This window comes from Vicia villosa, unplaced genomic scaffold (genome assembly GCF_029867415.1).
Source record: "Vicia villosa cultivar HV-30 ecotype Madison, WI unplaced genomic scaffold, Vvil1.0 ctg.002072F_1_1, whole genome shotgun sequence".
NCBI classification, from domain to species: domain Eukaryota; kingdom Viridiplantae; phylum Streptophyta; class Magnoliopsida; order Fabales; family Fabaceae; genus Vicia; species Vicia villosa.
In genome coordinates this window covers 1-63,918 of record NW_026705827.1, presented here as the reverse complement: position 1 = coordinate 63,918, position 63,918 = coordinate 1, and the positions used below count along the sequence as shown (strand labels likewise).

At 34.6% G+C, this 63,918-nt stretch overlaps 1 protein-coding gene across 1 annotated transcript; it reads left to right on the top strand.

Annotated features, from left to right (window-relative positions):
- Nucleotides 1-16,460: 16,460 nt before the first annotated feature.
- On the top strand, nt 16,461-22,217 carry LOC131637676 (tonoplast dicarboxylate transporter-like). Its single transcript, XM_058908278.1, has 6 exons — nt 16,461-16,970; nt 18,368-18,845; nt 20,610-20,653; nt 20,861-20,956; nt 21,263-21,776; nt 21,981-22,217. The coding sequence occupies exons 1-6, from the start codon at nt 16,536-16,538 to the stop codon at nt 22,013-22,015; spliced, it is 1,602 nt and encodes a 533-aa protein (XP_058764261.1). The 5' UTR covers nt 16,461-16,535; the 3' UTR covers nt 22,016-22,217.
- Nucleotides 22,218-63,918: the final 41,701 nt, after the last annotated feature.

Sequence of the window (63,918 nt, the reverse complement as noted above, 5' to 3'; positions counted from 1 at the left end):
CATACACTACCTTTTTCAAAGAACAAACTTAAATTACTATACAGAAAAATTCCTATATAGGTAAATAAAAGGTTTTCTGCTATACCTATCAATCACATGGACTTTGTTTCTCTTAGTTCCATCTTAATTTTTATCATATTAGTTTAGTTTCTTTTTAATTCTTTATTCAATTATTTACAATTTTATGGGAGGATAAAATTTGTATTAAATTTTTTATTCTATTTGTATTGGTTATAAATTATAATCATTAGAATATGTATTAACAATCAAAATCGAACAATTTCACCATTTAAAGTTTCAATTCATTATAATTTAGCTATTAAATCTCCACAATACCTTTTTTATTCTAATCACTGAAATTCATTATTTTCACGGGTCATTATCACCACAATACCTTTTTTTAAATGATTAATTTCTATTTTATATATGCAATTTGGTCAAACTTCTTTACTTCACATTTTTCGTATCGTTCAAAAAATACTACATCATAAACAATGCACCCGGGCGATAGCACGGGTCTCTGACTAGTATATATATATATATATATATATATATATATATATATATATATATATATATATATATATATATATATATATATATATATATATATATATATATATATATATATATATATATATATATATATATATATATATTTCAAAAACCAACGTGTTGTCTATAGGATTTGCTGAAAAATATTTGATTTTTATAAATAAGTAGTGTTTTCTATTCAATTTTTGTGTTTTTACTAAAAAATTTACTATTATACGGGATATTTTCACATAAACTATGCATATTTACCGACTTTTTTTAAATTGTGGGTATCAAATTTATTGGGTTATATTGAATTCAGGAATATCCGGTATAATCTAGTTTTTTGGATACATTTTTACCCCATTTTTTTTTAAAAAAAAATTGGTATAGATACTATGAGTTTTTATTGGATTTTTAAAATAGCCGATAAAAATATATACTGCATATCGGATATTTATAAATTGTAGGTAAAAATCCATATAATATTCTAGATATTTTCAAATTGTTGGCAATGTTATAATTTTGGTTATCGAATATTTCAAAAATTCGATATACGTAGGGGTACGACCAAATTTTTAAAATTCGATAGAGCAATGTGTTTTTTTAATATAAAAAATGGGTTTTTTTTTGTGTTTAGTGAGGAGAAAAGGAATAAATGACAAAATTATATCTAAATTGTGCGAGAGACCTATTACAGAGAGCTTTGGTGGATGCGTGAAGACGGAGATAGTCATCTGCAAAATTGAGTAGAGTAGTTCTCACTAATTCTCATTGCATGGAAATCGACCAGAGGTGGTATAGTTGGTCGGTCCAAAGATCATGATGATAAATAAATCTTTAAAACAAAATTCTTAGTGCTAGCACACGAGATAGTCCCAAAAGTGAAAAAGAAACTTCTACCACCAGACTTTAGGTATGAACCCACTCAGAAAATAAAGAAAGAAAAATAGTAAAGTATATGAAAAATGGTTGGATATGTTCAAATAGAGACCTAAAGTTGTTAGGTACAATGTTAATGATGCAAGTTTGAAGGAAGCACCCTATTGATTAAGAGGATCAAACATGTTAAGCTAATGACCTAAAAGAAGTGTTGTATACGAGGCAACCCACAAAATTTTGTGTTTTATTTTATTTGATTATTTTTGTTGGAATAAATAGAAATTTTCCCAAAAATATTTCATTTAAAACCACATCCTACCAAAAGATATGCGAAAATAAATGCTAATCAAGAATGGAGGTAAAGTATAGAAGCAGAGCAACAGAGTCAAGCCATTTTGCACTACCTCTGCCATAAAGCACCTCTCCTTTTTATTTTACTAGTTACATTGGGGACAATATTTAATTCAAGTATATACAGGGGATTATTTATTTTCTTTGTTGTTTGTTTATTTTTGTGTGTTTGTATGTGTTGCCGCTATGAAAATCTACTTATGCTGATGAAGATTTATTTATTTTTTAAATTTAGATCTGATGCATTACGTGAACAATTAGTTAGGGTCAATAAATGCTTAGTTCAAGTATGGAGAATTATTTTTTTTGTGTGTTTGTATGTGCTGCCGCTATGAAAATCTACTAATGTTGATGAAAATTATTTATTTTTTAAAATTTTGATCTCATGCATTATGTGAAAAATTAGTTAGGGGTCAACAAATGTTTAGTTCAAGTATGGGGATTATTTATTTATTTTCTTTATTGTTTGTTTATTTTGCGTGTTTGTATGTGATGCCGCTATGAATATCTACTTATGCTGATGAAAATTTATTTATTTTTAAAATTTTGATCTGAAGAATTATATGAAAAATTAGTTAAGGTCAACAAATATTTAGTTCAAGTATGGGGGATAATTTATTTATTAAATTTTGATCTGATGCATTATGTAAAAAAAATTGATTTTGATTGGAGATTCTGAATATGTCGCCTTGATGATATCGCTCGTGGAGTTCATCTCAAATGTCTTTGGTGGAATCCATCCAAAGAACGCTTTCTGAGATGTCCTTTTAGATCGAATTCGTGATCCAAGCCATCACCATTTTGTTACATCGACTCCAGAGGTTGTAATTAGGGTTTGTGAAATTTGGGCGAATTAAGGTTCCATCTAGGGGTGGCAAACGAATATGCCCGTCCCGTTTAGGCCCGTCCCGCAAAAACTCACAAAAAAATGGGGTGGGCGGGGCGGACATATTTGAGTGTGCGGACCTAAAATCTTACCCCGTTCCGTACAAAAGTGCGGGCGGGGTGGAAAAGGCCTACGGGCACTACCTCTTTTACACCTAAAAAAATATAAAATTGTGTTAATTTAGATGCCCGCAAAAAACAAATAAGGGCGGGGAGGTCACATTAAAGGGAGAGGGCCTAAATCCTTGACTCGCCCCGCACTAAAGTGCGAGCAAAACGGTCATGCCCAATGGGCCGAGCCCGTTTTGCCACCCCTAGTTCTATCTATGAACCCTAATTTGTTCTTCGACATTAGGGCTAATTTGAGGGATCTTGACCATGAGTGAAAATTGGTGTTGTTAAGGGTGGGTCTGACAATCGCTAATCCCGGATTGTCACTGGGATGCATGAAGAACGAATCAAGCATGTCTTCTTGAAAAGAGCGAGACGTGGAGCGGTGTTTGTGGGTGGGCGGTGAATGATTGGTCTGTGGTGAGTTTTCTGGGGAATTTTCCGGTGATGAATGTGTTTTGGTGGATCCTGCCATGGTGTAAAACGATGAATGTTGGAAAGAAAAATTGGGGAAGACGCAGGAGAACAGTAAAGAGAGGAAATACAAGAAGCCAGAATTGATAATCGTGGGAATAAGATGAAAAATGGGTGGAAAAGAAATAGTAGGGTACGTGGTACACACGTGAGTGAGGGGAATGGGTTAGAAAGAATCAGAACAATCTCTTTGCTGCTGATACCATGTTGACAGCTGTCAGCGGGAGAGAGATAGAATTTTCCATGAATAAAAAGTTATTTGACATTTTCTCGATATTGAAAAATAAAATGTAAATTGTGTATTACAGATGCTGAATACATGGGCCTTATATAGGCAAGGTTAAAAAATAAATAAAACACTAAATGAGCTTAACAGTAATGGGCCTATGCATATTAACAATAATCAAATTTTGAAAATTTAATTGGTTATTGTTGGACAATGATTTAACTAGTGTATAATTTTAAATTTTATATACTCTATCTGAAACGTATCACGTATCGTATCTTATAATTTTCAATGATCAATCTATCGCGTTTGTGCTTCATTCGCGTTTGTGCTTCATTGGTATTACTCTATATGAAATATTCCTTATTTATATTTTTTAAATAAAGATGAATTTGTTGAAATTTTGAGAGTCTTTGAGATTTTGCAAAAGCTACAATTTAAAGCTTTTAGAAAATTCCAGTGTTTCAATGTGGAGAAGGGATTGTTCCTCTAGAAGTGCAAATCCAATAGAATTTAAGCCACATAAAATTATCAAAATCAAAGAGAGAGAATATTTTAAAGGTGCAGATTTTCAATGCTCGTGCTCTCTTTCCGGTGAGAGACATAGGTGTTGGAAATTGGAATGCCTGGTACACTACTTTGAGATTCATCAGACTGGGCCATAAGAGCCATATATAACTTGGACTCAAATTGTAGAGCCCAAATTCTAGGTGTAATACAGCCTTTGTTCTATTTAAATCAGAAAATGTGACTACTGGCTTATAAGTATCATTAATTACTAATAAAGACATCACTGGCATTTAAATATATGAGACAATATTATCAATTTGTTATAAGACGTGGACGTGTCTACTTTTAAAATCACATGCCCCATGAATCGATTGTACTACAATTCCACCACAAAGTCTACACATGCAATTATTTCCTTATGATTATCATCAACTAGTAGCAACATAAAAAAATAGTAGAACAAAAGGAGTAGTATAGTATGTCTTTATAAGTGTTTAAAGCCACTTGACGTAGTATTTGACGAGTTAGGCAAATTTAATTAATTTTGGACCTAGTTGGTGGATGGTTTCATTTATTATATGTTATAGCAAACGACTAGATACTCATCACATTTTAATGAAAAGAAAATATACATTTTATAAATAGTTGATTTCATATAATTATTGCATCATTAACTCATTGCTACGACAATTTGAATAGACATAAAAATAGGCATTACAACCTAACCATAACGATTTGTGATTTTCATTCTTTGCATTTTACGTTTAAGCAATTTCCTTTTCCTTGGTTTAACATTTGTACACTTTTAATTTTTACGATTTAATTTCTGCATTATACTTTCTTGCTATTTACCGGTTTGTTATTTTACCTCAATCTTTGTGCATTATTTGTACATCTTTTTCAAACAAAAATTGTCTTATTTTTTATCTAACAGCTTTCATAATTTACCTACATTAAAACCAATTTTAAATAGACTGAAACATGCACTGACATTTTGTTGTGTTCTTAAATTTTTTCAAGTTCACAACATTATTTCATCCCCACTCCATCCCCGAGCCATCAAGTTAGACATCATTCTTAGATTTTATTATTCAAGACCTATTGATGTGTATTTAACATCACAAAAGAAAAGCGGTATACTATTATTAAAAAAAGAAAACGAGGGTTTTTATATATAATAGGAGAAACTAATTTTTCTATAAAGTAGGAAAAGTAACATAAAACAGAGAAAAACTAGGCTAAATTTAACAGCTATTTATGGAATAAAACATATAAAGAGTTAAATTATATATTGATGTCTAAGACACCCCCACAAGCTGGACTACATAGATTTTGAAGGCCAAACTTAGACAGATGGGTTGCAAAGGTTGGGTGGTAGAGAGGTTTTGTCAGAAAATTAGCAATTTGAAGGCGAGTGTGAATGGAAAACAGTTTGACGACGCCGACTTTAATCTTTTCACGAGTGACATGGCATTCAATCTCAATGTGCTTTGATCTTTCATGAAAGGATGGATTATGAGCAATAGATGGCTGAGCTGTTATCAAAGAAAACTAAAGTTGGTTTGTTGAATGAGTGGTTCAAATCTTTGAATAGGTGATGAAGCCATTGGATCTCGCATGCTAAACTTGCCAAAGCACGATATTCTGCCTCAGAGCTGCTCCGAGATACCGTGTGATGTTTCTTCGATTTCTAGGATATAAGAGAGGAGCCTAAGAATACTGCATATCTTGTGATGGATTTGCGCGACAGAGTGCATGTTGCCTAATCGGAATCTGCGAAACGAGATAGAAGTAAGTTAGAATATGTTGAGTAAAATAAACCTACAGCTGGAGCAGTTTTTAAATATTGGAGGACTCAGACAACAACTTTGAAGTGAACAAATTTGGGTTTAGAAACATGTTGACTATGTTGTTGTACCGCAAAGGATATGTTTGGTCTAGTGGTGGCTAAATAAAGGAGCCTTCTAATAAGCCTTATGTATTGGGTTTCATCCTCATAAAGAGGAGAATCGGGACAATTAAGCTTAAGGGAAAGGTCATAGGGAGTTTTAGAGGGCTTGGTTCCAAGCTGCTCGAAATCTTCCAAAAGCTCAAGAGTGTATTTTTTTGGTTAATTAAAATGCCTTTGGAAGATCGGGCTACTTTAATGCCAAGAAAATACCTAAGACTCACTAAATCCTTTATTTTGAAAGAGTCATGAAGAAATTTTTTGACAAAGGAAATTTCAGCAAAATCATTTTAGCCAACACAATATCATCAACATAAATAAGTAAAACAATAAAAGAAGACTGATTTTTTTTAGTAAAGAGATAGTAGGCAACAAGAGAATGTTTGTATCCTATGGAAAGTAAAGAATCAGATAATTTTGCATACCATTGTCTGCTAGCTTGTTTAAGTCCATAGATGGATTTTGAAGCTTGCATACTTTGTTAGTAGTGCAAATAGAAGGAGGTAAAACAAGACCTTTAGGCAAAGTCATGTAGATTTCCTAATGTAAATCATCGTGTAAAAAACGTTATTAACGTCTAATTGTTCTGATAACCAACCTTTGATGGAATTCAGAGCAAGTATAAATCTTATCGTGGTCAACTTGACAACTGGAGAAAAAGTGTCGAAGTAATTTATACCTTCTAGCTAAGTGTAGCCCTTTGCTACAAGGCGGGGTTTGTAGAATTATATGGAACCATGAACATTATACTTGATTTTATAGACCCATTTACAATCAATAGGCTTCTTGTTAAATGGTAAGTCAACAATAATCCATGTGTTTGTGGAGGTTAAAACATTTAGCTCAAGTTTCATAGCTTTGTTCCCGGATTCGGATTGGCAAGCTTGTTTATAGGTTTTGGCTTCAGTAGTTGAGGAAATAGAAAGGCAGAATGTTTTGTATGAGGGGGAGCAATTGTGATAGGTTAAGATGAATGAGATGGTAAAGGGCGTGCCATGAGAAATAGTTTTGGCAGTGTATTCGTGATGAATGAGGTTGCAGTGGTAATCCTTAAGATAACTAGGAGGTATAGTAAGGCAGGTAGATTGTCTTAAAAGGTTGGGAGGAGGTATATGAGGGCTAATATCTGTAAGGTTGTTATGCGTTTGAGTTTGAGGTGTAATTATGGGAGGTAGGGAAGGAGGTAAGCATAAGGTGAGGGTGGTTAGATGAGATATGGAGGAACCAATATAGGTTGTTGGGGAGGTATAAGGTCAAGATCTGGTATAGGTTGAGGAGTAATGAGTTCAGGATGTGAGTGTAAATCATATAGCAAAAAACCTTTGGTGCCATTGCTATAGCAAAGGAAAACAGTTTTATGTGCCCGAGTGTCAAATTTAGTCCTATTGGAAGTGATAGTGGAAGCATAAGCAAGACATCCGAAAGTTCTTAAATGCAGCAAAGTAGGTGCTTTATTGTATAGAAGTTGGAAAGGGGGATTATTTTTCAGTTAAGAGGAAGGAATCCTATTTATTAAGTGAATAGAATGTTAAATAGAAAAATGCCAAAAATATTTTGGGAGGTTTGCTTGAAAGGAAAGAGCACGAACCATATTTAAAATATGTTGTTGGGTGGAGGAACCAATATAGGTTGTTGGGGATGAATTTATATTAAGTTTCCTTTCAACCAAGCCGTTTTGTTGAGGACATTCGGCACAAGATTGTTGGTGCAGAATGCCCTTGATATGAAAAAAATCATGCATCATAAATTCATTCCCATTGTCAGTTCTAATACATTTTAAATAAGTAGAAAACTGATTTTCAATAAAGGAAATAAAAGTGAAAAGGTGTTGTCTTGTTTCACTCTTACGTTTCGTAAGAATAATTCAGGTAAAGCGACTAAAATCGTCAACAAGAGTTAGAAAAAGCGACGACCATCAATAAAAGGGCTTTCACTATGGCACTGTTCTATTATGAAGGAAATAAACTAAAACTTGTTATGTTTTAATTTAAGATGAACATTTTTCACCACGGTTGAGAATAATAACCATAGTCATATCTTATACATGTTGCCACAGTTTCACCTTCCAATTGTGGTAAAATGCTATATTGATTTGTCTATAAAAGCTCAACACAGACGTCATTCACCTTTTTACTAAATTTAACTCATTCCGCATTCAATTTTCATGTTTCATTCTTCAAAAGTTATAGTATTTAGGCTTTGAAAATTCTAATACAATATATTAAAAAATTCAGTTTAAAGATTAATGTTAAATTTCACTTTTATCAAGTAAAAAATATATATGAATCTTAACATTGATCTTTAAGGTTAAACTTATCAAGATAGTAAAAATGAATGAAGATATTGCACATAAAGCATCATTGAGATTGTAAAAACTAAAGTGTATACTCTTTGTGAGATTGTGAAAAGTAAACAGTCTTTGAGATGTTGCTTACAAAAGCGACCATAACATTATACAAATGAACCACATATTTCACCACGGTTGGAAAGCACGAACGTGGTGAAAAGTAGTTTAGTTTTAATATAATATAAAAATTAAGGGGAGATACCCTTTTTGTAAGGAAAAAATTCAAAATTATTAGTGTTGGATTTGAAGCGTGTCACTCCTTATAAAATTTAAGGGGAGATACACTTATTTTAATATAATAAGTGTTTTGATTAATTAACAAAAAATCAAGGCGCCTAAAGATGAGTTATTATCACGGTAGAATAAATAAACGAAGTAGGAAGATGTTACGAAATACATATTTTGTTGTAGTGCAAGTACCTTAGATTGAGATAAAGAGCCATGTGCCTTCCTTCTCATCTCGTCATCAAGAATATCACCCTTATCTGGTTTCAAAGAAACTACACCTCTAGGAGCAAAACTTGTGATATAAACTCGAAATTTCTCCTAAAACTCTAGTAAAGATAACAATAAAAATAGTTCCAAAAGTTTATCATCAAATTTGATATCAATTATTGACATGTGATCAAGGAGCCATTGAAATTCACTCAAGTGATATAAAATAGAAGTCCCCTCCTTATACTTCTAACTTATGAACAAAAACAATTTATTATTCCCTGATTAAGAGACATACAAGGACTCCAACTTCTCCCACAAAATTTTGACATGTGTTTTATTAGAAATATAATAATAAACATTGTTTTTTTTGTTGCATATTTCCGAATAAAAACACTTACTTGTAGATGTTCCAACACTCATTCTTCACCAGACACAAAATTTGGTTTTGTGGAACTAAAAATCGGTAAATGCAGTTTCTTCAAAATTATAATTCTTTCATCTTGTCCTTCCACAAATGGTAATTAGAACCATTCAACAATATCATCTTTATTTTAGTATTTGACTCCATTATTCAAACAAGTAAAATAGCCCATAGCCAAGAGCTCTGATGTCACTCTGATGGAAATAACAATAAATATATGAAGATCGATACACACCGGAAATAAATTTCCCAAAATTTGTAAGAACCTATGAGGATCAACAATAAATATATGGAAACAAATCACACAAATAAAGGCACAAGAGAACACTGATGTTTTAACATGGAAAACCCTCGATGTAAGATAAAGACCAAAGAAATAACTCCATTGTGATCAAATAAGGGTATAGGAGAGTCTCAAAGTGATTCAAAAACTAGTGCTAAAAACATCAAAATCACAAAGCAAACTAACTTTCAAATAAGAAACAAGAAGTTGAAAATACCCGAATCTGTTTATTTTATGTAAAGTCAATATCTCTCAGCTCAGACTTGTTTTTGAAGATCACAACTGTCAAAAGATAGACACATGTGTTACAAACCTGCCTTCCTTGAAGGAGCTTAATTTAATATTTAACGAATTCATAATTGCTGATTTATTAAGTCTGATCGCAGAAAAATAGAAATTGACTTTTCTCCTCTTATTTCTTTTTTGAACTTGATTTTTCTACCTTATTTGTTTTCTCTTTGAACCTAAATTAACTATTTCTATTTAAGATAAATGAAACACAAATGAGTTAACATATTTCGAAGTTTTTCCACGTAGAAAAGAAGTTCAAACCAAGCATAAAGAACTTGTAAAATATTTGATTAGGTTTTAGAAAGAGTCATGGAAATTTGTTTGATGATAGTCTTTAAAAAGCTCTGATAGATAGAACCGCAACCTCTTTTAATTTGTCATGATCCTTGGGCAGGAGGGGATATTGGGTATTCTTTGTGAGTGATTCAATAGGATTTTTAGTCTTGTTAATAATAAAGATGTGTTCATAGCAAAGATGTGTAGTTTGGGGTACGACTAGAATGTGTTTTGTGGTGTTCTAGGCCAAGACCTTTTAATAGGGAAAAGAAGTTACCTTTAAGATTGTTGTTCATAGTTTAAATGAGTTATACTAAATCGAAGTGGTAGAACTCATATAAATAAATTGAGTCAAATAATATGCACTAAAGTTTATTGTTGTCACTTCTATTTCCTTTTACAAATAATGCATGATATTGATGACACACCAATCTGTTGTCATCGATTGAAGTTGGACCACGTAAATGAGAGAGTGAAGGCCAATATTTTAAAGGAAAATGTTACACGACTTTTTATTAAACTGTTTAATATTATCACCTTAACATATAGTCTTTAATCTTTTCATTGCATGTCCCAATTGAATGATTGTACGTCCAACTAACTACTTTCACTTTCACATGGTTCATAAATTGAATGTGTACTAAAAACCTCAGACTTATAATCATAGTCCGTCCATATTCATCATTGTTACAATTACATTATATTTAAATATGTGTTCATAATTATATTTTTGTCAATATTAAAACATGATTAAATATGACATTCAATTGTTTTATTATAGTTAGTCTTGACTAATCTATACATAATATTTAAATATTTAAATGAGTACCGAAAACATATGTGGTCTCACGTTAGGGGCGGCAAAACGTATTTTGCGTTTTTGTAATTTTGGGTTTTGACTTTGGGAAAAAGTATCATAAAATTATTAATAGAGAGTAATCTTTATTCTGTAATCACAGAATTTGCAGTTGCAAGTGAATAAGAGATTTTTCATAGTTTGTGGGCAGATAGAAACTCTGCAGAGAGAATGACGATGACAATGAATCATCTGAATGGATATTTTCCAGCAACTCTTCCAATTTTGAAAGTTGATAACTATGATAATTAGTGCAAGAAGATGAATGTTGTATTTTGTTTTCAAGATCTTTGGGATCTTGTGAAAGAAGGGTTGAAACTGCTTAAAGAAAACGCAACAGAAGAAGATGAGGCTGCACACAAAGAATTGAAGAAAAAGAATTATAAAGCTCTCTTTATAATTCATCAATGTTTGAGTCCTGATAATTTTAAAAAGGTTAGTGATGTAGAATCTGTAAAAGAAGCATGGGAGATTCTTGAAAAGTCTTTTAGAGGTGCAGAAAAGGTGAAAGAGGCGAGGTTACAAACTCACAAAAGAATGTATGAATTGCTTCATAAGGAAGAAAGTGAAAGCATAACTGATTTCTTCACTAGGGTTACGACACTGGTGAATCAAGTCAAGGTATGTGGATAGGTGTTGACATATAGATCAATTGTTGCAAAGATATTGAGATCTTTGGCTCCTAAGTTCAACCACATAGTGGTAGCCATAGAAGAGTCGAAATATTTATTCGAAATTGACAAAGAAAGAGCTTCAAGGGACGCTTGAATCTCATAAATAAAGAGTGACGAAAAGAGCTACATGCAAGTCGAAGAGCTAAGTGGCTTTGCAGGCTCAATCAACAAAATAAAAGAAAGGCAAAGGAAGTTGGAATGGAAATAAAGATGGAGGTGGCTACAACAATTTGACTGGTCGAAATCACCAAGAAAGAAGCTGGTCGAATCAGAGAAAACCATCATACCAAAGCAACCAAAGAGGTGGTGCTGGTGGTCGAAATCCTGAAAAAATTCACATTCATTATTTCAATTGTCAAAAGTATGATCACTACTTTAGTGATTGCCCTGAAAAGCATAAGAATCAAGAAAGTGATGCAAAGTTTGCAAAACATGAAGAAGAAGAGATGTTGCTGATGGTCAAAACAAGAGATGATGAAAGATTCAAGGATCAATGATACTTGGCCTCAGGATTCTCATCACACATGTCTGGAAGGAAATATTGATTTGTCAACATAAAATCCTCTATGAAGAACGCGGTGAAATTTGCAAATGATAATACTCTAGCAGCTGAAGGTATTGGTGATGTTCTGATTATGAGGAAAGATGGAAAGAGGTCAGTAATTTCCAATGTGTTATGCATATCAGGCATGAAGAGCAGTTTTCTCAGTATAAGGCAGTTGGTCAAAATGAACTACAAAGTGTCGATTGAAGACAAGATAATGAGAGTTGTCAACTGAAGTGGAAAGTTAATCTTGAAGGCTCCCATTTCTCAAGATTGAACTTAATGTGATGAAGCACAAGTGCCTTGCAACAGCAGCTAGCAGAGATGAATGGATATGCCAATATCAACTAAGCCATCTCAACTTCAATGACATTAGAGAGTTGAAAAGAAGAAATATGGCTTCAGGATTACCAAAAATCGACATTCAAGAACAACTTCAACAAGGATGCAAGAAGCAAGTCGAAGGCAATCCTTGAAGTCATATACTCTGATGTATGTGGTCCATTCCAGGTGGATTCAAATGGAGGTAAGAAATAATTTGTTACATTCATAGATGATTTCAGTCGAAAACTATAGACTTACCTGATCAAGAAGAAAAGTAAAGTGATCGAGGTATTTTCCAAGTTTAAATCTATGGTCGAAAAGAAAAGTGGTCGAAAGCCTAAGATTCTGAGGACTAATGGTGGGGGAGAATATGTGTCGAAAGACTTCGACATGTGAGGTAAGAAAGACGGGATTATACATGAGGTAGTGCCACTCTATACTCCACAACAAAATGGAACTGCAGAAAGGAAGAATCAAACCATCATGAATATGGTGAGAAGTGTGTTGAAAAGCAAGCATTTACCTAAAGAGTTTTGGGGGGTGAAGTTGTGTCGGCGGCAACATACATATTAAACAGATGTCCGACGAAGAAGCTAGAAGGAATTACACTAGAAGAATGTTGGTCTGGTGTGAAGCCTAGCTTGAGTCATCTTGAGGTATTTGGATCTATAGCACATAGACATGTTCCAGATCAGTTGAGAAGAAAACTTGATGACAAGTCGAGTCAGATGATCCTGATAGGATATCATTCGAATAAAGGATACAATTTATTTGACCCAATGAACAAACAAGTAGTGATCAGCAGGGACGTGATCATAGATGAGCTTAAAGAATGGGATTGGAATGAGAATGTCAAGAAGGATTCAGTGAGAATATTATGTGAAGAACCAGCCACTGAAGTCAAAAGAGAAAAAGTTCGACAAGAATAAGTTTGAGGTGATGCAAGCCCAAGCGGACCTCAGAGAACAAGACACATGTCTGAAAGGTTGCAAGAATGTGTGATTACGTTAGATGATGTGGTCTATGATGACGGTGAACTGGTACACTATGTTTTTCTACACAGATGTTGAACCTACCAATGCAGCTGAGGCATTGAAGGATTTGAAGTGGATGAAAGCAATGAATGAAGAACTGAAGTCCATCGAAGACAACAACACTTGGCCACTTGTCGAATTGCCTCAAGGAAAGAAGGCAATTGATGTGAAATGGGTATACGAGGTGAATTGTAATCCTAAAAGGGAAGTGATTCGACATAAGGCAAGGCTTGTGGGGAAAATATTTCTTAGAAGGAAGGAATCGACTTCGATGAAGTTTTTGCACTTGTTGCTAGGATTGAAACAATTAGGTTGGTTGTTGGTCTGGCGAACATGAACAATTGGCACATGTGTCAGATGGATGTTAAATGTGCATTCTTGAATTGACCCTTAGACGAAAAAGTTTATGTTGCACAACCAGTTGGGTTTGTGAAACATGGCAAAGAGAGAAAGGTGTATAGGTTGTATAAATCCCTGCATGGGCTTAAACAAGCTCCAAGAGCTTGGAATAAGAAGATTTAGAGTTTTCTAAGGGAGAAATAATTTGTGAAGTGCACAACTAAATATGGAGTATATGTAAGAAGAAGCAAGAGAGAATTGCTTATACCATGTTTCTATGTCGATGACTTGTTAATAATTGGCAGCTGCAAGAAAGAGATCAAAGACTTCAAAGGTGATCTCAGCAAGGAATTTGAAATTTATGATTTGGGAGAAATTTCATATTTTCTTGGCATCAAATTCAACAAGAGTAGTAGAGGCTTGATAATGCATCAAAGAAGATATGCAAGTGAAATTCTCAAGAGATTTGAGATGGAAAAATGCAACTCGACTTTGACACCTGCATAATTAAGACTGCAAATATCGAAAGAATCAGATGAAGATAATGTCAACTCACCCCAATACAGAAGACTTATTAGGTCATTAAGGTACTTTATCACACAAGGCCTGACTTAGCATACAGTGTGGGTATGGTGAATAAAATCATTCAGAAGCTAAGGGTATCACATTTAGTAGTGACGAATATGATACTAAGGTATCTGAAAGCAATTCTCAACTACGACATTTTGTTTCCTGCAGCTGATAAGGGAAAATAATGCAAGTTAGTGGGTTCCACCGACTCAAGTTGGTGTAGTGATGCTGAGGATAAAAAATCCACAACTGCTTAAGTGTTAATGCTAGGTGGAGCACCAGTTGATTGGAGTTCGAGAAAAGAACCAGTAGTGGCACTATCGTTGTGTGAAGTAGAGTACATAGATGCTTCTTTTGTGCATGTCAAGCAACATGGTGAATCTGGTCGAAGGGATTATAACAGAAGATCATAAAGCAATTACCATGAAGATCGACAACATGTCAACTATCAATCTGGTGAAAAACCCGATAGCACTTGACAGAAGCAAGCACATCAAAATGAGGTTCCACTATCTTCGAGAGAAGGTAGCTAAAGGGAAGATGAATTTGGAACACTGCAGAACTGAGAATCAGATTGCAGACATCATGACGAAAGGAGTGCATGTTGAAATATTCAAAAGACTAAGAGCTATGATGAATGTAGATAGCTTAAACAAAATGAATTAGGTGGTGTGTTAAATTGTATTCTTTGCGTCGAAGCAGGTTGCTCAATTGAAGGAAGGTTGTGTCAAAATAGTCTAGCCTGGTGTGTGTCGAAATGTCGAAGGAGTTGTCGCGACAAGTATTTTGACTTAGGCCTAATTTTGTAGTGTTAGCAAAATTAGGTATTTTGCACTTTTGTAGTTTTGAGCTTTGGCTTAGGGAGAAAGCAACATAAAACTATAAATAGAGGGAGCAACCCCTATTTTGTAACAAGTTGGGCATTTACAGAATTTGCAGTTGCAAGTGAATAAGAGGTTTTTCACAGTTTGTGGGCAGAGAGAAACTCTGCGCAGAAAATCATCATTTTATTTCTTTTATATTTTCGTAAACCCTAATCCTTTGCTTCTCCAATTTTCTTTCTTGTTCCCTTCATTGTCATTGTATAATGATAAAGAATTACTCAAAACTTTGAGTTTAATTCCAACAAGTTAAAATCAATTTGTTATAATACCTATTCATTTGTTATTTCCTTGCAGAAATATGTCCTCTGCAATGTGGTGTGCATGTAAAGGACAATTAATATTTAATATATATATATATATATATATATATATATATATATATATATATATATATATATATATATATATATATATATTAAAACTAAGTTAAAACGTTAGTTTTACGATTTCAATTTTGTATTTTTAATGTGAACAAATTAAATTGAGATAAGTTGGTTCAATTGTAATTGACGCTGGACACGGTAGGGAGGACTATGGTTCGATCCCCGCAACTGTGATTGGGAGGAGGCTGAAACCACTTGATGGCAGACTTGACCCTCGAATCGGACAACTGCAATCAGAATGAGACTGAAATCACTTAATGTCAGAACTGACTCCGAAGCGGGGTCAGATAGTGGCTTTAAAAATAAATCTACACTATTTATAGTAAATTGCATAAGATTTAATTTGGAGTAACAAGACTTTTTTGAAGTAAAATAAAAGAGATTTAAATTATTATCTTTTTAAATTTAAAAAATAATATTTTCTTGAATAAATATATTTTATAATAAAAATTATCCATTAAATTTAAAATAAAATATAAAGATAATCTATTAGATTTTTAAAATATGTGGGATGGATTGAATTCATCTATGTGTCTAAATAGATGGATTGAATCAAATGCATTAACTAATATTTTATATAATAGATAAATTGAATAGATTTTAGTGGATGAATTGGATAAATATTATGTTCATGGATTTTATTGCCACCCCTATGTGACATAGAAAATAAAAAATGTCAAATGTAAATTGTTTAATCAATAACTCTTAATCTCATCCAATAATATATAATTTTTATTAATTTTTAAAATAGATTTATTTAAATGATATACACCTACACGTTTTTTTACTGATAAATTTCCTTTTCATATGAACAATTTGGAAATTTGACATATTATACCTAATATATAATATAATAATAAAGGAAAACCAAATAATTCATGAATAAAAGCCCCACATCTCCCAAACAAACTTGTCCTTTCCAACCATAGCCACCATTGATTTCTCCAAACATGTCTGAAGAACAAACTCCATCATCACCCATTCTCAAAGCACCACTTCTACCTCTTCATCATGAACCAATCCATCAACCACAAAACAACTCCTTCACAATCACATCATCAATTTTCAACCTTAAAAACTTTTACATAATCTTAGGACCTTTATTGTCCTTACTTATTTGTCTCCTAGTGAAGCTTGATGCTCCTGCCACAAGCACAAAGATGCTTGGTGTGATTGCTTGGGTTTTCACTTGGTGGATCACTGAGGCTGTTCCACTTCCTGTTACTTCCATGTGTCCTTTGTTCTTGTTTCCTCTCTTTGGAATCTCTTCAGCTGATACTGTTGCTCATTCTTATATGGATGATGTGATCACTCTTGTTTTGGGAAGTTTCATTCTTGCTCTTGCTGTGGAAAGATATAATGTTCATAGAAGATTGGCTTTGAATGTGAGTAATAATTTTTAATTCCATATAGTTGAAAATTAGTTGTTTATTATGTATATGATTGAGTGATTTAGAAATTGTTTTCTTGATTTAATTTATTTATGATGATTTGGTCGGTTTTGTTTTATGTTTTTGTCTTGAAATCTTTGTGGAAATGTTTCATTGAAGATATGATTGATCAATGTTGTTGGCTGATAAAAATATAATTGAAAGATGGACTTTTCTCATTGATGACAGATAATTTTTTATTTTTATTCTCTTGAATTTTTTTTTTTTATCATACTCATTAATGTTGATTTAGATTGTTAGGTGGCAGAAAAATGGTGGAGTATGTTTTAGTAATATTTTATAGTATTTAATTATATGGCCAACTTGGCATGCCATGATTGACATTGAAAAACTAGCACGTGGCACCTAGGGGGCGAAGTGACATGTCCCCTCTACTCATTAAAATTAGGATTGACAAACTGGTCATGCCCATTTTGCAAAAGAATGCAAAATAATGGAGCACTCCAGTAATTAATTAAAGAGTTAAATAAGTTTTTGGTTCCTATAAATATCGCAGTTTCATTTTTAGTCCCTTCATTTCTTTAGGCAATAGTTTTTACAAATAAGCCGTTGCTAAAATCAGCTAAAACCGTTGTCAAAACACAGGAGAGACTAAAAATGAAACTGCAATATTTATAGGGATTAAAAACTTATTTAACTCTTAATTAAAAGTGTTAGTCTAAAATCTTTGTTTCTTGTAAATAAATGTTGTGGATCACACTTAGTTATAGGTGCATGTCTAAAATTTTGTTTCGTCGAGCTGAAAAATGAAATTTTGTTTCGTCCGGCTGAAAAATGAAAATGGTACAAGACGGGGAGGACATGTAGGACTTGAATCCTAAAAGCTAAAAATTGCAAGAACTCTTGCATGTTCATTCGTCTTTGCAGAAGGCTGTAAAAAAATGAGGTTCAGCGAAATAGGTATATTAAAGGGCGCAAAACTAAAGTTTTTGTCAGATCCCAAAAAAATGCAGGTCAAACATAAATGTTTTGCGGGTCGAATTTGTTTTACAACCCTAATTTAAGTTCGAATTACCAAAATATGAAGAGAAAAAAAAGCAAGACATTTTAAATAACATGTGCCCATATGTATTGTTCTCATATATCTTAAAAGTTTCATATTATTTAAGAATCAAGATCAATAGTAGTTTATATAAAATACCCATACTCTTATCCAATTAGACGTCTTTTTCAAAGAAAAAGGTTATAGCTAATTCTCAAAGGCCTCTTCAATAATTTAATTCTCACATTCCCTATTTTTATTTTTGTTATGCAATTTGATTAATTTGACGACTTGCTACATAATTTTGCTAAATTTTATATTGTGACATGTTGTAATCCTTATTTAACAGGTAACCTTGATATTTTGTGGCGATCCATTAAATCCAGCAATGTTACTATTAGGTCTATGTGCAACCACATTCTTCGTCAGCATGTGGTTGCACAACGTAGCAGCAGCAGTAATGATGATGCCAGTGGCAACCGGAATCTTACACCGACTACCACCGGCACACGAGCAATCTGAATTAATGAACAAGTTCAGTAGAGCAGTGATTTTAACAGTGGTTTACGCTACACCAATTGGCGGCATAAGCACATTAACAGGAACAGGTGTGAACTTGATCATAATTGGAATGTGGAAGAGTCTTGTTCCAGAAGCAAAACCAATAAGCTTCAACAGTTGGTTCTTCTTTGGGTTCCCTGTGGCTGTTTTTTTGCTTATTTGCTTTTGGATTATACTTTGTTTGCTGTATGTTCGAAAAGGGTCCAGTAGGGTTTTGTCTGATTATTTGGATAGAGCACATTTGAAGAGGGATCTTGAAGCTCTTGGTAAGTTTTTCTACTCAACATTTGAAAATTTTGATTATATTTTTAAAAATGTTTTGATAATTTTTTATCCATGCATTTGATGATACATGCATTAAATTTTGATAAAATATAATTACAATTCACATAGACAAAACCGCATGTTAAACGAGTTTGTCACGTGAATATCTTAGTTGTCACGTTATTAAATAAAAAATATATTAAGGTTTTAGTAATGGGTTGGCAAGAGAAAGAAAGAAAACATAGGAAATTTTTCAAAAGGAAACTATAAAAAATGGCTTTTCCTACCATGTTGCTTCCTCCCTTACTGCTTCATTGTCGTTTTGGTTAATTACTTTTATTTTACTTTTGGTTATTTGTTACACCAAATTAACAAGATTGTTTAAAAATATACCAACACGTCTTTAAGTTTACTTTAAAAACAGATTATTTTTTAAAGAACATTAAAAATAAAAAACGAATAAAAAATATTTGGGAAACTAAACCAAAATTTAAGTAGGAGTTAACAAAAAAACAACACAACTGCTTTATTAATAACATTTACCTATAAATCATTAAAAAAACCACATGAAAGGAAAAATAGTGTAGCCCTCCTAAAATATACTTAACAGAATTTATATTTAGGAAAATAATATCTATTTTTAGAAAAAAAATATTATAAATATTAGAAGAGATAATAAAAGTCATCTTTCTAGTAATTCAATAAATATTAACAATATTATTGGTATATTGATTTCTTTCATGATAAATTTGAATAATAAAGTTCATCTTTTTAGTAAGGTAAATAAAATTTAGCTATTTAATTCTTAAGTGCAACGAAAGTATGGAAGAAATTTTACTATCAAAATTAATCCCCATAGTCAATCTCTAATCATAGCAAATGCAAACCTCCTAAATAAGCAATTTTATTGGTTATGATCACATAAAAAATATAAGTAATGCATAAATGCTTAACAAATCGACCAAGAGTGACTACACGCAGCCACCCCTAGGAAATTAAGAGCAGCACCATCAATATTACAGACACACCGTCTCAAATTTTTGAAGTACTATGTAGGTTAGTCATAGTTTAACCCTAACAAAATAATTAGAGGTCCTATTTAACCATAGTGACAAAGATTTATGAGGCCTTATTTAGTTACAGTATAACCGTCAAAATTTTAAGACCCTGTGCGATAGTCCGCCTTGCACGTCTTCAAAGACGGTGCTGAATACACATAATCCAATAGATTTTAGAAGGATGTCAATATACTTCCTCACCTTCACAGAAAAGATTTTTAGGAACCAAAATTTTCTATAATAGAACCAAACAAAAAACCAGGAAGTAAGAATAGACCAGTGGTAATACTAGTTAAGAAATTATTCACAAAAAAGAGGGTGGCATAATAAAGATGATATCAATCTATCTGTATTATTCCTTTTACAAATAGTAACGAACGTAATTGATTGATCACTTTTCTATATCACGTTTTTCACGCTGACTGCGATGTCTCAAAATTTCAACATTATTTAAAATATATATATATATATATATATATATATATATATATATATATATATATATATATATATATATATATATATATATATATATATATATATATATATATATATATATATATATATATATCATTTTCTCTGACATCCTAAAAATGTTCATTAATTTCTTTTATATAGTTTTCATTTTTTGAAATAAAATGACAAAATATTTCTATTTGCTCCTAAAGTGAATGTAGCTGTAACTCACTATGTTCCTGATTTTTGCAGGTCCCATGAGTTTTGCTGAAAAGATGGTGTTATGTGTTTTTGGGGTATGTCTAACTAGAAATTTTAACTATTTAACTTAGATATTAATTGATTAATTAAATCATTGGAATGTGGTTTTCGAATTGATTTGATTTTCAAATTGATATTCAAACACACACGCAATAATTTAATTGTTGTGATCGGATCATAATTATAAAGTAATTTAATTTGTTTTACGAGGATTTAATTTCGTAATGTGGTTAATAATATAGTTATTAATAATATTGTGGATGACAAGAAGAATCTCAGATGACTTACCTGGATGGGGAGTTTTGTTCCATGGTCTTGTTGGTGATGGAAGCATAAGTGTAAGTATCTCAAAATTTTCTTAATGTTATGTTTGGATATCAAATAAACTCAGTAGAATGGATCAGAGCAAAATGAAGATTCTATTTCATTGTTCGAAAATTTTAAGATGAAACGAGACAAATTCTTCATTCCACGTAGGGAAGAAATATGGTGGTAAATGATGGAATAGAATATAATACTATTTCATTTCATCTCATACCGCTCCTCTGCATCTGATTCTATCAATCTAAACAAAGTCTAAAAAACGTGTCTGAACTTTGGACCAAAATTTCTAGTCATAAATATGAAAATTTCTTGCAATGCAGGTTTTGGCAGCAGTGTTACTATTCATAATCCCAAACATGAAGCAAAGTGGAGAAAAACTAATGAACTGGAATGAATGCAAAAAGTTACCATGGAACCTAATCTTGTTACTAGGAGCTGGCTTCGCAATTGCCGACGGAGTAGAATCTAGTGGTTTAGCAGATGTAATGTCAAAAGCCTTAGAATTCTTAAAACATGTTCCATACTTAGCAATTGTTCCTACTGTTACTTTACTATGTAGCATTATCACTGAATTCATCACTTCCAATGATGCCACAGCCACACTTCTTGTTCCACTTTTGTATAATATAGCTAGAACAATGCATGTTCATCCACTTCTTCTTATGATCCCTGGTGGTATAGCAACTGAATTTGCTTTCTGGCTTCCTACTTCAACACCTTCGAATGTGGTTGGATTTGCTACTGGACATATTGAAATTAAAGACATGCTTAAAGTTGGTTTGCCTCTTAAGGTTGCTGGAATTTCGGTTCTGTCTCTTCTCATGCCGACGCTTGGTGAGTTGTTATTGTCTTTGTTCTTATTTAAGTAGAATCGATACCTTTTATCAGACAACCAGACACGATACTGACATATGTGATTATGTTTAATTAATTTTTTTTAGTTATTATTAGGATCAGTGTGTCAATGTCGTATTAATGTCTCTATAAAAGTTGCGTTAATTGGAAAAGAATTCTAATGTCTAAGGTTTCGTTTTGCAGGATCTATTGTTTATGGAACAAATTATGGTGCTTAATAGGTGACAGATGCAAATTCTCATTGGTTCCCACATAGTTTTCATTTTCCAAGTTATACTTTGGTATATGATTTTGAGTGAATGCCTCTATATATTTTGAATATGTGTTGAGTTCTAAATTATATTCAAGTTTGTTGAAATCTTGTATATTCTTCAAATTGTTATATATATATATTTTTTATAAACAGATAGATTATAGTTATTTTGGTAGGTTGAAGTGAAGGCCTCAATTTTATGATCCACATCTCTACACTTGTAGCTACTTGCCTAGTTGACAGTGTAAGTGTTTGATTGCATCTCTAGACACCTTTGTTTATTGAAGAATGAGTTTGAGAGATAAAAAAATTGGTTAAAAGAAATTTAATAAAAATGTTTTGAAGAAGAGAAAAAAAAAGAAGAAGAAGCAAAGATGTTAAAAATAAATGAGATAAGGAATAAGAAAGATCACAGCAATGTTTATTATAGTTCGGTCTAAAACTAAAGAATATACATCTAGTCCTTAAAAAAACACACTGAAACTTTAGAAAATTTCTTTAGCCACCTCCTTATGGGGTCACCCCCAGCGAAAAACCAAAACTACCCCTGCTTCGGAAATAAACTTCCGAAGCGCTTTTTTTTTTGAATTTTTTTTGTCTTCGGAAATGAACCTCCGAAAATGTCAAAACCGTTAATATTTTCGGAAGTTCATTTCCGAAAATATTTCTGCATATACAAATTTCCCTCCTTCACTATTTCATCATTTTTCTCCAACACTTTTCCAAACCCTCTCCAAAACCCAATCAATCTCCATCCATTTTTCGTCCTAAAATCAAGTTTCAAACCGTTGATCACGTTAAAGGGAGCATAGAAAGCTACAATTTCAGGTAAACATCACTTATTTCATTCCCTATTTCACTACATTGATTCAACAAAATTCTGCTGAACACTGATATAATTCGGAAGTTCATTTCCGAAATATGTTACCTAACATATTTCGGAAATGAACTTCCGAAAATAGGCCTGGCAGTAAAAAAAAACAGTTTTGGCCAACTTTTGATAATTTATTCATTTGTTAGGTATGGTGCATCCGGACAACATTGTGCAAGACGATGGAGTATTAGTTCCAGAAATTGTCAACGATAATAACGATCCGGTTATTGACGTTACTCCTATGATCAATGCGGTCGATGTTCAGCAACATTTTACAATTGATCGGAGCTTCGGCGGTCGCGAACAATTGCTTGATTGGGTTCGGAAGGAAGCTAACAAAAATGGATTTGCAATTGTTATTTTAAGGTTGGACAACGGAAATAGTAGGCGGAAAGCTTTCGTTGTTTTGAATTGCGAACAGGGTAGTAGTTATGTACAATCAAACCGGGTGCTAAAACACGAGGACACGGGGTCGAGAAAGTGCGGGTGTCCCTTTAAGTTGCGTGCTACTCGGAGGGTTGATGATTTGTGGCGGTTAACCGTAATTTGTGGAATTCATAATCATGCCTTGGATGTCAAGTTACACGGACATCCAATGGCGTGTCGTTTGTCCCGCGAAGAGAGGAATGTGATATCGGACTTAACGATAGTCAAAGTGGCGCCTCGCAACATACTTGCCGATATGAAGCGTAAGAAACCGGATAGCGTTTCAAATATCAAGCAAGTTTACAATGAACGGCACAATCTCAAAGTGTTGAATATGGGTCCTCGGTCGAAAATGCAACAACTTTTGAAACTACTAGGCGATAACAAATATGTTTCAAGCTTCCGAACCTCCGAGGACAAAGTTACGGTGCGTGATATTTTTTGGACTCATCCCGAAAGTATCAAATTATTCAACACATTTCCAACCGTTCTTGTGATGGATTCGACGTACAAGACCAACAAGTATAGGCTTCCGCTTCTAGAGATAGTCGGTGTTACCTCGACGGACAAGACTTATTCGGTGGGGTTTGCTTTTTTGGAGTGTGAAAAAGAAGACAACTTTACGTGGGCCTTGGGAATTTGCAAGTCTTTGTTAGTTGATCAAGCGGTTATGCCAAACGTCATTGTCACCGACCGGGACAATGCTTTGATGAATGCGGTCGATACCGTCTTCCCGACATCTACCGCTTTACTTTGCCGGTATCACATAACTTGCAACGTGAGAAGCAAGTTGAAACCCGCGGTTGGGACAAAAGATAGGGCGGATGAAAACGGTAAAGTTGTTAAAGCCGGTGTTGTGGTTGATAGGATAATGGCGGCATGGAGGGAAATTTTGGATGCCTACTCCGAAGATGTGTATACCGAGAAATTGGTACACTTTAGGTCATTGTGTGGTTCCCTTAAGACTTTTTGTCATTATGTCGAATCCACCATTCTTGACAAAGTTAGAGAAAAAGTCGTGTGCGCTTGGACAAATCGAGTTAGACATCTTGGTTGCACCACGACTAACCGAGTTGAATCCGCACATGCGGTCTTCAAAAGGTGGTTGGGTGATAGCAAGGGAGATTTGTGTCGGGGATGGGACACCGTGAACCAAATGCTTGAAAATCAACACAATGAAATTCAAACATCGTTCGGTCGGAGCAAGACGGTTATGGAACACCGGTTTAAAGGGCAAATTCTATTCTCCCAATTGATTTACAACATATCTCGAACGGGTTTGAATTTTTTGTTTCATGAAGCTAAGCGGTCGGAGACGACGGGGCCGGATAGTTCATTATGTGGGTGCACGATTAGAAAGACATACGACCTACCATGTGCTTGTATACTTGCAAAAAAAAAAGAATTTGAATTCACCCATACGCATGGATGAGGTAGCCGACCATTGGAAGAAACTTCGTTTTGATGATTTTGACCCGCCGAAAGAAAATGACTCCAAAATCACCATCTCCGACGAGTTGGAAGTGATATTGGAGAAGTTTGCTAAAGTGGACGACACAACAAAAATGCATATAAAAGAACAATTGCGAAAGATCGCATTTCCGGAGACCACCGATTTGAAACCGCCATCTCAACCGGTTAAGACTAAGGTGCACCGAAAAAGTCCAAAATTACACAAGATGACACATCAACAAAACGATCTCCTTCCTACTTTGAACATGTTGATGCATCGTTACCGGAAATTCATGAGACACCTAAGTCCAAGTGTAGTGGTAACAAAGGTGCCCGTATTTCGAAGCCACCTCGCACACCGCCGATAAAAAAATACCCATTGTCTACATTGATGAGATGCCACTTTTTATGCACAAATATATCGATAACATCGTTGATGTTGGAGGAGACGGCAATTGTGGATATCGGGCCGTTGCGGGTTTGCTCGGTAAAGGGGAAAATAATCACACTTTAGTCCGACGGGAACTTCTTGCAGAGTTGACTTCGTATCGGGACATCTACGACCGACTATATGAAAATCAAGAAAAGTTTGCAAAAATTCATGATTCACTTGTTCCACCATTTATCGGTATCGCTCCGGTCTCGAAGTGGATGTCATTCCCCGATATGGGTCATCTCATAGCAAGTGCATATGATATTGTATGCGTCGATTTGACGAGGTTTGGACTATGTGAGACTTTCTTTCCACTTCATAGTCGACCGCCATTGGACTCGTCGGGCCGAATCATATGCATCGGGTATCTACGATCGCGGCACTTCGTCCAAGTGTTTTTGAAACCGGGGTGTCCTATACCGGCTACTTGTTGTCAATGGACCGCACATCGTTCAAATGAGGCGGAGACTTGGCCGGATCCTTTTGTTTCAAGAATGGCGGAGTTTGAAGAAATGATGAGCCAAGAGCGCGAGCAAAATAGAGAGCGGTCGAAGAATGAGCCTATTTTGGACTTAGGATCCACCGATTGGTTCGGTGAATTTTAGTTTGTTCCGGATCGTTTTTTGTATGTATTGTTGTTTATCATGTAAAATCGGACTGATTCAATACATTTATAATATAATTATGTTTTATGACTTGCTTGTCTAATTTATGGTTAATGTCAATTTCATATGTTCAATTTAGACAACACACTAAGCAATCAACAAAATGCAAAATTTATGTCTGTTTCTGCATAATTCGGAAATGAACTTCCGAAATATGCTAGTCTGCCTCCTATTTTCGGAAGTTCATTTCCGAAATGTCCCCTGAGGCAGGATAAGGTTTGTTAGGCTTTCAATGCTCCAATAAGTCTATAAATACACACTCTTCTTCATCCTCTCCACACCACAAAACACAAATGACACAAACCTACCCCCACCTAGCATTCGTCTACTTTGAAACCGGCTACCCGATGCCGTTCCAATTTCGCTTCTCGCGCGACACGTCGTTTGCGGAGTTGATACCGTCGCTCAACACGCTTTTGCACTATCCCGAGAATCGAAAGGTTGTCAAGCTCGAGTACCGCTCGCCATCGCTTAACGACGAGGGAGGCATTAAGTTCACACCTTTTGAGATCAAGAACGACGAAGATTTGGCGGTTTTGTGGACAACGTTCGACCGATTTTCTTCGAAAGGCCCGATCGAGTTGGACGCGAAACTTCAAAGATCGGCGGACGATGTTATCAAAATGTTGACTCATCCCCACCTACCTGTGATCAACAATATGTAACTTTAATTATATGTAATATTATCGTTGTAATCTTCACCCGATTAAATAAAGCGAATTGTTGTTGTTTTTCATTTTCTTCTGTCCAGACATATTTTCGGAAGTTCATTTCCGAATTCCCCAAGGGGGGTGCGTTCGGAGATGAACTTCCGAAACACCACATTTTCTGAAAAAGTAACTTTATTTCGGAGATGCATCTCCGAAATCAATATTTTATATTAAAAAAAACACGTTTTCGGAGATGCATTTCCGAAAACACCTTTTTTAAGAAAAAAAGTACAGTTTCGGAAATGAACTTCCGAAACAAGGGGTATTGTGGTAAATTCACCAGGGGTGGGCAAGAAGGTTGGGAGGTGGGTGAAGAAATTTTCAAACTTTATTATAATCAAATTTTTAACACATAACACATGTTAAGCTCACAACCTTTACAACTTACCAACTCTTTTCAAACAAGAGATATCACTTCTCTTGAATTATAATGTGATCACACCCAAAATATTATAAAAGATTACATGAGATTATACTAGAAGTATAGATGAAACAAATTGAAGTTAAGAAGTAAAATCACACAAGCGTAATATCAGTATTTCTATTTTGACTTATAGTTTTAGTAAAATTTATCGTATAATTGAGTTCTTCATGAAACCCCTCACCCGATCTAAGTCAGAATGATATTTTTATGCACAAATATAGGTTTGACTAAGTCAAATATAAATGAATCTATTCAAGAAGGTTCATGAATCCAATCAATTATTTCGGTTGCATGAATCGATTCAACGTAACCTTGTGAATCGATTCAAATGAGCTTTTTCCAATTTTCATGTGGTCGCTAGACTTGTGATCCAATTCACACATTCATATGAATCGATTCATGATTTAAAAGTTCATGGCATGTTGCAAATATGGATGTATATATGATCCAAATTAAAGGATTTCTATGAATCTATTCACATGAATAAATTCATGAATCGATTCATGGCATGAGTTTCCCAATCAAACCTTCTTTACATTTAAGTAGACTTATTTATAATTCTTGGTTCGAAATATTTAAGTCATTTTATATTAAATTTGTGATATTTCTCAAGCACCTATATAAAGTTTTTTCTCATTTTATTTCAAAAACACAAATCAAATCTTAAGTTTTATTGCTAGAAAAATTCTCCATCTCTCTCAAATCAAAACATTCATCTTGTGTACGAAGATCCACCAACATTTGTGAGTGTATGATAATTGTTTATGAGGAAACCAATTAGATTTCTATTGTGTGTTGAAATTTATTGTTTTCTAGCTTTTGGATCTGTTTATGGAATTCATGAATTGAATTTCTATTGAAGAAAAAGAGCGGCCTTCTCCATTAAAGCAGGATTAAGGGAAGATTGTTGTAAGTACGAAAATTGAAGTTTCTCAAAGGTTCAAGATTTTGATAAAGATTGAAGTAGTGGCTAGTGTTGCATACAAAGATTTTGTATAGTTTGGCAGGATTAAGAAACAAGATATACTTTGGCAGGATTAAACAAATTTATCTTAATTGTTTTATGTGATATTGTTGTAACTAAAAACTAAACGTTGGAAGAACAATTTTTTATGGTTTATCATGATACTAGATTTTGTATGTTATAGATTTTCTTTAATTCATTAAGTTTAATCTTTTATAAAGTTAAATTGTAATTATAGGATGTTTAAAGATTGATTAATTTCAAATACTTCAAATTTCTTATTTGAATTATTGAAGGTTGATTCACATATTGCACTCTCTTCATCCTTAACTTATTGGTGGTTGTATCATGGCATTCAAATTTTCAAATTGCATAATTTTTTTTTAAAATAAAAATGTCACCATTAAATCTTTCGCAAAGTAACTATGGTTTTAAAAGTAATCGAAGGGGATCGGTTTATTCAACCCCCTTTCTAGACCTTTAACCACTATGTTCAACCAATAATTAACATTAAGAGCTAAGAGTTAGTCTTTTGATAAGGTTTAACAAAATCAAAAGTTATTGAATATGATGCAAATTGATTCATATGGAGCGTACGGTAGAGTCTCCATTTTCACTTGTGAAAGTCACGCGTATTGAAGGGACTGCATGTACGCGTACATTATATCTATGGATAATCAATTATGAGTTGCCATAAAAGAAGTACCATTTATTCCTCTGAAGGTTGTTGATGGGGTATTCATTAAGAAACTACTAAATGAATGTAATGATAATGAGATTAAGAAAGCGGCTTTTGATTTGAAGGTGAGAAATATAATTATATTTTATTGAGAGTGAATGTGTATTTCTCAATATCAAATTATAAGACCGCTAAGATAACATGGAATGCTCTTCAATTTCTCCATGAGGAAACTAAAGAAGTTAAACAATATAATATTAACACCTTTACAAAAGAATACAAACTTTTCTGTATGGAACACGGAGAATCTGTAACCTTCATGCATATGATGTTTTCCCACACAATCAACAAATTAGAGAATTTAGGAAAAACTACATCTAATCAGGATTATGCTAATAATATGTTGAGGTCCATGTGCATGGGATGTCATCATAAAGTGTGTTCTATCAAAGATATCATGATCTTAAGTCACTCAATATGTCAACACTTTTTAGAAAGCTCAATGGGCATGAGCATTAGTTAAAAAGGCTTGAAACGAGTGAAATCATTGCAAAATATTATTTGGTAAACCCTCTATTTATAGGAAAAGAATTGGCTCAAGAAGGAAATGATTCATTGGTAATCTTAATGTCTTAATCCATTAACCCACTATTAGACATCTCTAATATAGAACATTTTTTAATTACGACATCATTAATAAATTAAAGGCTTCTCTAATTTATTGGAGGTGTTATAAATGTGTTAATTGATTAACCCTAACATGGTAATCGATTAACTAGTATAAAAATTCCTCCTAATTGATTAAACAAGTCAGTAATTAATTAAAGACGCTCATACAATTTTTTTAGGTATATAATCAAATAAGAGAATCTTTAAAACATATTTGAGTGTGTGTCATTTGCTTTAGTATCTTGAGAGTTACTCTTATACATTTACACTTAATTGATAACCACATAATCTACCATATTTTCTGACTCGATTCACTCAGTATTTGTTGTTGCTTTGTTACCTTTTTATGGCGTTATGCTGGTAGATTGAGTGGATTGCATGTACTTTACATGAAGGAGTTGGTGCTCAAGAAAAAGGAAAGAAAATGGTGTAAAATGATGTTTTTATGAAGAAAATGCATAGGTGGCGACCTCCATGGCGTTTGCCATGACGTGGCAGCCATGAAGCGCAACCAAACACAACAAAGGAGGCTAGGAATCAACAAAACAGGGCCATGACATTCTCCATTGATCTTAAGGCCACATTCTCACCACTTTTGCACACATGGCGTTCCCCACGAGGCCATGGCGTTCACCATGGGCTTATGAACCAGAAAAATAACAACGAAGTTAGAAGCAGTGTTCAACCCATTCATTGGATTTTCTCCATTAACTCCACACGAATTCAGAGCAGTTTTATCATATGTAACTCTATAAATAAAGACTTAACCTTTAGTTTTACTCATCCAAGTCTTTTTAGAAGAAATTTTAGGCATAAATTTACATTTTTCAGAATAGCTAGTTTCTCACACTAAGGAATTAGTGCAGTTTAGATTTAGAATTTGAAGTTTATTTGTCTGTATTTGAGTCAAGCACAATTTAATCTTGCTGTCATAGTTTTTCTAAAATTTTCTGGAAGTTTTTTCATTTTTACCAGTTTGGAGCATCTTTCAATTTAGTACCTATTACTTTTTTTTGTTTCTTCATACTTTCTTTTTTGCTTTACTAATATGCCTGCATGCTTATTATATTATCTGTAAAGTATGGTTTGTTTATATTTGAAATTATTTTACAGTGACTATAATATAACGAACTTTTCCGGCTAAATTATTCAGAATCTAGAATCTGGAATGTGAGGACCATCGTTTTGACGGTGCTCGCATCTAAGTTGAAAATTATTGATTAAATTGAGATTCATTATTTGGGATGATTTTTACAAGTGTTTTAAATTGAATATAAATGTCGCGAAAGCGTCGATTTAGAGATACAGGTTCCACATCAAATGAAAAGAACCTATATCTAACTTAGAAAATAAAAACCAAATTTTAAATTAAATTAAATTACGACAGCAAGACTTATTTTAATATGCAAAAATAATTGTTTTCAAAATAGAGTTTAAAAGCATTAATGTTTTAAAAGCATAAATGTGGTACGATAACATGCAACCAAGCAATTGGGCTTGAGTGGTAAACGAGCTCTTGCTAAGGACGAAGGTTCGGGGAATACCGAGTTTGATTCCTGGTAGGAACAATACTCTACGAGTTTAAACTACAGTATTACGCGAGTGACAGCCGGTAACACCTTTAGACGATATTTTCGTGCACTTGTGGAACACATCAAGTTTTTGGCACCGTTGTTGGGGATCAATTTAGTTAATATCGTAACTCTGTTGTTGCATCGTAGAGACTAACGTAAAATTTTCCCTTTTCAATAGTCAGTTGTATGTCAAGTACTCGCACCTCAAGGGACGAGCTAGGCACAACCCATCAACGAAATCGGTCGTTTTATTCACCTCAAATGCCGAATTAGACAATTTCGCATAGAATTCAATATTCCAGATATGGTTGCAAACAATAATCTCTCTGTAGCATTGGGTTGAGGGTTCATATTTTGGTATTTCATTGCAGCTTGTTAGAAGGAGGATCCATAACTATGGGTAGGTATATAATCTTGTAGATAGATTTGTAGCCCAATTCATGAATCATAGGGTAAGGTTGGGTGGGGAGGTAGAGGAGCTTGTTGATCATGCAACATTTCTTGAGCTTCTTGATTTTGCTCTTCTCTTGGAAGTGGTGGGAAATATTTCATCAGTATATCAAGTATGATTTGTTCATTGGTGTTTTGTGTTTTTTCCAAATATCACTTAATTTGAAAGGTACCTGATAGGAAGATTTTCCTATCAAGACTATATAACTAGGATTTCTAAAATGAAAGAGGAAAAAAACAATAAAACTATCAAAGGAAATTAAAATAAAGATAACATTTTCGTTTTTCTTGATTCCTCAAATGTGTCAAAGACACTACATTATATAACATCCATAATGGATAATAAAACTAATAGCCCATATACAATTAGAGCCCAATAATAATAATACTAATAAATAATACTAATGAATACTATAATACTCTTCTATCATTGCCGCGGGGTTCACTTGAACCTTGTCCTCAAGGCTCTAAAATGCTACATTAACTAACAATAGGACTTCAATAGGACTTATAACACTATTTGTTCCATAGAAGACTTTTTTTTGTTCAGCTTCTAAACATTGGGGTATAAGTTGTGTGATAAGAAAAGCTGCTCCTAATGGATATTGTTGATCCAATATTGGATCCATTATCTTTTTGAGCTTCTTTTTGTCATGTAGAGATCCGTTTGTGAAATCCACCAAATTCATCTCATTTGCTAGCCTATTTGGGGCTGCATAACATTTCTGCAGTAGACCTGTTAACATTTCTAAAAGAACAACACCAAATCCGTACATACCACTTTTCACTTAAAGATAACTTATAGCCATGTACTCAGGGGCTGCATAACCATAAGTTCCCATGATCCTTTTGGTTACACGTTACTTACCATTGACATCCCTATCAAGCAAAATGTTGGAGGATTTAAAGTCCCTATAAATAACAGACTTTTCTACAGTATGCAAAAAATACAATCCTCTAGCAGCTCCTATAAATATCTTCATCCTTATTTCCGAAAGACAGGATGAAGATCATGCCTTCCCATCCATTGTATTTCATGCATATAGTGATAGAATCAACAACAATCATTTGAGACTGAAGGAACTTCTGTGTTGGAAAATTGAAGGAAAGTGAAAGAAATTGAGGAATTACTAAAAATGCAAAAATTCTAGCAAGATCAATCATATCTTTCTGTTGGCCAAGAAGTTTCAAAACCGTAGCAGCAAAAATATATATCGGCAATAGAAATAAACTCATCACAATTAAAATTATCTGCGAACGTTGCATATAAACACCCAACAATTGAATCTGTCCAGCTCCAAAATATTGACCGTAGAGAGTCTCTGTCGCACTCCCCTTAACTAACTTGTATTGTTGTTTTTTGATAACAAACACAGGAGGGAAAGTCAAGTGTGATGAGTGGAAAAAAGTAAGTGTGTTCCTGTAGTTTTTGAAAGTAAAAACAATCACATAGACTGTTTCACCTGGTGCTAGGAATGAATTGGAAACAGGAAAACCCAATGAGTTAAATGGAATTGGAATTGCACAGGAGGAAAACTCTAAAACTTTTAGTGCCTGTGAGTTATCCAAAGACATGTGATGGCAACCCAACGGTGGAGAGCTGCTAAATTTTTTGGTTGTAGATATCCCAAATAGGTTTTCAGGAGAATGGATCGACAGTAAAATTGATGGCTTAGGCGGAGATATGAGCGTGTGACACAAGTTTTCTACAATAAAATGATAAAGCTTCCAGATGTGTTTAATAGAAATTAGCTTCATTAACAGATAATCATTAGCAAAGGGACCTTGTAACAGATCATGATTTTCCATGTGAAGATTCTCAAGCAAATTTATATCCAAGTGAGTATGAATCCATTTACCTTGAATAAACATACCAACATGAGAACAAGCAAAAATGACACACAAATTTATGATCTGATCAGGAAGTATGCTTTGTCGTATCATTTCATGAGCAACTTAAGAGTCTCTCGAGGCTGATTACTTTCAACATAACGAAATATCATGTCACTCCAACACACCAAGTCATTTCCAATCATATGGTCAAATATGAAACAAGCATCCTTTATCATTCCAAGTTTTGCAAAACCATCAAGCATTTTAGTTGAAACAAATAAATATTTGGAAGAAAGCCTGACTGATATTTCCCCAAAATTGAAGGCATGGTAACATATACCACCTGGAGCAATATAACTTTCATACTGATATAGAAAAAGTTTATTGGCATATGGAGACATAGATGAACCAACAGTGGCAAAAAAAATGAGCTCAAGCCAAATTCTACTAGATAGAGAACAACTTTGACAAAAATCAAAATTATGAAACAAAATAACAGTTCCATTATCAAGCTCAACAATGATTACCTCTTCCTCTTCCTTCTCCAGACAGTGTTGATCGAATTGTTTTGAAAAATACGTCACGAATAATGACGATGTTTGAATGACAATCTGATCTGGTGGTTTCGACGGCGGCTGCGGTGGAGGATTGAGAGCATGATTGCTGAATTTCTTATCTTCTTTCATGAAGATGAAGCTCCCGCGTTGTATGCGAAAAATTGAGGGTGCAGTAGCAATTTTTAGAAGGGCACTTGAGATTGACTTCTTTGAATCGCAATCTAGGGATTTTGGTGAAATCTCCAAATCAAAGTCACAGATAAAACACCAATTCTTGAAATGAGATTCAACCATGGAAGTTGTTGGTTTTGTCGACATCAGCGGTTCTAAGGGTGATTTCGCCTCTTTTAACATAACGAAAGACGATAGAGAATGGGGAAATTTGATTGTTGAATCAATGTCTGGAGGTTTTGGCGGAATCATGAAATCAACAACGTCGTGAAAATCCAAGCAGTTGGAAAATGGTTTGGCCATAGGAATTATCATGGATACTGATGATATGATTTCACCATAGGGTGGAGAAGCTTTGGAGAAGGACAAATGAATTTCTTTGTGCTTAACAGTAGGGGAAAGCTTCAGAACTCTTAGGTCACCATCAATTGCAGGAACTTGTTCGACCGTAAAATCTTCAAGAAAAGCAGTTTCATCTGTAGATTTCATCGATTCCAGATCTGGCTCCACATCTTCTTCCTCTTCGCCATCTTCTATGAAATGATTTTGTCTGTGGTTAACTTCAACAGTAGAAGTTGGTTCGATAACCAGATCTGGATCCTCCTTCTCTTCTATTTCCTCATCTAAATCCATGAAAAAATGTCTCCATTTGGGTTTAAAATGCCATAAAAATATTTGTGTGAAAGTATTCCAAGACATTGATGGATGAGGTTGAATCCTCCATAGCCACCATTTAAGAGCACAACCTCTCATTGCCATTGCAACTACCTTCATTTTCTCCTCATCCTCCACAATATTGTTCCTCCACAATATTGTTGACTTTAAAATATTTTTCAATTGAAAAGATCCACCAAGATGATTCTTCTACTCCATTAAAATTACACCAGAACCCCATTAAGTAGGAATGAGATCGAAATGAAAGCACCAATTGATAGGAAGATTTTCCTATCAAGACTATAGAACTAGGGTTTCTAAAATGAAAGAGGAAAAAAACAATAAAACTATCAAAGGAAATTAAAATAAAGATAACATTTTCATTTTTCTTGATTCCTCAAATATGTCAAAGACACTACATTATATAACATCCATAATGGATAATAAAACTAATAATTCATATACAATTAGAGCTCAATAATAATGATACTAATAAATAATACTAATGAATACTATAATACTCTCCTATCAGTACCTTGTGACAAATGGAATTGATGATGCTTAAATGCCCCAAGATGGTGTAAAAGAATTGATTAGAGAAACTATACTATCTGAAATCACCCTTCCCATAATTATTAGGTCTCCATTTGAAAGAGTTAACCGTAGGTGTACCTTCGGGGTGCAACAATTAGAGTGATTAGAGATGTTCTTTGAATTTGAAAGAAAAGTTATTGACACTTTTTATAGTAAGGTTTAAGTTTGGAAGCAACAACTTTTGACGAGGTTCTACTCGGGATCTACAATGAATTGGCCCGTTCTTACCCAATCTCATGAAAAATAAGATCTCAGTGGTCTCTTTAAGGGGGTACATCTTGGTGCTTTCTCTTATGAATACCGCAAACCAATCTATAAGTTGAAGAATCAGTTTATAACGCCACTATTATAGTCAATCACCTTTTTACAAATCAATGATGTGCACTCAGTCATGTTTCCTTACATGCTCTCAAAGATTCAACTCCAACAGAGTGGTTGACAGTGTTTGCTAAAATGCAGGGTCGGTCCTGATTTTTTAGAGACTCAGGACAAATAATAAAAATGGACCCCGACGAAGCAATTAACTTTGAATTTTGATTTTCGTTTTATTTTTAATGATTAGAAAATGATTATATATAAATAGAGAAAAAATATATACACTAACAGTGTAAAATTTACATTGTCAACTAATCACGATCATGTTAACCTCGTATATAAATAATAACACATTTATGCAAAGAAATGTGGTTGAGCCTAACTCATCCATACAAAACCGGTTAGTAGAGTGAAGATTGTCCTCAGTTATAAGCACATGATTAGACCATATATTATTCGATGTGAGACTCTTAACACTTTGTAGGATCATTCGTCTACCGAAATTTTTCTTTCAAACGAAAACTATGTAAGTTAATTTGTGATTTTAAAATGATATCAAACTTTTGAAGCCTTTATAGTGTCAATTTATTTGTTGAAATAAAACAATCGAATCATATGAAATATCTTATTATATTTAATAATTTTATGAGAACTTTTTGAAAAAAAATATTAGAAGTTATTATCAATTATTTTTTATAAATGAAAAGAATAATTTAAATATTTATCATTAAATATTTTAATATAATCAAACTCACATAACTTTCCAAAATGATATATCTAAAAAATTGTTTTATTATAATTTTTTATTTAAAATAGTATTAAATTTAAATAATATTTTAAAATCTAAAAAATTATAACAAAATAATATTAAAATAAACTATACTTTGTTTATTATAGGATCATAAAGATCATTTTAACTCATTTATAAAAATAAAAGCTATTGAATTGTCACAAAGTACTATATTTAACTCACATATAAAAATACAAAAAACTGAATTGCCAAAGTGTATTACTCAGGAACTGAACTGAGAACATGGCAACGCATCCACCTGTAACACAACCGCTAGACTACTCACTCATTTTGTTATATGAATGTACTATATATTACTTACTAGATATCGCTAGCTCATGTACCCAAATTTTGAGGCCCCATATCTTTTGAGGCCCTGGGCTATAGGCCTGCTTGCCCTGGCCAGGGCCGGCCCTACTAAAATGTAATTGAAGATTTTCCTCTTCCTAGTTATCAAAGTCTCAAGCATGATAGGATGCTCGATTAAAATATCCCAATCAAAACTCTCTTCAAATTGAATTTGCATTGTCATACTTATTCCCATCTTATTTAACTTCATTTTTAAACTTGTCGTATATTGGAAATGAAGCTTGGTTGCTTGAGGAAGCTTCAAATCTCCTCTGTTTTCTTGGTGGTGTCAGTGTATAAGTTAAGAAATTAAGATGAAAAATAATGGTTTAAGGTTAAGGGACATTGGGTGTAAGAAGAAATTGAGATTGGTTTGCTTGCAAAAGGTAAAATTAAAATAAATTTTAATAGAGTGGAAATTAATATGAGAAGGGCATCCTAGGAATATGAGTTTTAACTTGAGCTTGTTTGATATCCTAAATTAACCTTGTAACAACTTGTTTTATTCCTACAAATTACTGATTCTTAAGTGTATTTATTCATAAGTACTGGGTGAATATTTTGACTATTCAAATTAATTCATATGGTCATAGTCAACTATAGATGAATCCAAGCATTTCATTATCAAGTACAAAACAATTTCTATATGGTATGTCTAGTCCTAGGTGATATCTAATATAAAATATTTCAATCAAGTGTTACTGTTGAAAGTCCTTCTTAACAAGTAACCATAAATCAATTCTCAATTTGTCATAAAGAGCAAAGCATTAAGCACGGAAAGAAATAAATTATATAGGAATAAAAATGTAGTTATTACAAATATCAATTCAAAAATTCAAACTTAATTAAGAATAGCGACTCATCCCTATTGGAGGTTTTAGCTACTAATAACTATAATAACAAAAGACATAGTAAAAGTCATAAACATCACACAATGATCACAAAGAAGGAAGCTTCAATGGAGGAATCCTTTAAAATTAGTGATTCACGTTGTTCCTATCATGTTTTCCTTGCTCCAAGATGATATTTTACCATCAAAAGTCAAGAATTTCTATGAAAATAAGGTATCCTTCATTTAAATACGAATTTTGAGTGTTTGGATGATGTGATACGCATATGTGGCATCTGATAAAATCAAGGAGTCCAAACGATGAAAAAGTGTATTAAAATGTATATGGGACATATGGGACGCGTATGAGACATGTATCGGGCACATGGGATGCATATGGATCATTTGGAACGCGTTGGGATGCGTCTGGATGTCTTTGGACGAATCTGGCAACAAAAAATAAATAGGCAGATTCTATACGCCTCCTATATACGGAAGAATAGAAAGGAAATTCCAAATTAGCCTTTGGTGTTGTTGGTAGAATATTGTGGTGTACTTTTCGTTTATATCGTATCCACAGGGATTATTGCGATATCACCGCCGTTCTATAGCCTATTTTGTCTTGAGTTAATGTTACTTTAGTTTTAGGTTTGCAAAAGATCATTCAATTCTTTTAGTAGCAAAGAGTAAATTAATGAAAGTTCTAAGTTAAAGAAAATGTATCAAGATTCGAATTCATCGACCTAAATTTGTATGTTTCCTTATAAATAGATGCTTATGAACTTGCTAACGATCAATATAATTACGTATCGACACCTATATCGTCCGTGTCCGCAACGATATAGTTAGATTTACCGTATTGTTTAACCGACGATTTCTCCACCGTTTAAACAATACAAATAACGTTTTAAGAACCGATACTAAGTAAACATCAAACTCTAAACCCATGTCTGCAACTTATAGTTTGAAAGATGATTAGTTAGGTCTAGATACAAACATTGATGTCTCAAACATTTATACCAAAGGAAAAGCTTTAATAAACAAACTAAACCATCTATATTGATCATCACTTGTTCATACACATATATTCACAAGAAAAACATACAAAAGGCTAGGAAGATTACATCTTATCTTGATACAAAAGGGATTTAGCTATCCATGAGAATGGTAGCTTGCACAAGAAGGTAAGGATGAAGATCAACAAGCATCAAAGGCGATTAATCGACGATCAAGGCTTCCAATCTTCAACTCTATATTTGCTACAGTGTATATTGCTCTTGTTTCTCTCTAAAATATCTCCAACTCCTCTCAAAAGTGATCTGGCCCATAAACAAATAAACAAAGTTTCGCAGACCGCGCTTAGCGCGGTGCAGCCCGCTAAGCGCGCTATCAATAATTGCTTAAACCGCCCAACCGCGCTAAGCGGGCTCCAGACCTCGCTTAGCGCGGAACTCTCTGCCAGAACGTCTTTCTTTTCTTCAAAAGCGCGCTTAGCGGGCTCAACCCCGCTTAGCGCGCTACCTCTTTTCAGCAATCCTTGGCTTTGGTCTTGGAACATCATCAAAGTGCTTTTTCCATGGTCCAAGCTTCCAATTATCTATAAAAACTACAAAATCCAACATAGATTGCAAAGATAAGAACTATTCAACAATAATATAAATATAAGAATAAATATATACCAAATGACAATAAAATACTACTATTAACCACAAAAAGACTTGAGAGTTACCAAAAATTACCTAAGATATTTACACAAATTGGTAACTAACAACTCTCCCCAACTAAACCTTTGTTTGTCCTCAAACGAAAACAAACACAAAAACAATCAACAAGCAAAACCAAGAGAGCACAAGCTAAGACAAGAACAAATGGGTGGTTCAAATTCCGTAAGCACACAAGCAACATCTCACCCTTGCTCAAATAATACCATGCTTGAGATACTAATACTAAATACACAATTGATGTAAACAGCTCCTAAAACAAAATAAGTTCAAAATTGAATCACAACCTACACACTTCTCTAGTAAGAGACAAAATTGAGGACCTAACACTCACACAACAATGTCGCCAACATCCAGAATTAATTATGCAATCATCTACACAACATTTATATAAAAAGCGTAAAAGCAAGAATCACAAAGACTTTAGGGTCGAAACTTGGGTTGGTTAACAAGGAAGTGTCATTTCTCAAGGCCATTGAAACAAAAGGGGTCAATTCCTAGGAGAGCATTCAAATCATGATTATATCCACACATCCTTATCAACCGATCACACAATTTTATTGCTCAAGAGTTCATCTTTTTATTTTGTTGGAACTAGCTATATACAAAGCTCTTCTCTTTTCCTTTTTCTTTTTCTTTTCTCTTTTTCTTTTCTCTTTTTCTTTTTCTCTCTTGAGCAATTATTTATTTTCTTCTACACACCAATACAACCAAGATCAAAATTTTATTCTCCCCAACTTGAATATTACCACCACATAATCACGAATGCTCCCTATTCTAAGGCGAAAAGGAATCAATCCTAACCACATTTCATGGTACTTTTCAAGGTTCAAAGAAAGTCATCAAGATTCAAATCAAAAATCGGCAATTATAAGGCATGACATGATACCGATTGAATCTTGGCAAAATGGCTCAAAGTGGTTAGCAAATACTCACACACTCACCGGGTAGGTTATATTTGGAAGAGAAGTTATACTCGTAATGCGAAACAAAATGCTTTGATCACTTTCATGCTTTACACAATTAAAATAAAAAACGCAAGATTAAACATAATAAACACGAGTTAAACGCACGTTGTTGGTAACCACAAAATAATATATATATGTACAATGGAAAGGCTCCTCACACTAGTTTTAGAACTAAAATGATTCATTATTGAACTATATTTGTTAAAGAAAATATGACATCTCATTTGTACAATTACAAGCATCTCATTCATGGTATATTAAAGGAACGGTAGAAATGTACCTTGCACGTGCTAATTTCACACTATATCATCACCGCCCCAATTGGTTGTAAAAGCTTGCTTCATCAAAGGAAGCACTTTCACAAGAACAACAACAAAAATTTAAAAACACAATTGCATATGTATATAGAAATAAAAGCAATTAAACTAAAAACTTAATAAATTAAAAACAAACACCAACAGGTGTCAAAATATCCAAAAAGGCATAGCAATGCCTAAGGTTCAAAATACCTCATCCTATAAAAGGACGGAACAAAAACTACAAAGCTTAAGTCAAAAATAAAAAAACTAGTACTAAACATACTAACTAAACATACTAAGTATCAACTAAACAGAACTACTCATCCTCATCATCTTCCACATTCTCATTCTCGCCACCATCTCCCTCCTCCTCAGGAAATGGACTGACCTCAGGCCAATTAGCATAATCCACCAAATCTTGGCGAGAACTCCACGGATGAGCCACATGGGGCTCCATCATCTGCAACCTCAGCTGAGACATAGCGTCATGCATAAACATGAATGCTCTCTGATGTGCCATATGAAATGCCAAGTTCTCCTCTCTATCAGGATCACTACGGCGGCGAGCAAGGCGAGCAGCAGCAACAGGAACAGCAGTTAACCTGGATAAACAATAACGCTCAATAAAAGTATCATCAATAAAAGTGTCAATGGACATAAGCCCCTCAGAAGGAATCTGCACTCTAGCTTTCCTGCACAGATTCATGATCAAACCCGGGAATATCAACTTGCAGGGAGCACGATCACCATGGCGAGTTCCACTCAAAGCAACCCTCTTCAGCTCATTCGCAATAATGCGAGTAATATCAATCGGCTCATGCTCAATCATACGAGCAACCAAAGCAGCAGACTCAGCAGGTAAAGAAGAAGTGTGACTCCTAGGCCTCAAATTATGAAGGACCACAGACATGAGAATCTGAGCATTAGTAGACAACGACTTCCTAGAGAATTTCTGGGGCTGTTGTGAAGGATTAAGATCATAAGACTGCCCAACCGAACACAAGACCTCCCTCAGATGCTCCCAATCGAAATTACCCCTTGCTAATTGCACATGATACCCACACAGCTCACCATCCTCAAAGGGTAATTGAGTTCCAAGAAACTCACGGATAGCCTGACGAGAAAAATCAATTTCCTTACCACGCACCCAAGTTTTGAACTCAAAGGGAACACCTTCAACCGGAAATTCTTCATTTGGAACGGCATTAGCATAGAACTCTCTTACAATCTCCAAATGAAACTTAGGTGCCGGCTCACAAAGCTTAAGCCAACCATACTCCTCAATGGTGTTATGACACCACCCATAGGTTCCCTCAGGATTGATCCTCACAATTCGCTCTGGCCACCATGTCCTAACCTCTAACTTCTTGTACCTTGCCTCCTGGACATGACTCTTAAAACGGTTTTGATTAAACGGAATAGCCCTAGGTGCTTGAGAAGAACTGCCACCTTCGGTTCCGGTCTTTCTTTTCTTAGAGCCCAGGAATTTCGGTCCCATCTGAAATGATTAAAGAAATAGCACACAAAAACCAATATGTTAACACATTATATAATCAAAAATTAAACAGCCCTAGTATTAATCAAAGAACAAGATCACTCCCCCTGCATCAAACAAAAACAGGCAGAAGAGGGGATTTTTCTGAAATCCCCAGACCGCGCTAAGCGCGCCTACCGCGCTAAGCGGGCTCTGCGATTTGCAGAAAAAAATCCCCTGCGAACCAGGGTTTCATCCATGCATTTCCAGCACCCAAATATGATTCTAAACAAGCACAAAGCACTGGAAACCAGATTGAATCACTAAGTTTTCAAAACAACAACCCTAACCACAAAATTTCTATTCCTAAACTAAAATTAAACCCTAATATATAAAACAAGCATAAAGAAATAGCAAAGGAAATGGAGAAATTACCTTGGTGAAGATGAAGGAGAAGAAAAGCAAGGAATTTGAATGCTAAGCAACACAAAAATGGAGAAACAAAGAGAGAAATTTCTTTAGGAGAGCAAAATGAGGGAAATGAGGCAACAAGACCTCAAAACCCTATTTTCTCCACTCAGAAACGTGCTGGGCCGGGTCAAAAACATAAAGGCCCAAAATTACAATTTTTTTTTTTCTGAAAAACCAACCCGCGCTAAGCGGGCTCTGAAGCGCGCTAAGCGCGCAAGTCTCTGGAACTTGGGGTTCCAAAATTGCAAAAGCGCGCTAAGCGGGCTAGTGGCGCGCTAAGCGCCCTTGACAGAACACAGAAAAATTTTTCTTCCACCAGCAAGTGTAACTTTACCGGTAGACTGATTGTGGCTCGACCAGAACGCATAAAACATAAACGGTAAAAAACACATAAAACAAGCTGAACATTTACAAATTGGGGTGCCTCCCAATAAGCGCTTTGTTTAACGTCGGTCAGCTCGACGGTCAAAGGCAATCAAGGATCACCAAACGATAAAACACAAGTTTCACGATTAAAATCGCATCCTCGATAAACCTTCAACCTCTGACCATTAACTACCCATTCTTGCTTTGATTTTTGGTCCTCTATCACAATAGCCCCATGGCTTCTAACCTCTTTGACCAAAAACGGTCCGGACCATTTAGACTTCAACTTTCCCGGAAAAAGTCTTAACCGGGAATTGAAAAGTAAAACTAATTGCCCTACCTTAAAGTCCTTCATTCTAACCTTACTATCATGATAGAATTTGGTCTTTTCCTTGTAAATCGAATTAGACTTATAGGCATGCAATCTCATCTCTTCCAACTCATTAAGTTGGATTTTTCTTCTCTCTCCACACAACTTGTGGTCAAAATTCAAAAGCTTCAAGGCCCAATATGCCTTATGTTCTAGTTCTACGGGAAGGTGACAGCTTTTACCATACACCATTTGGAATAGTATAAGACCGATCGGTGCTTTGAAAGCGGTCCGATACGCCCACAAGGTTTCATCAAGCTTCATCGACCAATCCTTCCTAGAGCTAGACACAGTTTTCTCAAGAATTCTCTTAATTTCTCTATTGGTCCTCTCAACTTGCCCATTAGTTTGTGGATGATATGGAGTAGCCACCTTGTGCTTTACTCCATATTGCTCCAACACTTTCTCAAGTGGGGCATTACAAAAATGAGATCCACCATCACTAATTAATACTCTTGGCGAGCCAAACCGCGAAAATATATTTTTCTTCAAAAACTTTATCACGGTCTTACCATCCGCTTTGGGTGAAGCAATCGCTTCCACCCACTTAGACACGTAATCCACAGCTACCAAGATGTATTCATTTGACATTGAGGAAGGGAATGGTCCAACAAAGTCAATACCCCAACAATAAAATACCTCAACTTCTACAATACTTTGGAGGGGCATTTCCTCTCTTTTCCCTATTCCACCAGTTCTTTGACAACTGTCGCATGAGGCAACATGGTGGTAAGCATCTTTGAACAAAGTAGGCCACCAAAATCCCGATTGAAGGACTTTTGTGGCCGTACGCAAACCATTAAAATGACCACCATAAGGCGAATTGTGGCAATGCCACAAAATGCTTTTTGTCTCCTCATCTGCGACACATCTTCTCAAAAGATTGTCACTACTCAACTTAAACAAGTGAGGATCATCCCAAACATAAAAATTAGCATCGTTTAAAAACTTTTTTCTTTGATTCCAAGTTAGATCCTCCGGTATCCAGCCAGATGCTTTGTGATTAGCCATATCTGCGAACCAGGGTCTAACTTCTTGTACCATGTACAGTTTTTCATCGGGGAATTCTTCCCTCACCTCTTTTTCATTGTTTGTCACCTCGGTATTCACTAACCGAGACAAATGATCCGCAATCAAATTTTCTGTACCTTTCTTATCTTTCACTTCAAGATCAAATTCTTGAAGCAAAAGAATCCACCGAATAAGCCTCTGTTTTGAATCAGGCTTGGTGAGAAGATATTTGATTGCGGCATGATCAGTATAACACACAACTTTAGAACCAATGAGGTAAGGACGAAACTTTTCCAATGCAAATACAATTGCGAGCAATTCTTTTTCTGTGGTGGCATAGTTAACCTGTGCCTCATTTAAAACTTTGCTCGCATAATGTATAGCATGAAATTGTTTGTTCTTCCTTTGGCCTAAGACCGCACCAACCGCATAGTCACTAGCATCGCACATGAGTTCAAACTCAAGCGACCAATTAGGAGCGACAATTATGGGTGTGGTGGTCAAATTTTCTTTAAGTTCTAGGAAAGCTTTTAGACAAGAGTCATCAAAATTAAATTCCATACCTTTGTTGAGCAAATTACTCAAAGGCTTTGCAACCTTGGAGAAATCCTTGATGAATCTTCTATAGAACCCAGCATGTCCCAAAAAGCTCCTTATGCCTTTAACATTCACCGGAGGGGGAAGCTTTTCAATAACCTCGATTTTTGCAGGATCAACCTCAAGCCCCTTTGAAGAAACCTTGTGGCCAAGAACAATCCCATCCGTCACCATGAAAGTGCATTTCTCCCAGTTGAGAACCAAATTTGTTTCAATGCATCTCTCCATCACCACATCAAGGTTCTTCAAGCACAAGTCAAATGATGACCCGTACACAGAAAAATCATCCATGAACACCTCAATGCTTTTTTCGATCAAATCTGAGAAGATAGCTTGCATGCACCTTTGAAATGTTGCAGGAGCATTACATAGTCCAAATGGCATTCTTCGGTATGCAAAAACGCCAAAAGGACATGTAAAAGCAGTTTTCTCGTGGTCCGCCGGATTCACTGATATTTGATTGTATCCCGAATAACCATCCAAGAAACAATAGAAATTTCTTCCGGCTAACCTCTCTAACATTTGATCCATAAAAGGTAATGGAAAGTGATCTTTTCTTGTTGCTTGGTTCAACCTCCTATAATCAATACACATACGCCACCCGGTCACCGCTCTCGAAGGAATCAACTCGTTCTTCTCATTTCTCACAACTGTCAATCCACCCTTCTTAGGAACCACATGCACCGGGCTCACCCATTCGCTATCGGAGATGGGATAAATCATACCCGCCTCTAATAACTTCACAACCTCTTTTCTAACAACTTCTTTCATGGTTGGATTCAATCGCCTTTGAGGTTGTGCCACGGGCCGAAAATCATCTTCTAACATAATCTTATGCATACAATAGGCCGGACTAATACCCTTCAAGTCGGATAAAACCCATCCTATTGCTTCTTGATTCTTTATCAATACTTCCTTCAATCGATGCTCTTCCTTGCTAGACAAACCATTATTAATGATAACCGGCTTAGTAGAATTGTCACCGAGAAACACGTATTTCAAGTGAGATGGTAATACATTCAACTCCACCTTTTGCTCTTCAACTTTAGGTTCATCCTTCAACTCTTCAATTTGAGTCTCAAATGGATTCATCTCATCACAAGCCTCTAAATTTCTCAAGCAATCTTCAATTTCTTTCTCTTGATCTTTGGTGAGAACTTCAAGAGCTTCCATTAAAGTCTTCTCAAGAGGATTCGACAAGTGCATTTGATTCTCCACTTTCATAATAGCCCTTTCGGTAGCATCGATTCTAAAACAATCATCATCATCACTCGGATGCTTGATGGCTTCAAAGAGATCAAGACATAATTCTTCATCTTGGTACCTTAATTTCATTAAGCCATCATCAATATCTATCATCATTCGGGCCGTCTTCATAAAAGGCCTTCCTAAGATCAATGGAATCTCAGGATCTTCTTCCATGTCTATGACGATAAAATCAACAGGATACCAAAATTTGTCAACCTTGACAAGCAAGTCTTCCGCAACTCCATGAGGATGAGCTGTGGATTTATCTGCTAATGATAACGTCATTCTTGTCGGTTTCAAATCATTGATTCCTAATCTTCTCACCATTGACAAAGGGATCAAATTAATGCTAGAACCGGTATCTACCAAACCTTTGCCTATGTGGACATTTCCAATAGACACCGGTAAGGTTACCCGCCCAGGGTCATTTGATTTTATCGGAGTAGTGCGTTGAATTAACGCATTACAACAAGAGCTCACCGTTACTACCTCCGGATCCAAGAATCTTCTCTTCTTAGTGATGATGTCTTTGATGAATTTTGCATACATCGGCATTTGCTCTAATGCTTCGGAAAAAGGAACATTGATTTGCAACTTGCTAAAAATGTCCAAGAACCGAGCATAGTGCTTTGCATCTTCTTTCTTTGACGGACCGGGAGGGTAAGGTAATTTCTTCACTTGTATAGAATCATCCACCTTCTTCTTTCCCTTTTCACTCACACTCAATTTTTTTCTCTCTTTTTCTACAACTTTCTCAAGAGTTTCTTTTTCCACTAATTCTTTCTCTTTCTCATTTTCAACTAAATCACCCTCAACATTTTTTTCTACTTCAATCACCCTATCTTTTTCACTCTCAACAATTTCCTCCTCAACTATTTCTCCTACACCCATATCAATATTTCTACCGCTACGAGTTAGAATTGACTTACAATGCTCACGAGGATTTTCTTGTGTAGTAGCCGGAAAAGGACCTTTGTTTTGATCGGCAAGTTGCTTTGACAATTGCCCGACTTGAGTTTCAAGGTTCTTTATTGCGGCATCCGTACTCTTTTGGCTTGCAATTTGCAATTGCATGAATTGGCTAAGAGTGTCCTCGATAGAAAGCTTTGTTTGTTGAGGTTGTTGATTGTAACCGCCTTGATAAGGATTTTGACGATTCGATGGGCCCGCTTCCGGCCTCCATCCTTGTTGATAACCTTGATTACCTCTTTGTTGGTAACCTTGGTTATTGTTGTAAGGTTGTTGTTGTGGTCTCCCACCATATCCTTGATTAGGATTAGACACATAATTCACCTCTTCATCCGGTGGAGGACAAAAACCAGTTTGATGGTCACCCCTACACAATTCACAACACATCACATGTTGATTTTTAGAAGGGCTCCCATTTATCTCTTTGATTTGTTGAGGGAGTTTTGACATTTGTTGAGTGAGCAATTCTACTTGTTGTGTCAATAACTTGTTTTGAGCAAGTATTGCATCACTAGTATTCAATTCAAGAACTCCCGGTTTTCTTTGCAATGCACTACGGTTGTGTTGCCCTTGATGATCGTTCAAAGCCATTCTATCAATGATAGCAATCGCTTCTGCAGCAGTTTTTGACATCAACGAACCACCCGCGGTAGCATCTAAAAGAGTTTTTGGTTGAGGTTGGAGTCCATTTCTAAAGATATGGATTTGAGACAATTCATCAAACCCATGACCTTTGCACTTTCTAACCATGGACTTGAACCTCTCCCATGCTTCATTGAGAGATTCATTCGAACCTTGAGAGAACACCGCAATAGAAGTTTTCACTTCCATGAACCTATTGTGAGGAAAGAACCGATCCAAGAACTTCTCTTCTAACTCGTTCCAATTTGTCATGACATTATTAGGTTGATCAAGGTACCATTCCTTAGCTTTTCCAATTAAGGAATGAGGAAAAAGTCTCCTGAACACCTGCTCTTCTTGGTCTTCCGGAGCACCAATTGTTCCGGCGATCTCGTAGAACTTTGTTAGATGCGTAAATGGATCCTCGTGATCTGCCCCTGTGAACGGATTTTGGTATAATAATTGAAGTAACCCCGTCTTCATCTCGGAGTTTCTTCCATTGGCCTGATCACGAGCAAATTGTGCATTGAGACGAGGGCTGTTAACACATGGCCCTCGAGGTGGTGGATCCGCAGCCATTTCTTCCTCAACCAAGTTTTCAACAGGAGTTGCCGGGGATTGTTGTTTAGATATTGCAAGCATGGCGCCGTTGCCGGGGATTGTTGTTTAGATATTGCAAGCATTGCAATAGTTTGTTTTGTATTGAGTCTTATAATTAATATCTTGTTTCTAAATTTATTTTCCTTGTGTTTGTTAATTTGCTTGGTTAGTTTTTCAGATTACAGTTTATGCGAGGACGTGTACCTGCAGATCAACTCCTTTTTGATCCTGAGATTGAGAGGACTGCTCGTAGAGAGAATAGCAAAACTCGTAGGAGGAGACAACTAGCTAGGGAAAGAAGACAACAACAAGAGGCATCGGCGCCATTTTGTTGGTAGAATATTGTGGTGTACTTTTCGTTTATATCGTATCCACAGGGATTATTGTGATATCACCGCCGTTCTATAGCCTATTTTGTCTTGAGTTAATGTTACTTTAGTTTTAGGTTTGCAAAAGATCATTCAATTCTTTTAGTAGCAAAGAGTAAATTAATGAAAGTTCTAAGTTAAAGAAAATGTATCAAGATTCGATTTCATCGACCTAAATTTGTATGTTTCCTTATAAATAGATGCTTATGAACTTGCTAACGATCAATATAATTACGTATCGACACCTATATCGTCCGTGTCCGCAACGATATAGTTAGATTTACCGTATTGTTTAACCGACGATTTCTCCACCGTTTAAACAATACAAATAACGTTTTAAGAACCGATACTAAGTAAACATCAAACTCTAAACCCATGTCTGCAACTTATAGTTTGAAAGATGATTAGTTAGGTCTAGATACAAACATTGATGTCTCAAACATTTATACCAAAGGAAAAGCTTTAATAAACAAACTAAACCATCTATATTGATCATCACTTGTTCATACACATATATTCACAAGAAAAACATACAAAAGGCTAGGAAGATTACATCTTATCTTGATACAAAAGGGATTTAGCTATCCATGAGAATGGTAGCTTGCACAAGAAGGTAAGGATGAAGATCAACAAGCATCAAAGGCGATTAATCGACGATCAAGGCTTCCAATATTCAACTCTATATTTGCTACAGTGTATATTGCTCTTGTTTCTCTCTAAAATATCTCCAACTCCTCTCAAAAGTGATCTGGCCCATAAACAAATAAACAAAGTTTCGCAGACCGCGCTTAGCGCGGTGCAGCCCGCTAAGCGCGCTATCAATAATTGCTTAAACCGCCCAACCGCGCTAAGCGGGCTCCAGACCTCGCTTAGCGCGGAACTCTCTGCCAGAACTTCTTTCTTTTCTTCAAAAGCGCGCTTAGCGGGCTCAACCCCGCTTAGCGCGCTACCTCTTTTCAGCAATCCTTGGCTTTGGTCTTGGAACATCATCAAAGTGCTTTTTCCATGGTCCAAGCTTCCAATTATCTATAAAAACTAAAAAATCCAACATAGATTGCAAAGATAAGAACTATTCAACAATAATATAAATATAAGAATAAATATATACCAAATGACAATAAAATACTACTATTAACCACAAAAAGACTTGAGAGTTACCAAAAATTACCTAAGATATTTACACAAATTGGTAACTAACAGGTGTATTTATAATATTTGTAGCCCTTAATGTTGTCTTTCATTTGACGATGGTCCCACATTACTTTGAGTTATGATGCTCTAGATATGACCAAAATACCATACATACAACATGATGTAAAATATGCTGAAAAATAGACTTTGTGAATCCTACTAAACATTCGCCACGTTCCTTTTTTAGCCATTTATTTGACATCCTCTAACCTATAAAACATGTTAATCTTCTCCTCAAACATCATAATATTAAGAAGATACTTCTAAATTCTTGTAAACCTCTTTTGTTGATAAACTTGCAAAACTTGCTAAGTTTACTATTTAAAAACACTAAAAGGTTAACAAATTCAATGTTAACTTAAGAATATAACATAATGAAATGGTGACTAATCACAATCTCAAAATTAGTTTGTTGCTTGTCCTCAAGCTACTTTTACAAGAAAATATTTTTGCATACCAACTCAAATAAAGCCAGGAGTTAAAAGTGTTATACCTCCTTATTCCTTTGTGATTCTCTTACCATTACATTGAACTTCACATGTTTATCGAAGTTGGCTGATCTTCCACATCCTCACTTGATGATACTACTTCCTCTATCATCTCTCTTCACATTCTCATCAAATATCTCAAGTGTTTATGTGTTTATACGCTCAAAATCAAAGTATGCAACATTATACCATATGCTTGAATAAATTCTAATCAGATAACAAGATGCAACAATACACACATTTTTTGAGGTCTTGAAGGTTGTAATGGAGCTAGAGTTAGGGTAGAATATATATTTAGAAAGTAAGCTAAGACTTGGAGTAAGCACTATTATTCTCATTGACAATGTCTAATTAAAACTATTGTGGAATATTTCTTTCAACTGAGTTCTTTTGGCTTCATAGAATTTTTCCAGCTTTTTGACTTCATCGTTATTTATTTATATATTTTAGTTGATTTTTTCAACTTTTCTTTCAGTAAGTTGTTTATTTGAAATTTGTTGCTTTTTCAACTCCCTTGTTTTTATTTTCAGATTTGTACTCATATTCTTTTGATTTTCTCAATTTCTAATTGATACCCCAAGCTTATTGGTTACTATTCCAACAATAACCCCAAACTTAAATTAGACACATCCTTGAGACGTAATTCTTTTACTCCAATTATGGTAGGAAGTGTTTAGGCCAAGAGTTGCATTTAGGGTTAAAAACAAACAAGTGGGAAGCATACTTAAGGGGTTACGCTTGGGATAAAAATAAAAATTGTTAGCATGAAAGGCTCTAGGCTAAAAAGAAACAACTTACCTTAGTGTATGTAAACAATATAAATGAAATCAACTAAGAATATACACAAGTTTTGAATAATGAATACATATTAGAATTCTCTCTCATGATAAAACAACAAGTTTGGATTTATCTGTCACTCACCTAGTCAATTAAAGATGAACAACCTACATAGTGCACCTTGATTGATGCAGCATCACAGTCAGTTACGATAAACTTACTTAATTCATAGTACAACTCAATTAAACCATATTATAACATTTGGAAGTATATAAAAATTATTTTGCGAGTTGACATGCATGAGGACTAAAAATAGCTATGTTGGTTGATTATTAGACAACCACTATTTTACTATAAACTATCATATAACCGCATGAGAGTAAACAAACATAAAATAAACTAACAAAAAATGAAACAAAACTAAGAAATGAATTTAAAATTGAAAAATATAAAATAAACTAAAATAAATATAAGGTAAGAATACATCCATTGGATTGTCTCCCACGCAGTGCTCGTTTAACATCATTAGCTTGAAACCTCGTCATCCACGTTAGGGTGGATATTTCATCTTCTAAACCTTGTTACTTTTCTTTTTCGATACGAAGAAATCATCTTTTCTATAGATACAGACCACTTTGTGCAACATGTTACTCCCTATTTCCATAGCATTTCTTTGATGTCTCTTTTAATTTTTTTCACTTTGCTTTTAGAATGGATTTTTGAGACTTCCTACTCGGAGGTGCTGGTGGAGATGACACCATTTTAGATGTTATTCTTGAGATTTCTTATGGTGGTAGTCTTAGAATTTGGCTTTCAACACATGTTTTAATCATGCCTACTTGATAGCCATTATCTTTTTTCTTATTCTTGCTTCCCGTTTTCAAGCACATTCAATGATATTTCATCATCATAAACTTTTAAGTTGAGTGTGTATTTTTATAAATAGATATTACATCGACTTGTAAGCAAGAAAGGTTGACCAAGAATGAGATGTATCTCTTTATCTTCATGTATGTCCACGATCACAAAATCAACTAGAAAGCTAATTTTTTTATTATAACCAAGATATCTTGCGCATCCCCATATGGATGCTTTATGGAGTGATATGTAAATTTTAAATTCATCATTGTATCGCTGAATTTTCCAATACCAGGTTTTTGATAGATTGGCAATGGCATCAGACTCACACTAGCTCCTGAATCAATTAAAACCTTCTTAAAATTTCCATCTTCTATAGTGCATCGGATTGTGATAGATCCAAGATCTTTTTGTTTGATGGAAATTCTCCTAGCATGTGATATTGCACTATGTAACATGTGATGGCAACGAGGACGATGAGTGGTTACCGGTACATAATGCATGGCAATGAGAAGCTCTTGGCAACTTTTAGGCAAAAACCAAATTCACATAAAAATGAGAGGGATCCTAAGGCTGTGTAGGTACGAGACTGTATGGTTGAAGAAAGGCTTATAAGGATTGATTGGTACTACCTATACCAATAAGATGTATCTTTTTTTGGTAGTCTAACAAATTAGAACTCCATAGTTAAGCGTGCTTGACTTGGAGTAGTATTTGGATGAGTTACCTACTGGGAAATTTTCTAAAAAGCGTGTGAGGGAGGACAAAGCATGCTGAAAAGATTCGTGTTGATTTATAGGATTAGTCAGTAATCCTGAAAGTAGTTTGGGGCGTTATAAATGGTATTAGAGTATACCTCTCCCAGTATGATATCGGGAGTGAACTAAGCGAAAGCTGGTGGGCATGTAACACCCGAGGCCAGTGACGATAGGGAGTGGTCGCCGGTGTATAAGGCATGACAATGAGCGGTTCATGGCAGCTTTTGTTAGACGCTGGCCTTAGGATCTAGAGGGGGGGTGAATAGATCGTTCACAGTTTTACGGAGTTAAACGACTTTTCAGCGGAAGTGATTCTGAATCGACTCGCGTCTATTCCGAACCACTATCGAAACGATTGTATATGTGTTTAAAACCAGTCAAAAACTTGAGCTAAGTGATAAGAGTATACGTTGCAGAATCAAAGCGTTGCTCTTATTGAAAATCAGATTAATTTCTTGTATGATGGACAATGTTTGCAATGCAGTAAAAGTGATAGAAACAAATACAAACACTTGGTGATAATGATCAAATTGACGGTGATTCAATATGTGATGGATTGTGATGTTTATATAAGTTCTTAATTCACAATCTTAACACTCGAATCGTTGATCAATTTGCTATTATAACCAAATATGAACAGAACGTAAATGAAAAAGTAAAAGCGATAAGAACATGATATTTGTTTAGGCAGTTCGTCGATCGTCCTCGCTACGACTACGTCTGCCCCCAATTCCAAACTGAAATTGGGTAATCTTTCATTAATGTTGAAAGTAGTATATACAAAGAAGATAACAAAGCGATAAACCATAAACCAATTATGTCGATCCTTTGAATCTTCTTCCCCCTTAATCTTGAGTCAGATCAAGGTTATCCAAGAGCTTCACTTTGATCCCTTTCTGCAGTGTCTTCAATTCCCTCGAACCCTTGTTCTTCAATCTTCACACTCAGCCGGATCCTCGATGAAACCTCTTGATAAAAACCCCCAAGAAACACCTATCTTGGAGGACAAAACCCGCAGATTTTATTCACCAAAAACCCCACAAATCTTCACCCACTAGGAATCTTCAATTCCGTTCCATGGACGTTATCGAACTCGATCACTAACCCTCAACGCAAGAATGATTATGTGTAATTGTGTTGGAGATGACGAAGAACGAAGATGAGAAGCCTTTGTGTATCTTTCAGTCGTTGGTGTTGCTTGTAATAATGAACCTTGGACAATATATATGATAGCTTAACAGTTGGAGATGAGAGAAACAGAATTTTTGACTTTCTTGATCAGTTAGGTCGACCTCTTTTAGTGCTTAGGTCGACCTAGCAGAACTTGCAGAATTTTGCTCCCAGTTAGGTCGACCTGTTAAAGGAGTAGGTCGACCAGAATCCTCTTCAAGTGCATTCTGGGGACATTTTCTCAGATTAGGTCGACCTAGTTGTTGTGTAGGTCGACCTAGCAGACTGATATGTGAATTTCATCAATTTAGGTCGACCTAGATGATGTGTGAGTCGACCTAGCAGAAGTATATGGATTTTTCTCCATTTTAGGTCGACCTGGGTTGATGGTAGGTCGACCTAACTGCTGCTTTTCTGCATTCTTCTTGTTTTGCTTGTGTTGAGTCGACCTATATGCATAATAGATCAACCTGTTCTGTCATGAGTGATCAATGCTTGCTTTTCTTTGAGTTTTCTGCTCCCGCTTTGTTGTTTGAATGCTTATTGAGTTTGCCATGAATCAAAAACATCTTTGAGTGTAATCTTGTATTCACAGCTTTTAGGCAAAATCCGAATTCACATCGAAATGAGAGGGATTCTGAGGCCGTGCGAGTATGGGACTGCATAGTTGAAGGAATGCTCATAAAGATTGATTGATATTACCTATACTTACAAGATGCATCTTCTTTTAGATAGCATAACAAATAAGAACTCCATAGTTAAACGTGCTTGGCTAGGAGTAGTATTTTGATGGGTGACATTCTGGGAAGTTTCTCGGAAAGCGTATGAGTGAGGACAGAACATGCTGAAAAGTCTCGTGTTGTTTTGTGGGATCAATCGGTAATCCTAAAAGCAGTCTGCGACATTACACGCTACACTTCTCAGTTAAGATTACTGACTCATCTCCTAATGTTCTCTTTTTAGAAATTATATATTTCAAGAATTACTGGTACATGAGCATTTGCTTAAGTGCTTCCACAAGGAATATCGATCTCTAACTTTCTAAATATTTAATGAAATGTCTCAAAAAATATCGTTTTGATCCTTCTTCTTCACCCATTGAGGATAAGGTAGCCTAATCACCAGTTTAGTCTCATTCTTATTTCTATCTTTTGTTTGCCTTTTGGGGAACATAACTTATTCTGGTTCTTTCTTGTTCTACATCACTTCCAAATCTAAATTTATAAAATGATCATTATCTGTTGCCTTCTCTTTTTCATCTTTAACAAACTTCTGACTTCTTATTATGATGTCAGTAACATTGATATGATCTATGAAATTTGTGAATGTGGTGCTCAGAGTACTCCCTTGTGCTTGTTGTGAAACCTGTAGTTCTTTTTTAATTACTCCCCTTTTTAATCTTTGCGAATAAGGGAATCCCATTTCTGGCTTTGGAAGTTTTTCTTTTTGAGCTATGGTAGTAACGACATTGACACTCTTATGATTTATAGGATTATTGATAGTTTGTTTGGGAGATTACCTTGAACTTGTTGTGAAAACTATTTAGCTATTTGTCCCACCTGAACCTCTAGAGTTTTTATAGATGTTGCAGTGTTTCTTAGGTTATTCCTTGTCTCTTCTTAAAACTCGGTATATTAAGCAATAAACTTTTTAAGATTTATCTTTAAATCTTCTTTCTTTGGGACTAGTTATTACTTATGAAATTGTTGTTGATATTGATATTGCACTGGCCCTTGCTGATCTTTCTATAAAACGTTTAGACGGTTTTCCACCCTAGATTATACATATAGGAGTAAGGACTATTCTGCTTGAGGTAGTTTAGTTTCTCTACTTGTGGTAGAGGATCTCCATAATACATAGCAAAATGAGGACCTCCGGAAATTCATAACTTACTAGTTGTGCCTGTTGAACTTTACCTACCAGCTGAGTTTCTATGTACATTATTTTCGGTATCCTTTCAACTTCAACAGCAATTTGATCTTCTATTTTTATATTCTGAGTTGCTAGTTTCAAATCAATAACTCATTCTGGCTTGTTTATACATCAATCATACAATTCGAGATGTTCATTTGGAGAAATGGATTCAATATTCTTTTTTATACGAGTGGTTAATGTAAACTTCGATGATCCACCCACAGTTATATCAATCAACTTTTTAGTTTTCAGCTAGAGACCATCAACAAACATTTTCATTTGTCCAGTCTGATCTAGATCGTGAATAGGGCACAACCAGCTATCTTTTGAATATTCTATATGCATCTTCTAATGATTCACCTTCCCTCTGTAACACTCCATTCCCCATCAGTAATTTAATTAATAATTTAAATCATAGTAAGTTAAAAAAATCTAAAACAAAACCTCAAGAATGAGATGCTACATTCCTCATACATCATACACAAACATGCTCAAGTTATAACTAACTAGATACATAACACATTAAGAAGAACCTATCACACCATCATTACAATTCTTAAAACTTCAACTTTTTTATTAATGCAGCGGAAAAACAATCAGAATTTATCGTAAACAACTTCAACTCATCATAATCCAACATATAACAAAATAAGAGAGAGTTATAACTACTCCCACAATCTTTCAAATAAACAACAATGCAAGAAAATAAAACAAGCATTCATCCCCCGGTGTTACGTATCAGAGCACAGCGCTGACTCAAAACTAAGGACGACTAACCTCGTCTACTGCGGATCACCTGCACGTTACCCATGTAGAGACAACATTTAAACAGAATGGGTGAGATATCACAACAATATAATAAAAGATATAATCATAAGCATAGGACAAATATATCACGCTAAATTCCAAATGCAACGATTGGTAGTCATGGTTCATAATTGATTATACAACACACATATAACATCATCATGCTTCACAAACGTATGTTGCCTATACAATCCAAAACTTATCGCTATACCACCAACCTACCAAAATATAATGCAATTCTATTAATGATGACACAATGCATGTGGTACCAATATCTCCGCAAATGCCATATGTGGGCAATGGCTATCTTCGTAATGCCAAACTAAGGCAACGACTAACTTCGTAATGTCGATCCTTCACAACAACAATCATCTTCATTAATTATGTTATGCATGAGACACACACAATACAACATCATCGTTATGCAATTACCAAACAACGATATTCATTCCAATACCAAAAGAGGCTATCAACATCAATCATCATCATGTAACAACATATACAAAGCAATTACATTGCTTTCGCATCATCTTCGTAATCAAAACACAATACTTTCCATTATGGCACAAAAAACATACACACCCATCATGTTTCTTTTCATAAAATACTCAGCCACTGTTTTCAAAATGATCATTAAGATGTAGAAAATATTTTAGCTTTAAAACGGTACGAACGACGTGTCAAACAGACTTACGGTTCAAAAGATATGGCCAAAACAATTTCGCAATAGAAACATCTCAAAGTTGACACGGCCGCCCCTGTTAGCTGACACGGCCCATGTCACTCTCAGCTCAATTTTTTTCCACGTTATAGGCACCAAGGACCCAAGGCTGACACGGCCACCCGTGTCACCTAACACGGCCTGTGTCAGAGCCCAGAAACCCCCTTTTTAAAACGACTTTGTGCGATTTTACTGGTTTCTATACCATCCAACAGATCTCAAACCCCTGATTTTGACCTCTAACAACCCCAATACATATCCTATCATATAGTAATTGAATTAAGGGAAATACACACATTACAAATCATCTAAATAATACCAAATTGCATCATCCTCAATTAACATCATATATATATATATATATATATATATATATATATATATATATATATATATATATATATATATATATATCCATTCATATCAAACCAACATAACAAAATCATCAATTTCATTCAACCTAAACTATCAATTTCATAGGTTTATCTACACCCAAAACCTAGCAAACATATCATCATCTACCCACAATTATACTGCCTATTAAAAGGTTGGAACCCCACCCTTACCTTAGCAATTTTCTTTAAAACTTCTCTATCAATGGAAGTCTCCCCTTAGCCCTAGCTCTGCTTCTCTCCATTTGACGTTCTCTTCAAAAATTATGTAACTTCCCTATATTTTTCTAATTCTCTTTTATTAGTTGACCCTTTAGTAATTCCTTTACACTAGTGGGCTTAACCCAGACACCCCCACTAATACTCATACTAACATCATTTTTGCCCAACTAATTAAATATTCTATATTTTATTATTATTAACAATATTCAACTATATCATATTATTGTATAGTTATTAATAAATTCCTATTATCACCAAATAATTTAAAATAAAGAAATTAAATAATTAAAGAAATATTACGGGTGTTACACCCTCTATTCAAAATTCATAATTTCGTATCATTTTCTAAAGGAAAATTGAAATAGGAAAATATGCATTCATAAAAGTTGTTTTTATCTCTTCCCAACTTGTGATGCTCTCTGTTGAAAGTGAGTAAAGCTACTCTTCGACATCGTCTACTAAAGTAAAAGGAAACATTCTCAATTTCGTACTTTCTTCTGTATGCCCTTTTATCTTAATAGTTGTACTCGTTATCACAAACCTTTGTAGATGTTTGTTTGCATATTTATTGATTTTACGAATGAAATGCCTCTTCTCTAGCTGATATATGGTTGTATGGTGTAACTAAAATCTAGGTACATTCATCGGTTGATTTACTATTATCAGTCTACCTTCTGATGTGTTTGCTCTTCCATAATCTCGGGGGTAATCTTTCAAGAATTGGTTGATTTTCAGCCATTGGTTCCTCTAGCTCTTTATTTGTTTGTGTATTTGATGGATGAGAAATATTTTCTGCAACCGAGATTTCCTGAGCTGAGCGAGTAAGATTCTCTTGATTTATGTGTCAAAAGGAAAATTAGTTGAGGATTCTCCTCAAATACAAATGTCATAAACAGGTTAGTTATGACTAAAACAAAATAAAATAGTTTTTTGTTGCAAAGCAACAAAATTTCAACTAAAATAAAATCATAAACTCTATAATCTTTGGCAGTTCCTGGAAACGGCGTGTTATACCCCAAAATTTGCCCACATATTTTTCAAGAAAACTCCAATCTGAAAATTAAGAGTCTCATATAATCATGGATTTTTATTTCAACAAATATCCTGACATATGAAATACTTAGTTTTTAGAATTTTTCTTATACAGTAATTTGGCTTGCAGTTGAATTTATTCTTACGCAAACGCCAAATACTGTTTATTACTTCACACATGCTATTTATTTATTTACAGATAAATAGTACTGACACAATTGGTACAGAGTTAAATCTTTTGCAGGCGCAGAATCAGTAAACTCATACTGTACTGGTAACAGTAAATATTAGTTATTTATTATGTCTGTGTTTTTTTAACAAGTCATGTAAATAAACTTTCATTTTTCACAAAAACAAAAAAAAAACAACAAATAAGAAAATTAACTTTGACTGTTGATTTTTCACTCTAACTGCTGCATCAATACCTGGACAGTCAGTTGACAGCCAAACTGCTGGCAGTATAATTCACAGTGTTTTGTACCATCAATCAAATCAATCTTTCACAATTCAAATTTCCAAGATTTTTGTGTTAGAAGTCTTCTGAATATCACGCGATTAGCAGAAACTCAGCACTGCACAAAATCAGGTACGCTTAACTGTCTCCTACACAAACAGTCCCTAATCAGGGTTTTTCTTGTTTTTACAGGAGCAACAAGTTTTTGAGAGCTCAAATGGATTTCATACACATCCATATATCTCAAAGTACCATCATACAAATTTTCAAACTTCAATTCACTCAGACGCACCGTCAGCAGCTCAAACAGTCAACAGACGACCCGTTTGACCAAAAAAGTCAACAGACAGTCAAAAATGAATTTTTTTGTCAAAGTCCATATTTTGTCAAAGGATTCATCATTTGATCATCGGATGATCATAATTCATCAAGGAAAGATCAAAAATCAACAAAACCCTAAGATTCAAAATTAGGGTTTTTGCCTGAAAAGTCAACTCAACTTTGACTGATCATAACTCTCTCATCCTTCATCCAAAAAATTCAAACCAAAGCTTGTTTTGAAGGAAATTCAATTATCTTTCAAATGCCATTGATCCCATGGTCATTGGATTCACCATTTGAAAAATATGATCAAAGACATTACAGGTCATTTTCAAAGTCAACAAAAAGACACTTTTTTCAAAAGGACACACAAGGAGCTTCAAAAATCATTTTGACATGAGACCAAAGGCATTGGTTAGAGGACTCTTTGAGGTTTCCAAAAAGTGCAAGAACTCCTTCATATGACAAAAATTGAAGGATTTACACCTTGTTGAAGTTGGCTAAATTTTGGGAAAATACATGAAATCAACATTGTTCAAAAATGCATTTTTTCCAAATGGGGCCAAGTTTTCAGCATTCAAACATCATTTCCATGATGATATGGGCCTCCCACGACCAAGACTAAGCCCACATCATTTTTTATCCATTTTTGGCATAATTTTATCTTATTTTAAGATTAAAATTAAAAAGAAAATGAAATGGATAAAGAATAGCTTGTATTCCAAGCATGACTCATTCAACTCTGTCCCAAAGCAAAGTACAGCAGAGGAGAAGAAGAAAATCAAGCCATGGTGGCTTAAAGGCAAAGCTACCAATGTTGAAAAAGTCAAGATTCCAAAAAAACTCATCAATGCTTTTGGCTTAGTTTCTAAGCACTCTAATGCTTATAAATAGGCTATAGCACTTCAGTAATAAAGGAGACACGAATTAAGAACCATTCTATGCTTGTAAACACACTTGTATCAAGTTGAAATTTTGAAGGAAATTTAAAATTCGAATTTTAAATTCCAGCTTGTTTTAACATAAACTAAGTATTCAAACACGTTCCTTGAACTTCACTGAACCTGTCCAGATCAATTGCAAGCATTGAAACCTCAAGAACACACGCCTAGAACCCACGGTTTGTTCAAATCGAAACCCACCAAAATATAATCATACATGCATGTATAACAAGATGTAGTTGCATATTTGTGTTTGGTTTGATGCTCTGGTCGTTTCTGGAGCTGGAATTAGGTTTTCATGGACGATTGAGACATGTGCCATTTTAGGGTTTTATGACCTCGAAACGGGGTTTTTCTTTTAAGGCAAAATCAAAAGAAAATAAGGCCATGGTTGTGTTCAGTGGATCATTTACAGTCGATCCATGGTCTCATATGGTATTTATATTGCATATCTTGTGATTTTCAATTTGCAGGAGCTTTAGTGACGGAAAAAAACCGTGGGTATAGGCTTTACCTACGGTTGCAGAAATTTCAAATGAAGAAGATGAAGCGTGGCAAGCTCTGGTTGGTCAGAACGCGCGCGCCAGCTTTTTCAAATTCTTCGGATCCTGTGCTACGTTGTCCACACTTTTGCCATGTGCCTCGTTTCAGTGACCACACGATCAATCCAGTCACTCCATCAAACGCACCAGATCATGCAACCACACCATAGACCTCACTTATCCACCACACCTGATCGTATCCTTTTAAATTTTATTTCTATTTTAATTTCTTTACAAAATTAATTAAAAATAGTTTTAAAAATCCAAAAAATATACAAAAAATATTTTTAGACTTCTAAAATAATATATTATTTTCTGAAATAAAAATATTTTATTTTTCTTCATAATTCCAATATTTTGCATAATTAATTAGTATATGTTTGTATATTTGCTTTTTAATTATTCTAACCAATCAAAAAATCATAAAAAAAAATTGTTCTTTGTGTTAAATATTGTTTATATATTATAAACTAATTTTGTACATATTTTGAATAATTTTCTTTTTAAGTTTTAATTATTTGTATAATTATTTGCATAATTATGTTTTAATTAACTTAAATCAATTTCAAATCAATTCCAAAAATTCCAAAAAAATTAGTTTTGTTTTAAAATTAATTGACAAATATTTTGTACATATTTTAAACTTAATTTCTAGGTTTAAATATATTTTCATCTTTTTTCTTCATTTTAATTTAATTAATCATGCATTAATTATAATTAAAACCAATCATAAAAATTCCAAAAACATGCCTTTTATTTTTCTTGCAATTTAAAATTCCTAGATAAATGTATAGGATGTCAAATTCATGTAAATAGGCTAGTTTACGTTTCCTGCAAAATCGATGTAATAGCGTAGATTTACTTTCCGCACTTTACATTTCCGCATTTTAATTTCCAGCAAATATAAACTGCGTGTATGTCAAAGATAAAATTGAACCGTTAGATCACTAACTTCAAAGATAAAATATCTGAATCCAAACACAATCACACTTGCACCTCTTCAGGTAATCCTTTTCATTCTTTCAAAATCAAAGTCAAATTCTACTATTTTGAGTACAAAATCGAACCTTGCTTTTATATCCGGTGAAAGGATAGATTTTTAAAGGAAACAGGATAAAGACCTTACAACTCAGGGTAGACCTCCTAGTTTGCTTGCTCAAATCAAAACAAACAAAATTCTCATACACTGTTGTTTTTCAAAACTTTCAAAAAAGACAATACTTTGTATACATCCAAACACGGGTTATTACAAAGTTAACGTTCTTTTCAAAACATCTTTCGAAAGATAAACAAGCATTTTGTATACATCCGCACACGGATCATTACAAAATTCAATTTACAAAGGTATTTGAAACCACATATGAGCAATTTCAGAGCAATTGAAAAGTCATCGAAAAACAAGTGAGCTAAGCAAACTTAAGAGCCCATGGATAACCATGGATACAAAGGGTGCTAACACCTTCCCTTTGTATAACCTACCCCCTTACCCAGAATTTCTTAAAGGTCTTTTTTCTGTTTCTTTTATAAACCTTTCCTTAATTGGATAAAATAAAAGGTCGGTGGCGACTCTGTGATATTTTCAAAAATGCGAAAGCATTAAGCGACAAAAAAGAGTCAGTTCACGTATCTCTACAGATCAGAGGTATGGCCCGGAATTAAAAAAATCGGAGGTCCACAGAACTGGCGACTCTGCTGGGGAGATACTTTCAAAAACAAAATGTTTTCAAAAGGGGTTACCTTAAGAGAATAGGTCGATGTTTTCAATTGTTTGACTTGATTGCTTTATTTTTCAAAGGCTTGCTTGGGTATTTTGCTTGTGTGAAAGATTCTAACCCGAATCTCGAGATACCTTAAGTATATGACATTAGACCAAGGAAACTGTACGGCATGTACCGATACGGTTGAGCTGGTAGTCATCGTTAGTGCGACACTTTGGTTTATACTGATGTCCCTTGAAAAAGATCAAGGAGTATATTAGGCTTCCGAAATGTCATTAAACACTAATTTGTCTTAGAACCTTTTTAGTTGAACTTGACTTGTGGCCTATTAAGTGGCTAGCTTTGAAATTGATCGAAGTTAGTTATCCTCGAGGAATATTTTGATCGGCCGCTCGAGCGCCGTATTGAGATGTTACTTCCAAGGATCATAGAACCCGAATGCTATTCTAGGACAGGTTTTAACCAACTCAACTTCAGTGGGGAGGGTATCACCTATCAGCTCCATGCAAGCCTTTAAACCTAAGGCTATTGTTTGATTTGTTTTTGTGTGCCACATGTTTGCATCATAAGCATATCATTTTTTGCACCAAACACTTCAAGGATCAAAGAGTTTACCTTTGTTTTTGCAGGTAATGGCTCCCGCCACCAAAGATTACATCCGAATCAACATCTCAACGGTACCATCTGAACTAAAAGACTTAGTATCAGAATTCCCCAGGAATGTTCAATTCACTGAAAGGCATGGTCACCTACTCCATTTGGTTACCTCAAAATTTGAAGAAGACATGATACGGGTCCTGTTCCAGTTCTTTGACCCCGAACATCATTGCTTTACCTTTCCTGATTACCAGTTGGTACCCACTTTGGAAGAATTCTCTGAACTAATGGGATTGCCTGTTCGAAATCAATTACCTTTCACTGGTTTAGAAAGGATTCCAAAACCTGAAGTCATTGCTGCTGCTTTACATCTGCGGAAATCAGAAATCGAGTCCAATTGGGAAACAAAGAGTGGAGTTAAGGGTTTGCTTGCCAAGTTCTTGTTGGAAAAGGCTCGACTACTGCTAGAAA

Excerpts from the sequence above, each read along its gene's own strand:
- LOC131637676 (XM_058908278.1), top strand. The coding sequence starts at position 16,536 with ATGTCTGAAGAACAAACTCCATCATCACCCATTCTCAAAGCACCACTT. Across the intron at positions 16,971-18,367 it reads ATAGAAGATTGGCTTTGAAT|GTAACCTTGATATTTTGTGG; the intron begins GTGAGTAATAAT and ends CTTATTTAACAG. Across the intron at positions 20,957-21,262 it reads TTGGTGATGGAAGCATAAGT|GTTTTGGCAGCAGTGTTACT; the intron begins GTAAGTATCTCA and ends CTTGCAATGCAG.